The sequence below is a fragment of the Salvelinus alpinus genome, chromosome 4, assembly GCF_045679555.1.
Source record: "Salvelinus alpinus chromosome 4, SLU_Salpinus.1, whole genome shotgun sequence".
NCBI lineage: Eukaryota > Metazoa > Chordata > Actinopteri > Salmoniformes > Salmonidae > Salvelinus > Salvelinus alpinus.
In genome coordinates, this window is record NC_092089.1 from 22348460 (window position 1) to 22420548 (window position 72089).

Genomic DNA, 72089 nt, shown 5'->3' on the forward strand with positions numbered 1-72089 from the left:
GTTGCTAATATATGCATAATATTATTCGTATTGGATAGAAAACTGTTTGAATGATGTCTGTGAGTATAACAGAACTCATATGGCAGGCAAAAACCTGAGAAAAAATCCAAACAGGAAGTGGTTGGTCGATTTTCAACACAGCCACAACAGAACACACAGTGGGATATGGATGAGTTTGCACTTCCTACGGCTTCCACTAGATGTCAACAGTCTGTAGAACCTTGTCTGATGCCTCTACTGTGTAGTGAGGCCTAAGGAGACAGGAAATAGTCAGGTCTACCATGTATATATGAACACAGCATCTACTGTCCATAGGCTTCAGTTAAGCCTTAACAATTACATTTTGTCCATGTATCTTGAGTAGCACGATCACTAACATGTCATGAAAGTAATTACGTTTTCCTGAGATTCGCCATTAACCTTTCACGGCTACTAACCCCGGATCCGGGAGCACCCCCCACCCCCCACACACTGATTAGCATAGCTAGCATAGCTTCACAAGTAGATAGTAGCATCTAAATATCATTAAATCACAAGTCCAAGACACCAGATGAAAGATACAGATCTTGTGAATAAAGCCACCATTTCAGATTTTTAAAATGTTTTACAGGGAAGACAAAATATGTAAATCTATTAGCTAAACACGTTAGCAAAATACACCACTATTCTAACTCCATCAGTTTCTTACTCCTTCAGGTGCTATCACCAATTCGGCTCAACTAAGATATTGATAGCCAATAACCTATAAAAAAAACCATCAGATGACAGTCTGATAACATATTCATGGTATAGGATAGTTTTTGTTAGAAAAAAGTGCATATTTCAGGTAGAAATCACAGTTTACAATTGCACCGACCATCACAAATCGACTAGAATTACTAGATAGAGCAACGTGTATGACCAATTTACTCATCATAAAACATTTCATAAAAATAGACAAAGCATAGCAATGGAAAGACCCAGTTCTTGTGATTTCAGACCATATTTCAGATTTTCTAAGCGTTTTTCAGCGAAAACACAATAAATCGATAAGTTAGCATACTACATGTGCAAACGTTACCAGAGCATCGATTCCAGCCAAAGAGCGCTATAACGTAATCACCGCCAAAAGATATTAATTTTTTCACTAACCTTCTCAGAATTCTTCCGATGACACTCCTGTAACATCATTTTACAACATACATATACAGTTTGTTCGAAAAGGTGCATATTTAGCCATACAAAACCGTGGTTACACAATAAAAATACTAGGAAATCAAGCCTCAATATGTCTGACGTCATCTATCAGAGTGATCTAGTTTAATTGAAAGCTAATCATATACTTGACTAAAAAATACAGGGTAGACAGGAATCGAAAGACAAATTAGTTCTTAATGCAACCGCTGATTTACATTTTTAAAATTATCCTTACTTTTCAATACAGGGTTCGCCAGGTGAAGCTATACCAAACAAAATGGCGAAATATGCGTTTAAAATATTTCGACAGAAACACGGTTTATCATATTAAATATTGCTTACTTTGAGCTGATCTTCCATCATATTCTTGGGCAATGTATCCTTTCTATGTTATAAACGTCTTTTGGTCGATAGATGTCCTCTGTCCTTCGAAATGTCCACCACCAACGACCGACACCCCGAAACGTTTCCAAAGCTAAAAAGGGCACGACAAATAAATTCCTCAAAATCGCACTAAACGGATATAAATTGCTATAAAACGGTTCAAATTAACTACATTATGATGTTTTTAACAACTATAACGACTGAAAACATGACCGGAGAAATATTGCTGGTTAGAAAACGATTTGGAACGAGGCAGGTCCGATGTCCTTTACGCTTCAGGCGCACGTTGAGAAAGGGTGGTCTCTGTACATTTTCGTCTTTTATAATGGCTGTGAACGTCCCATCGAGTCCATTGAAAACGTGATGACGTACAGACACCCAGAGGAAGACGTAGGCAGTGTCGGTTTCTTCATAGCATTCACTGTCGCCTTAAAAACAGACCCCAGATCAGAGGTAAAAATTTCTGAAATCTGAACCCTGTCATGAAAAGTGCTGTAGAAATTGTTCTGTACCACTCAGAGACAAAATTTCAACTCCTATAGAAACTATAGACTGTTTTCTATCCAATAATAACAATAATATGCATATTGTACGATCAAGAATTTAGCACGAGGCAGTTTAATTTGGAGACACAAATATGCTAATGCGGAACAGCACCCCCTATAGTTCCAAGAAGTTAACCTTTCTAGGACACACGTTCCGCTAGCGGAACCCCCCCACAACATTCCGCTGAAAAGGCAGCGCGGGAAATTCTAAAATATTTTTTTGAAATATGTAACTTTCACACATTAACAAGTCCAATACAGCAAATGAAAGATAAACATCTTGTTAATCTACCCATCGTGTCCGATTAAAAAAAAAAATGCTTTACAGCGAAAACACAACATATGATTATGTTAGATCACCACCAAGTTCAAAAAACACACAGCCATTTTCACAGCCAAAGATAGGAGTCACAAAAACAGAAATAGAGATAAAATGAATCACTAACCTTTGATGATCTTCATCAGATGACACTCATAGGACATCATGTTACACAATACATGCATTTGTTGTTCGATAATGTGCATATTTATATCCCAAAATCTTAGTTTACATTGGCGCCATGTTCAGAAATGCCTCCAAAATATCCAGAGAAATTACAGAGCCACGTCAAATAACAGAAATACTCATCATACACTTTGATGAAAGATACATGTTTTACATAGAATTAAAGATACACTTGTTCTTAATGCAACCTCTCTGTCAGATTTCAAAAAAACTTTACGGAAGAAGCACACCATGCAATAATCTGAGACGGCGCTCAAATATAAATAACATTTCTCCGCCATGTTGGAGTCAACAGAAATACGAAATTACATCATAAATATTACCTTTGATTATCTTCATCAGAATGCATTCCCAGGAATCCTAGTTCGACAATAAATTGTTGTTTTGTTCGATAATGTCAATTATTTATGTCTAAATAGCTACTTTTGCTAGCGCGTTTAGTACACATATCCAAACGCTCGTGCAAGTGACGAATAACGTCGGACGAAAACTTCAAAAAGTTATATCACAGGTCGAATAAACTTGTCAAACTAAGTAGATAATCAATCTTCAGGATGTTGTTATCATATATATCCAATAACGTTCCAACCGGAGCATTCCTTCGTGTCTGTAAAAGTTATGGAACGCAAGGCGATATCATGAGGAATGCGCATGACCAGGAACTGGCAATCTGCCAGACCACTGACTGAAACACCTCCCATCCGCTCCCACATCACAGTATAAACTTCATTCAACGTTCTACCGACTGTTGACATCTAGTGGAAGGCGTAGGAAGTGCAAACAAATCCATATCTTCCTGGGATTTGAATAGGCGATGAGTAGAAAAAACACCAGCCTCAGAATTTCCACTTCCTGTTTGGAAGTTTGCCTGCCATATGAGTTCTGTTATACTCACAGACATAATTCAAACAGTTATAGAAACTTCAGAGTGTTTTCTATCCAATAGTAATAATAATATGCATATATTAGCATTTGGGACAGAGTAGGAGGCAGTTCACTATGGGCACGCAATTCATCCAAAGTGAAAATGCTGCCCCCTATCCCTAATTAAGTAGAGGAAAAAATCAGTAAGGAAAATCAGATCAATGTCAGGTTGATTAATCTGACTGGATCACTGGGTCGAGATTGTTAATATTAATACAGTTAAACATTAAAATGGTCATTCAAATTAAAGTCTTGGTCCAGATATTATTCTGGACATAAAATAACAAGAAACAAGATTCTTAGGTTGGCATCGTTTTAACCATACGTTTTATTCTGAAAACAAAAAACATCGTCTGATGGGAGACTATCTGCTAGTAAGAGTGGTCTTAATCCACTTATAAGGATTATATTTATTCCACTTTTACTGATATGTGACGGGATGAATGTATGAAGTACGACAGCCATTGGCTTTGAGGGGCCAGTGTTTTGGGCAACCATAGTCCTGAAGAAGACCCATAGTGGGGCCAAACATGGTATTGATCATCCTAATATTCAAACATGTATTGATCCTCATAATATTCAGACATTGGTATGATTAGCCTAATATTAAGACATGTTATTGATCATCCTAATATTCAAACATTGTATTGATCCTCATAATATTCAGACATTGGTATGATTAGCCTAATATTAAGACATGTTATTGATCATCCTACTATTCAAACATGGCATTGATGGGGCAGCAGGTAGTGGTTAGAGCGTTGGACTTGTAACCGAAAGCTTGCTAGATCAAATCCCCAAGCTGACAAACTAAATATCTGTTGTTCTGCCCCTGAACAAGGCAGATAAAACCACTGTTCCTAGGCAATCATTGAAAATAAGAATTTGTTCTTAACTGACTAAAGGTTAAAAAAATAAGAAGAATATTCAAACATGTTATTAGCATTAACCAACTATTCAGACCATGAGATCAGTGACTCAGTCACTCAAGGGCTGCTTTTGTGGGTGTGACAAGCAACTTTCATAACCTTTGAAATGCATCCAAGTGCTAATCTGAAATTGTCCTCAACTAGGATCCTGAAATCTCAAAGGAAAAGAGATTGTCATTGTAAGCTTATTATTATAAATGTTGTTATTTATTTAATTAATTAATACATTTGTACCATTGTTCTAATGGCATGACACATTAATTCAAATTATATTTGCCAGGGCAAATTTGGCAGATTTCACTTGGCAGGCCCTGGCAAATATAATTTGAATTAATGTGTCATGCCATTAGAACAATGGTACAAATGTATTCATTAATGAAATAAATAACAACATTTATAATAATAAGCTTACAATGACAATGAGTCTCTCTTTTCCTTTGAGATTTCAGGATCCTAGTTGAGGACAATTTCAGATGAGCACTTGGATGCATTTCAAAGGTTATGAAAGTTGCTTGTCACACCCACAAAAGCAGAACTCTGATGCCAACCATATGACTTTGAGGTGTGACAGTGCACCTGTCAGAGGAACTTCAATACAAAAGTTCATACACTTATCATGTAAATCTGCACTTGAGTGACTGACTGCCTGCATAGAATGAGTCACTGATCTCATGGTCTGAATAGTTGGTTAATGCTATGGTCAATGCTATGGTCAATGCTATGGTCAATGCTATGGTCAATGCTATGGCCAATGCTACGGTCAATGCTATTGTAAGATATGAAAATGTGAGGCAATAGAAAAGAGAAATATTTTCACCATAAAACATTTTTTTAAATCGCTTTTGAAAACTACTAAAAGGAAAACATTATTCAGACAATAATGGAGTTATCTTTAATTTATTGAGCAAAGGTTTATAAGATGTATTAGACATGAGTCTAATCAAAGGCAGAATCAATCATTGTCAAATTACCTTGTTTTGTAAATACTGTCTATGAAATATGCCATCAGTGACTTGAAGTGTCATTATTGATGAATTGTATAATGTGTCATGATGCACCTCCCCCAGCCATGTGGAATGTCAATAGGATCCTGAAGTTGAGGTAACCTGACACCTGACACCTGATGATGATGCTGTCCTGCATAGCGATATAAAATCTCCCACCTCACAAAAGAATGATTACATTCATCTGACAATTAGTAAGGGTGGTATTATGTTGAGAGAATAGCTTGTGGATTGTCTAAAAGACTCATACTGGATTCTCTGAAGGTAAGTAGCCCACATCTGCACACATTATGTCTATTTATACATGTTTGTAGACTACAATATTTGGTACAACATGCGTAAAAATATATATATTCCATAGCTTTGATTTTGTTGTTGTTGACAAAATCCCTCTAATTGTGCTTCATTCATTTTAAATGTTGAACAAGATATAAAAGCCAATATGCACTTTTTGATATGTAGCTTAACACGGTATTAGAATTGTAAAGATATTATTACTATAATACTACATTTGCCAATATTTGCAATTTAATGCTCTCATAATGAATATTGAAAATATAAAATAATTTGAGATGCAGTAAGAAAAGCAAGTGTTGATGAGCATTACCCTTGTACAGCCTCCCCGGTTCCGGAAAGAACCCTCCATTAAAATACATTACTGTAATTATTTGCTAAATGACATCACAGTTTATAGACGTTATACAAGTTAACTTAACTTGTATGTAAATCAAGTTTGTCTAGTTAAAAGCAGCTAAAAACATGTACTACAACATGCATACACACATGAAGGCAAACCTCAACTCACCCTAGCATAGCATTCAACAGATTGTTTGGTACAGAAATCATTATTCACTTTTCAAAATGTACATTAACTCATTCATTTAGGGTCTGCAAATATTCTCATATTTACTATATTGAAATTACAGTTTAAAATCGCTTTCTCTGAATTCCAGGAACGCAGCGTCTGAGTTCATTCACCATGGGGAGAGAGGATGGGGACATGCCAGACTCTCTACCAACCATCCATGAGGGTAATATCTGTCTCACATCATTTACTGTCTTATTTATTAGCATAGAATTCCTAGTTAAGAGTAGATTAGAAGGAATTGTGGTTGACTGATATAATCAGTAAGTGAAATAAAATAATTCTGTACAGTCAGTACACCAAAGTGAGAGGTGTCGCTTCAACCTGGTCTCAGAGCATTTCGTATTATTCTCTACGTAAATCGTAAAATCAATTTAGTATCATATGTTAAGTTTTGTATGGTATGTATTACTTTGTGGATGTCCATCACCCATTTCGTATGACATGTTACGAATTACAATTTGTATTATATGTTACGAATTAGAAAAATATCAATATGTTACGAATTTGCTAAAAGTATGATATGTTACGAATTCTAGCTAGGTAGCTAGGTGGCTAACTTTAGCTAGCTTGCTAACGTTAGCTAGGCTAGGGGTAAGGTTTAGGGGTTAGGGTTAAGGTTAGGGTTAAGTTTGGAGTTAGGTTAAAGGGTTAAGGTTAGAGTTATGGTGTCACGCGGGACTAGGTGGGTGCAGGAATCAGACGCAGAGAGAGTTCCACTGGGGTCTAGTGCTCTTTACTAAGGGACACAAAAAATGAAGCCCAAACAATACAGGGCGCAGAACATACAACTTGACAACCCAAAAACCATAGGGTGTCAAGTGTAAGAAAGAAAATTACACCTCAGCCTACAATGCACACACGTAACAAACTAAAGACAATAACCCACAACCCACAATACAAAACAGGCTACCTAAATATGGTTCCCAATCAGAGACAACGCAAAACACCTGTCTCTGATTGAGAACCATATCAGGCCAAACACATAGAAATAGACAAACCAGACTTACAACATAGAATGCCCACTCAGATCACACCCTGACCAAACAAAACATGGGCTTGACATATGGTTATGGGAAGGGTAAATAAAAGGGTTATGGTTAGGGGAAGGGTTAGCTAAAAGGATTACATTGAGGGTTAGGGGAAGAATTAGCTAACATACTAATTTGAGTGTCCCGAATGTACATTTACTGTGTTATGTCTAATCAATGAGACCAGGCAGTATCATTGGATGGCAGATAGCTTAATTGTTTAGTTTAATTGATCATTGGTAATGTTAGTTGATCATTGGTAAATATTTAATTGATTAAGAGGTATTTGCAAAAGGCTACCCCAACCTGGCCTTCCATGAGGATACGAAGCCTCAGGAGCGGATGACAGAGGGGCAGCCAACCGTTGGCACGGAGCGCAAGCCAAAGAAGGGCCTCGGGTAAGCAACATTGCCATAATGGCATTCCTACTTTACTCCTATTACAGTTAAATATATGTTGGTTTGCTCATGAATCTATGTTTCATTCTCAAGAAGGAAGAAAAAAGAACCAGCAAAAGCAGTGGGATTTTTCCAGTTGGTATGTCCTGATTTTGGTTTCAGAAATAGTAGGAAATACACAAGAATCTTTTGGCAATCTGCACATAGACTGTAGTACTGTAGTATATGTCAAAATGGGATCATTTGTTACAAGTGATGTTGACAAGATTCATATTCTCCAGTCATTCCAACGTCCGCTGCATTTGACTGTGGTTTTATGTGTGTTGGGTTGCAGTTCCGCTATGCTACTGGGTGTGAGGTGCTCCTAATGATAATCGGCCTGCTATGTGCTGCTCTCCACGGGATAGCCCTGCCCCTTATGTGTGTTGTGTTTGGACAGATGACCGACAGCTTTGTACAAAGTGGACAGCAGCTCAACCTTACAGGTACATATTCTGTTTGACAAGGTACAGATGTAGAATCTTAATATGATCACTCTGTTGCAGGACAAGGGCTCTATTTTAACAAACCTAATGCAATGGTAAATCTAAGCGCTGGCGGTAGAGCTTTAGGTTGGGAGTTTGTCAGAAATATTTTTCTATTTTCACAACCAAAAATGATCGGCGCAGTGCTGACAGTGGCGAGAAAGGGCTTAGTTTTGACGATTAAACCAGTTATGGGTGTGTCAGGCTTGGCCCCTCACTGGCCAATCAGAAAGTGCTCCATGGCTAAATACATGGTTTATTCAAGTTGTGTATTTATGGTCTTCTATGCATCGCCTTGGAATCAACTCCAAATCCAAAGTTAGTCCATTATACTTTGTTAAACTGCTTACAGAAATTAATAACACAATGTAGACCTATCCTATCTTCGCTAAATATGTCAACTTGAACCTGTTTGCAGTCTTCATTGTTCTAAGTAATTGCATGGTTTCAATGTGGACATATATACATAGCATTCACACTGATATAGGGGTCTACTGTAAAGTGCTGTCACATTCTGACCATAGTTCTTTTGTGTTTTCGTTGTTTTAGTGTTGGTCAGGACGTGAGCTGAGTGGGCATTCTATGTTGTGTGGCTAGTTTTCCTGTTTCTGTGTTTGGCCTGATATGGTTCCCAATCAGAGGCAGGTGTTAGTCGTTTGTCTCTGATTGGGAGCCATATTTCGGTAGCCTGTTTTGTGTTGGGTTTTGTGGGTGGTTGTCTTCTGTCATTGTGTCTATGCACCAGATAGGACTGTTTCAGTTTTTCACATTTGTTGTTTTTTTATTTTGTAGTGTTCACGTTTTTTGTCGTTATTAAACATGATGAACACTAACCACGCTGCGCTTTGGTCCGATCCCTGCTACACCTCCTCTTCAGACGAAGAGGAGGAAATCTGCCGTTACAAGTGCATTATGGCTGAGCAGGGACATGACAAAAGATGTCAATAAGCTAGAAACAATTCATTATTGATAAGGCCTAAAAAGAGATAATCACATTTGAAACAAAACGAAACAACTTGTATTAAATAGGCTATGTCTAAATACACTTACAGGCACCATAATTACTCTTTGGGCATATAATAGTAGAACAACGCAGACTGTGGAGGGTTTTCTTTTCTCAGTAGCTGGACAGAGATCCAATATAAAGAGAAAGTGAGGGGCCCCCCGAGTAGCGCAGCAGTCTAAGGCACTCACAGTGCTTGAGGTGTCACTACAGACCCAGGTTCAATCCCCTGAGCCCGTTGGGGAGTCGCAGCGATGATACAAGACTGAAATTTGGGAGAATTCAAATACATAATCAAATTAAAACAAGCAATCTTTTAGTTTTCAACAACAACAATAAATAAATGTAAAATGTAGAGATATCATAGAATCACCAGGATAAAAGAGACAGACGCATTGCTGTAGAACCAGCCTTCGTTATAGTAGGCCTGGGGTAAGGGTAGCCTACAGAGGGCTTGGGTTTTCAAAATATAAAACGGAAACAAGTAATTGTTGCAGGAAAATAACTTCTAAATATGAGGTTTACCAGCATTCACTGAGGTTCTCATCTTTCGTTTCATGATGGGCATGGACACATGTAGCCTACATCATGGAGGGGGTTTAATGCACGTTCAAAGCATGGCTAAAATAATGTACGCCTGCCTACAATTACATAGATAAAAAGGGAACGTCAGTTCAGTGTTTAGCTCCTCTCAAACTTGATCTTTTAATAAAGCCTTGGTGATTAAGATTTGTTTCCAACCCTTTATACGATCTTGACTAGCCGACTTGATTGCATTGGGCAGGACAAAAAGAAAACAGCCTTCATTGACAGAATCGGAGGCTATGCTTGGTTTTTAATCAAATAAAATGGGGGGGGGGGAAATATAGTGTTTAATGTTTTTAAATACCATGAAGGCCTATACAGGCACCAAAAGCACATAACTCTTGTTCCATATTCATATGAGCAGTGTGAGTCACGGCTGGATATCCGCTGTATAAATCGGTAAAACCAGCTTCTGTTTGGTCTTAAATATCCCTGCCAGCGCTCCCTGAAATTAGCACCTTGATCATGTCTTTAAGGACGCACCTCAAATATTTCCACCCCTCCCATCTGAGCGCAAGCAAGCTGGACCAAGACAGGGAAATTACCAATCCTTGCGCAATAGTTTAACTATAGCAGAGCGCTGGTTTTAAGAGGTCGGAATTGCAAATGAACGTGCGTTTGACACTAGCCCTGCCTTAATGCCAGCCAAAAACAGAGCCCTATCGGTGGAATGCTTACTCACGGGTCCTTCCCAACAATGCAGAGAATGTTTACTGTTTATACTTCACCCTGTCCCCACTGCCAGTGTATCCCACCTTGTGAATGTTTACGGTTTATACTTCACCCTGTCCCCACTGCTAGTGTATCCCACCTTGTGAATGTTTACTGTTTATACTTCACCCTGTCCCCACTGCTAGTGTATCCCACCTTGTGAATGTTTACTGTACATACTTCACCCCTCTCCACTGAGAATGTTGACTGACTCCAGCGCTTCCTGGTTCTGTCAGCAGTCATTGTTCTGTTGGAATGTAAATCTTCGCCCCAGCCTCCCAAATGGCACAGCGGTCTAAGGCACTGCATCGCCGTGCTAGATGCGTCACTACAGACCCGGGTTCGATACCGGGAGACCCATGAGGTGGCGCACAATTGGCCCAGCGTTGTCCGGGTTAGGAGAGGGTTTGGCCGGCCAGGATGTCCTTGTCCCATCGTGCTCTAGTGACTCCTTGTGGCGGGCCGGGCGCATGCATGATGACTCGTGACGCTAATTGTACAGTGTTTCCTCTGACACATTGGTGCGGCTGGCTTACGGGTTAAGCGAGCAGTGTGTCAAGAACCAGTGCGGCTTGGCAGGGTTGTATTTTGAAGGGTGCATGGCTCTTGACCTTCGCCTCTCCCGAGTCCATACGGGAGTTGCAGCGATGGGACAAGACTGTAACTACCAATTGGATATCACAAAATTGGGGAGAAAAAGGGGTCAAATGTACACCCCAAAAGATATCTTCGCCCCAGTCTAAGGTAATTTACACTCTGAAGCATGTTCACACCAACGATTTGGCTCTATTTATTGTTCCCTCTATCCAGTCTCACATTCCCTGCCACTTAACACCATCCCTACCGTGTGGCTTTTAAATAGGTGATGAGCTGTGCATGTTTTTCCCTTATGATCTCAGTCTTTCACATGACTTTTTTTTGCAAACTCCAACTGTCATTGCCTTTTTCTCAGGAGTGGCTTCCATCTGGCCACTCTCCAATAAAGCCAATATTGGTGAAGTGCTGTAGAGACTGTTGTCCTTCTCCCATCTCAGCCAAGGAAAGGGAAAGGGGATCTCTAGTCAGTTGCACAACTGTTGTCTTCCGCATTTAACCCTTCTGAATCAGGGAGGTGCGGGGGGCTTCCTTAATCGACGTCATTACTCTCGGGGAGCAGTTGTGGGGGTTAACTGTCTTGCTCACCTTGCCGGTTCAGGGATTCGAGCAAGCAACCTTTCACTTACTCTAACTGCTAGGAACTCTGTAGTTTTGTTAGAGTGGTCATTGGGTTCTTGGTCAGCTCCCTGACCAAGGTCTTTTTTGCCCGGTTGCTCAGTTTGGTCAGACGTTGGTCGGATGGCCAGCTCTACTCTGGGTAGTTCCATATGTTTTATAATTTCCCAATGATGGAGACCGCTGTGCTATTGGAAACTTTCAAAACTCTACAAATTGTTTTATACCCTTCCCCAAATACTGTATGTGCCTCATCACAAATCTATCTCGGAGATCTACAGACAGTTCCTTGGACTTCATGGTATAGTTTCTGCTCTGACGTGCACTGTCAACTGAGGGACCGTACACTGAGTATACAAAACATTAAGGACACCTGCTATTTCCATGACAGGTGAACCCTTATTGGTGTCACTTGTTAAATCCACTTCAATCAGTTTCGATGACGGGGAGGAGACAGGTTTAAAGAAGGGTTTTTAAGTCTTTAGACAATTGAGACATGAATTCAGAGAGGGTCAATGGGCAAGACAAAATATTTAAGTGCCTTTGAACAGGGTATGGTAGTAGGCGCCAGGCGCACCGGTTTGTGTCAAGAACTGCAACGCTGCTGGTATCCCATGTGTATCAAGATTGGTCCACCACCCAAATGACATCCAGCCAACTTGACACAACTGTGGGAAGCATTGGAGTCAACATGGGCCAGCATCCCTGTGGAATGCTTTCGACACGTTGTAGAGTCCATGCCCCGATGAATTGAGGCTGTTTTGAGAGCAAAAGAGCCCATCAGGTCTTACTCAGACTGGCTACGGAGAGTGTGATCACACAGTCATCCGGAACAGGCAGTGCTCTCATGCATGGTTCAGTATTGCTTTCCTCAAAGCGAGCATAGAAGGATAGCGTTATGGTCAGATTTGCCAAATGGAGGGCAAGGGAGAGGTTTGTATGCATCTCTCTTTGTGGAGTAAAGGTGATTTTTTTGTTTTTTTCGCCTCTAGTTGCACAGGTGACATGCTGGTAGGATTTCAGTTTTCCTGGATTAAAATCACCATCCACTAGGAGCGCTGCCTCTGGGTGAGCATTTTCTTGTTTGCTTATGGTCCTATACAGCTTGTTGAGTGCGGTCTTAGTGCCAGCATCGTTTTGGTATTTGACATTTATTAGGATCTCCATTAGCTGCTGCAGAAGCATCAGCTACTCTTCCTGGGGTCCACATGAAACATACTAACATCATACATAGTACAGCACATTATTAGTCAAGGACTGAAATACATACATTTGAAACATCACAAAGCCTACGTATCAGTACATACACACAATATCTAGATCTAAAACATAGTGCAATTAACTTTACAATACAAAATATATAAAATGGCTGTGTATCTTCACAGTCCCCTTTGTGCAGCAAGGTGTTCTTTTACCTGTTTTTTAAACTGATTTTATTGCTAGCTTGAGTTACCTGGAGTGGCAGAGAGTTCCATGTAGTCACAGCTCTATTTAATACTGTACGTTTCCCAGCCTCTGTTCTGGACCTGGGGACGGTGAAGAAACCTCTGGTTCATGTCTTGTGTTGTACTGATGATTGTCAGAACTGTTCCAACTGCTTGAACAGACAGTTCGGTCTCTTCAACACATCAATACCTTGCACAAAGACCAATAGTGGTTCAGTCAATCTCTCCTCAACTTTGAGCCAGGAGAGACTGATATGCATGTTACTGACACTTACCCTCCAAGTACTGTACATTTAAGTGCGATATGTGCTGCTTTGTTCTTGACCAACTGCAATTTACCTATGTCCTTCTTTGCTGCACATGACCACAGTAGTCCTGAAGCGACAAAACGAGGGCCTGTAGGACCTGTCTGCTCGACTGAAATATCAAGAAGGCAGAGCAATGCCCGATCATGGACAGATCTCTTCCCGTTTTAGCAACCATTGAGTCTATATGTTTTGACCATGACAGCTTACTATCTAGGGTTACACCCAGCAGTTTAGTCTCATCAACCTGCTCAATAGCCACATTATTCAATAATAGATCTAAACGAGGTTTAACGTTGACTGATTAATTTGTTAAATCAATTATGCATTTTGTTTTTGAGATATTAAGCACCAGACTAGTTACTAGTTACCCATTTTGCTAGTTACCCATTCTAAAACTGACTGGAGCTCTATATTAAGTGTCTCAGTTATTTATGTTACTGTTGCAGAAGACGTGTATACTATTGATTTTGTCAGCGTACATAGACAAACAGGTTTTATTCAAGTTCAGTGGAAGGTCATTTGTAAAAACAGAAAACAATAGCCCTAGCCAGCTGCCCTGCGGTACACACTCAAAGGAATTTGCATGAGAGAGGCTTCCATTAACAAAAACCCTCTGTGTTCTATTAGATAGGTAACTCTCAATCCATAATAAGGCAGAGGATGAAAATCCTCTGCAATATGTCAGGATCATTATATCAAAAGCTGCTCTGAAGTCTAACAAAGCAGCTCCCACCATCTTCTTACTATTCATTTATTTCAGCCAATCATCAGCCATTTGTCAGTGCTGAGCATGTTGAGTGCCCATCCCTATAAGCATGCTGAAAGTCTGTTGTTAATTCGTTTTCTGTAAAATAACTTTGTATTTGATCAAACTATTTTTTTCTTTCCAAAAGTTTGCTAAGCACTTGTAACAGGCTGACTTGTCAGGTGTTTGAACCATTAAAGGGTGCTCTGCTATTCTTGGGTAGCGGAATGACCTTTGCCCCCCTCCATGTCTGAGGGTACACACCATCTTCGAGGCTTGTGGTGTTAAATCCACAGCTATCTTGGTAAATAGTATAGTCTACAGCTTATCACGAGGTATTCTTACTCAGGTGAGCAGAACCTCGAGACTTCCTTAATATCACTCACCAGCTGTTGTTAACAGAGACACTCACCTCCACCCTTGATCTTACCCGAGCTAGATGTATATTATCCGTGTTCTTGTTCAGCCACGACTCTAAGAAACATGGGATATTACAGTTCTTTGTCAGGATTTGGCCAGGATTTTTCCGGTTTTGGCCACTAGATGCCCCCATTGTGCTTTTTTGACCCTTTTGTTTTCCCTTGTTTCCAGTTATTATTTGCACCTGTGCCTCGTTTCCCTTGAATGTATTTAAACCCTTAGTTTTCCTCAGTTCTTTGCTCTGTGTTTGTATGTTAGCACCCAGCGCCAGCGATGCTGTGAACATTTGTTACTCCTGTTGGATTCTCTTGAGGTACTCTGTTTTTGTTCTTTTTCAATACCTCTGCAATCCACCCTGGCATGCTGTCAATTAACTTCGTGGCCACATCCTGACTGATGGCAGCCAATTCTTGCATAATCAATGCTTGGAGTTTGTCAGAATTTGTGGGGTTTTGTTTGTCCACCCGCCTCTTGACGATTGACCACAAGTTCTCAATGGGATTCAGGTCTGGGGAGTTTCCTGGCCATGGACCCAAAATATCGATGTTTTGTTCCCAGAGCCACCTTATGGCAAGGTGCTCCATCATGCTGAAAAAGGCAAACTGTTCCTGAATGGTTGGGAGAAGTTGCTCTCGGAAGATGTGTTGGTACCATTCTTTATTCATGGCTGTGTTCTTAAGCAAATTTGTGAGTGAGCCCACTCCTTTGGCTGAGAAGCAAACCCACACATGAATGGTCTCAGGATGCTTTACTGTTGGCATGACACAGGACTGATGGTAGCGCTCACCTTGTCTTCTCCGGACAAGCTTTTTTCCGGATGCCCCAAACATTCGGAAAGGGGATTCATCAGAGAAAATGACTTTACCCCAGTCCTCAGCAGTCCGATCTCTGTACCTTTTGCAGAATATCAGTCTGTCCCTGATATTTTTCCTGGAGAGAAGTGGCTTCTTTGCTGCCCTTCTTGACACCAGGCCATCCTCCAAAAGTCTTCGCCTCACTGTGCGTGCAGATGCACTCACACCTGCCTGCTGCCATTCCTGAGCAAGCTCTGTACTGGTGGTGTCCCGATCCCGCGGCTTAATCAACTTTAGGAGACGGTCCTGGCGCTTGCTGGACTTTCTTGGGCGCCCTGAAGCCTTCTTCACAACATTTGAACCGCTCTCTTTGAAGTTCTTGATGATCCGATAAATGGTTGATTTAGGTGCAATCTTACTGGCAGCAATATCCTTGCCTGTGAAGCCCTTTTTGTGCAAAGCAATGATGACGGCACGTGTTTCCTTGCAGGTAACCATGGTAGACAGAGGAAGAACAATGATTCCAAGCCCCACCCTCCTTTTGAAACTTCCAGTCTGTTATTCGAACTCAATCAGCATGACCGAGTGCTCTCCAGCCTTGTCCTCGTCAACACTCACACCTGTGTTAATGAATTACTGAATCACTGACATGACGTCAGCTGGTCCTTTTGTGGCAGGGCTGAAATGCAGTGGAAATATTTTGGGGGGATTCAGTTCATTTGCATGACAAAGAGGGACTTTGCAATTAATTGCAATTCATCTGATCACTCTTCATAACATTCTGGAGTATATGCAAATTGCCATCATACAAACTGAGGCAGCAGACTTTGTGAAAATGTATATTTGTGTCACTCTCAACATTTTTTGGCCATGACTGTAGTTTTGTCAGGGTGCCCGCACGTCGGCCTCTCTTGCACTTTCTCCTCCGAGTGCGGAGGATTAGGGTCTGGTCCGGGGTGAGCAGTATGTCCTGCACCGCCAACTGGTTGAAGTAGAAATCTTCATCCAATACGAGATTAGTTATCGCTGTTCTGATGTCCAGAAGCTCTTTTCGGTCAGAGCAAACAATGGGGGAAACATTATGTACAAAAAGGTTTAGATCAGCACAATGGAGCTTGTTTCTGATCTCAGTTTCAGGAATGGCTGGAAAATTATTACATTTACCTAAAATTAACTCTGCAAATAGCCCTGTTGGGAGATTTGGAAAGTCAATCATTCAACAATATATATAATATTATAAATATTCATCTTTAACTTACAATCTTTGGATACTATGCGATTAGAAAGGTTCAAAGTTCATATAAGCCGTCACAGCACAGTGGAAAGATATATGGCACGTGGAAATGAAAAGAGGATGGTCTCACGGAGATACATTTAGGTGGGCTGGACTGAGTGTAGCAGAGGGGCGGGATTAAAAAGCTCATGATCAGTAATAGTTAGAACTGAAAACACAATATACATGTCTGAGTACATATCCAGTATCTATACAAAATGTCATGTGTTTTATCCAAAATATAGATATATTTGTTGTGTAATTACTGTGTATAAAAGTACCATGTATGACGGCAACTGGTTCAGAAGATAATCATTTATGCGGGGTTAACAGCAGCAAAACAAGTTATCCATAGTGCTTCGATTACCCCCTGCAATCCTCTCACCACAAATATGCTTATCATATTTCCAAGATATTGTTCGTTTAGAGCGATCAGTGGCTGTGATAAACAAAGCTCGGGCAAATACAGTTGATGCATGGGATGTATTATGTAACACTGTATCAGATATCAACAACTCTTGACCAAGCGACAGACCTACACGGTGAGGGAGTGGCGGGACGACATTTGATTTTCTGAGAATAACATACATTATATTGTATTGTAAACTCTACTTCCTTCTTGTAAAATGTCATATTGTGTACTCAAATAATTGACTCCTGACGGTATGTAAATAGTTTGAGGGTCATAAAAAAAGTGCCATGTATTTAAAACTTGTGTGAAATGTATATGTAGCCTAACAAAAAAAAGTCTCAAAAACGGGGATGCAATATGCAAAAAACCACACAAAAATACACACTAAACAGCAGAATTGGTCAGCAACTAGTAAAACGGCCGCTATCCAATCCAGCACCATTCTTAATGTATCAACCCCTACAAAAATGCCCATTAATTATAATCCACATAATAATTCACCTGTCCTGTTGCTGCGGGATTATTTTCCTGTTGTAGCAAACTGGCTCAAATTAAGATCTTACATCTGTGTATTGGCTATAAAGTGCAGGGTTCCTTTGTGGCCATGTATTACAGTATGAGATACACATATGTGATTATTTCTATTATGGGTTGCATTGTTTAGGCATATCTTCACCATATATAATGGTGATTTGTGGATTATGTTTTATACTACACATATCATATTTTAGGCACGTCAGATTGTGAACATTGACTACTGGTATTGTCATTTCTCCATAGCCAATTTCACTGTGGAGGAGATCAGCGCTTTATTGAACTCAACTGACGGATGTATTCAAATTCCTGGAGTTGATATACAGGCTCTAATGACTCGGCAAGTGATAATGAGTACAGTAGATAACAGACACACATTATCAATATATTATATCATAAATATATCCTCATGTAAATACAATGTCGCTTTTATTTATGATTATAAACTGGGTGGTTCGAGCCCTGAATGCTGATTGGCCCGACAGCCATGGTATATCAGACCGTATACCACGGGCATGACAAAACATGTATTTTTACTTATAAACTGATTACCAATGTAATTAGATAATAGCAATAAGGCACCTCTGGGGTTTGTGGTATATGGCCAATAAACCACGGCTAAGGGCTGTATCCAGGCACTCTTGCATCGTGTTGTCTGTAAGAACAGGCCATATACCACCACCCCCCGTTGCTTATTGCTTAAAAATATACTCTGTGATACATACATTTGAATTTCCAGACATGCCTATTACTTCATCGGGATCGGTTGTGCTGTGTTCCTGCTGGGGACCTTTCAGGTGATGTTGTTCTTGCTGACAGCCACCAAACAGACCAAACGGATCCGGGAGAAATACTTCCATGCCATCCTCCACCAACAGATGTCCTGGTTTGATACACACCAGATAGGAGTTCTCAACGTCAGGTTGACAGAGTAAGTTTGATACACACCAGATAGGACTTCTCAACGTCAGGTTGATACACACCAGGTAGGACTTCTCAACGTCAGGTTGACAGAGTAAGTTTGATACACACCAGATAGGACTTCTCAACGTCAGGTTGACAGAGTAAGTTAGATACACACCAGATAGGACTTCTCAACGTCAGGTTGATACACACCAGATAGGACTTCTCAACGTCAGGTTGACAGAGTAAGTTTGATACACACCAGATAGGACTTCTCAACATCAGGTTGATACACACCAGATAGGACTTCTCAACGTCAGGTTGATACACACCAGATAGGACTTCTCAACGTCAGGTTGATACACACCAGATGGGACTTCTCAACGTCAGGTTGATTCACACCAGATAGGACTTCTCAACATCAGGTTGATACACACCAGATAGGACTTCTCAACGTCAGGTTGATTCACACCAGATAGGACTTCTCAACATCAGGTTGATACACACCAGATAGGACTTCTCAACGTCAGGTTGATTCACACCAGATAGGACTTCTCAACATCAGGTTGACACACACCAGATAGGACTTCTCAACATCAGGTTGATACACACCAGATAGGACTTCTCAACGTCAGGTTGACAGAGTAAGTTTGATACACACCAGATAGGACTTCTCAACATCAGGTTGATACACACCAGATAGGACTTCTCAACGTCAGGTTGATTCACACCAGATAGGACTTCTCAACGTCAGGTTGATACACACCAGATAGGACTTCTCAACGTCAGGTTGATTCACACCAGATAGGACTTCTCAACGTCAGGTTGATTCACACCAGATAGGACTTCTCAACGTCAGGTTGATTCACACCAGATAGGACTTCTCAACATCAGGTTGATACACACCAGATAGGACTTCTCAACGTCAGGTTGATTCACACCAGATAGGACTTTTCAACATCAGGTTGATTCACACCAGATAGGACTTCTCAACGTCAGGTTGACATAGTAAGTTTGATTAATTGGATGAATGATTGGGATTTATTTGTTTATCAAAGACAATATCATATTTTAGCATATATGATCACATTGAGCAACTACAGATATAAAAAAAATGCTATTAAGATTGTTTAAATAATGTAAATTATTATAATATAAATCATTTATATTACTTTTACTTTCTACAGTGACATCAACACAATCAACGAAGGCCTTGGAGACAAGATCTGTGTGTTCGTGCAGTTCTTCTGCACCTTCTTGTCAGGGTTCATCATTGGTTTCATCTTCGGCTGGAAGCTGACACTCGTCATCCTGGCCGTCAGTCCTCTCCTGGCAGGATCAGCTGCCGTCTGGTCCAAAGTAAGACTACCAATGACCTGCAAAGACAACGGCTTCATCCCAAATGGTACTCTATTCACTATATAGTGCACTACTTGAAGTAGTAGGCTACATAGGGAATAAGGTGCCATATTGTTTTCATATGTGTCACTAAACAGTGGTTGCATCACTGCTCTTGTGCCCAATCCCAAATCCACCCCTAGTTTATACTTATCCAATCCTCATAGTTTTCCACAATCACATTTCTTTTATAAAGACATTTTTACATCAGCAGTGTAAGATACCATATTCATTAACATGTTGTATTTGATTTCAGATACTTGCCACCCTGACCAGTAAGGAGCTGTCTGCCTATGCCAAAGCAGGGGCGGTAGCTGAAGAGATACTGGTGGCTATCAGGACAGTTGTGGCTTTCAATGGGCAGAAGAAAGCTGTGGAAAGGTTCGTCAGTTATTAACTAATTAATGTGTTGCATAAAACAGTGTATCTCTTTCCATAATTATTAATACGATCTACCAAAATCAAGACGCATTCCCCTATTTAGACATTTCTTCTATATAATTTAGGTATGAAAACAACTTGGAGGATGCTAAAAACTTTGGAATAAAGAAGGCCATCACCACTAACGTGGCCATGGGCTTCACCCAGTTTGTCATATTTGGGACGTACGCCTTGGCTTTCTGGTACGGGACCAAGCTCTCTGTAGACGAGCCTGAAAACTACACCATTGGAAAAACCATTACAGTAAGCTTTTATGGAAGATTTTAAGTAAGAATGTACTATTTTCCAATAGATACATTGACATTTTATTGTGAAGAGGCCTCTGCAATGTCTTCACACCTGTAACTCTGTCTGGCATTAATATAATTATTTTCTTCATTACATTCTTTGTTGCTGCTATTTTTAGGTCTTCTTCTCAGTGATGATTGGGTCGTTCTCTTTGGGCCAGGGTGCGCCTAACTTGGAAGCCATCGCCAAAGCCCGGGGTGCTGCCTATGAAGTCTACAATACCATTGACCAGGTACCGGAAGTATTCAGTTTAACCCCTGAATCACCATAGCATTGAAACTGTATGAACTCACTCAGAACAACATGATCTCAAGAACTCAAGTCCAATTTAGACATTTGTCCTTGATGAGTTGATTTGTTTGTCATAGCCGCGGCCCATAGACAGCAGTTCAAAGGAAGGTCACAAACCAGACTATGTGAAAGGAGACATTGAATTCAAGAACATCCACTTCAGCTACCCCTCCAGGAAAGATGTCAAAGTAAGTTGTGGATTTGAATCAGATCCAGACACCAACCTGTCTCCAAATGATTTGAAAAATGCACAATAAGGAAGAAGCTAAGTTGAATTTTCAGTTTTCCAGTTGGATTAGCAAAAACAAAATGACAAGCCGTACAATTGTAAAATGACGGTAAAAATACATGTTAAATACGTTGTGGGATGTATTCCCTGTCGCTGTAGATTCTTCAGGGAGTGAATCTGACAGTGCCTCGTGGGAAGACCATAGCTCTGGTTGGAGCCAGTGGATGTGGGAAGAGCACCACCATTCAGCTGCTGCAGCGCTTTTATGATCCAGACTCAGGAGAGGTATGAACAAATCTGATCAAGGTTTATTCAAAGTCATTAAGAAGAGACACATGTCCCACTGTAAAGACTCCAGAGGAGGCTGGTGGGTGGAGCTATAAGAGGACGGAATAAATTCCAGCCATTACAATGAGCCCGTCCTCCAATAGCTCCACCCACCAGCCTCCAGTGAAGGACAAACATGCTTTATGATCCAACCTCAGGAGAGGTATGCAGGACACGAGTGCATTAAAGTTCAAACAACTGACTCCTAGTTCATACAGAGACTCACATGTACACACACATGTGTAATGTACACACACACACACACACACACACACATATAATGTACACACACACACACTTGTAATGTAAACGCAAACATTCACTCACGTACACTCATTCCCAAGTTCTGGCTTATCAGGTTTAGTGTTGACTTCAGTTCAGTTAAAAGTAAATTAGTATTATAGTGCCCTCTTGTGGAATGTTGATATATCATTTGTCAGGAACGCTGTTGGTCTGGGTGGCATAGCCGAGGGAAGTAGGGGTGCTGAGGCTGCTGCAGCACCCCCTTATAAATCAAAATAATAAATAAAATAACAACAATAGTAATAAACAACATTCCCACATTTATTACTCCTGTATGAGCATAGAAAATACTCGTCAGCAAAGCAGAGAAATTTGCATGCCTAATGAATATGACCCTGGTTTGTTGTCAGATTACCCTGGATGGTCGGGACATCCGGACCCTGAATGTGAAGTGGCTGAGGGAGAATATGGGTATCGTCAGTCAGGAACCTGTGCTATTCGGAACAACCATCGCAGAAAACATCCGCTATGGCAGAGAGGATGCCACAGATGAGGACATCGAACGGGCCGTGAGAGAGGCCAACGCATACGACTTCATCTCCAAACTCCCCGATGTACGTGGGATAGGATACTGACAAATGAGTACATACAATGGCTTCAGTGTTTCACATGTACTATATATTAAATGATCTATGGTGTACAAATGATTTGGAGTAGGACAGCAGATATGCTGTTGTTTCTATGGCGACTGTGTTGAAATGAAATGTTTTTTTGTTTTGTTTTGAAATTGTATACAGTGTAAGGAAATGGCCAAATAGTGATGATGTTATCCAAATGGACAAATTTAAACATGATTATTTAATCTCCATCCCATTTCATGTGGCGTTAACAGAAGCTGAACACCATGGTGGGGGAGCGGGGAGGCCAGCTCAGTGGAGGACAGAAGCAGAGGATAGCTATCGCCCGGGCCCTGGTCAAAAACCCGAAGATCCTCCTGCTGGACGAGGCCACCTCCGCCCTGGACACCCAGAGTGAGTCGGTCGTCCAGGCCGCTCTGGATAAGGTCAGTACCCTCCCTGAGGACCAGACCCATGGTTAAGGTTGTTCTCAAACCTGATTTTGTGCACCCTAACAGCCTGATTCGATTTGTTTGACTGCAGCCTTGCAAGTTCACGTTTGCAGCAGTTGACAAACGTCAAGAATCAGAGTGAATCGATGAGATCCTGTTGGAATCCATCTCAGCGAAAATGAAGAGGTAATAAAAAATTATAATTTGGGATAAATGACTATATTGTCTCCTCCCATTCCCATAGGCCAGGGCGGGCCGCACCACGATAGTGATCGCCCACCGCCTGTCCACCATCAGAACAGCTGACGTGATCGCTGGCTTCAGCAACGGAGAGGTGGTGGAGCAGGGAACACACAGGGAACTCATGGCCAAGAAGGGGGTCTACTACTCTCTGGTCATGCAGCAGGTACTGTATCACGCTCCCTGCATCCCAAATGGCACCCTATTCCCTTTATAGTGCACTACTTTTGACCACCAGGGCCCCAACTCTGCCTCAACAGTAGAATCAGTCGACGTCTAAATCATGTTGATCAGTCATATTTAGAGACGCATATCATCAGTATCAGAGCAATATACCTTATCAAGCCTGTGTCTATATGAATAATGATCAGTAATAAACAGGCTCTGTGTGTAACATGATCAAATCCACTATCACACCTTGTCTGTTGTTCAGAGTCAAGGGAAGCTAGAGGAAGATGAAGAGGACCCCGTGGAAGATGATAACCCTCCTAAATATGAGGATCTAGATGATGTCCTATATGACTCATCTGACATGGATGAGCTGGAAGTGGTAAACGAGGAAGGAATAGAAAACGGCGGCTTTGAAAAGAACTCAATCAGCAGTGGCCGTGTGGAAAGGAAACCGACAAGGAGGAAATCTAAGAAGTCCAAGAAAGACAAGAAGGTACTATTAGATAGATCATCCTTTAGGGCGCAATATGACGTCCTGTATGTGTTATATAGGAACATGGCTTTGTTATAGTGCTATTGCTGAATTATCATCGTACCTATTATATAATGTATGGTATATAATGTATGGTATATGGTCCCGTGTGGCTCAGTTGGTAAAGCATGGCGCTTGCAACGCCAGGGTTGTGGGTTCATTCCCCACGGGGGGACCAGGATGAATATGTATGAACTTTCCAATTTGTAAGTCGCTCTGGATAAGAGCGTCAGCTAAATGACTTAAATGTAAATGTATATAATGAATGGTTTGTAATGAATGGTTTATAATGAATGGTTTATAATGTATGGGATGTAATGTATGGTATATAATGAATGGTTTATAATGAATGGTTTATAATGAATGGTTTATAATGAATGGTTTACAATGTATGGTATATAATGTATGGTTTACAATGTATGGTTTACAATGTATGGTATACAATGAATGGTATATAATGAATGGTGTATATAATGAATGGTGTATATAATGAATGGTGTATATAATGAATGGTTTATAATGTATGGTTGCATTCATTTACATTTTAGTAATTTAGCAGAAGCTCTTATCTTGAGCGACTTTCAGAAGCAATTAGGGTTAAGTGCCTTGCTCAAGGGCACATCGACAGATTTTTCACCTAGTCGGCTCTGGGATTCGAACCTGCCACCCTACTGTATATAGTGATAGTTCATTGTCATCAGAAATAATATCTGTTACATCATGTTGGTCCTTGGTCATTTAGTTTTGTCATTGATGACAATGTTTGATGACAGAAGGAAAAGAAACCAGAGGAAGCTCCAGACATCCCCTTCACCAGAATCCTGGCCTTGAACAAGCCCGAGTGGCCGTACATGTTGGTAGGAACCCTGTCTAGCTTGGTGGGGGGAGCCGTTTATCCCTGTGTCGCCATCATCTTCGCCAAGATCATTGGAGTAAGTGTTTCACAAGACCACCTCCTTGTGTTCATAATATGAAGAATTGTTAAATAATGCAGACTACTCCCATTTCCTTGGTGTCTCGATTGAGTTTGATTTAAACGATGTGGTCTTATTTTTCCACATAATTTATTTGATGGTCGTTGGTTGGTGGGTTTTGGCTCTTATTTTCCAAAGCAGTCTTTTCATTTTCTGTTGTTATCTGTTTTGGGGGGGGGTTTCTCTCCACCCCGTGACCTTCTCTAGGTGTTTTCCGAGGTTGACCCAGAAGTCAAACGACAGAAAACCATGATGTTTTCCCTGCTCTTCCTTCTCATCGGAGGAGTGGCTTTTGTCACCTACTTCCTAAAGGTTTACTAATTTATAGATCTAAACTGTGTCCAAAATGGCAACCTATGCCCTATACAGTGCACTACTTTGGACCAGAGCCTATAGGGTGCCATTTGGGACGCACTTTAAAGTACAATTCTGTATCTATCTCAAACCCTTAATATGTTGTGGGGATGCCTGGTTGGGTAAATTTCTGCTGTATGTTCTATGTTTCAGGGTTACATGTTTGGAAAATCAGGAGAGCTTCTTACCATGAGGCTGAGGAGGCAGGTATTCCATGCCATGATGAGACAGGTAGGACAAACTGTCATGCGGGAAAATATATACTTCAGCAATTGTACATAAATTCGAAAAGACTGACTTGTCATTGCTAATTTACTTTACTGTATTGATAATACCAGCCAAATTACGATTCTGAACAACCACTTTGTGGTGTTTTGCCTCAGAACCTTGCTAAAATTACAATTCTGAACTGCCACTTTGTGGTGTTTGCCTCAGAACCTTGCTAAAATTACAATTCTGAACTGCCACTTTGTGGTGTTTTGCCTCAGAACCTTGCTAAAATTACAATTCTGAACTGCCACTTTGTGGTGTTTTGCCTCAGAACCTTGCTAAAATTACAATTCTGAACTGCCACTTTGTGGTGTTTTGCCTCAGAACCTTGCTAAAATTACAATTCTGAACTGCCACTTTGCAGTGTTCTGCCTCAGAACCTTGCTAAAATGCATTCCTTACAGGAGATTGGATGGTTTGATGACAACAACAATGCAGTGGGAGTTCTAACCACCAGATTGGCCACAGATGCATCTCTGGTTAAAGGGGTAAGCACAATGCTCTGATTTACACATTGAGAAAGCGATCAAAATCTATCACATCAAATCAATGTCAATTCAGAATCGTTCTACTGTACAAATCTTTAAAAATGTCTACCTGTACATATGCTTCTATGTATTTACAGTTGCATTCTTTAGAGTTGCAATGTCTGATAATGGATGGAACCTACTAGTTTCCTCTCTCCTCACCACCAGGCGACTGGGTCTAGGTTGGGTCTGGCCACCAACACAGTCTGTGCTCTCACCATCGCCATTGTGGTGGCCTTCATCCACAGCTGGCAGCTCACCCTCGTCATCCTCGCCTGTGTGCCCTTCCTCATTGGAGCCAAAATCATTCAGAGGAGGGCCATGGCAGGCCACGCCTCCAAAGACCAGGGTGACCTGGAGCAGTCTGGGAAGGTAAACATCAACTTTCTATTGCAATTGGGGTTGCAAAATTCCGGTAATGTTCCCAAAATTCCCAGATTTTCCAGTAATCCCGGTAATAGGTTTTACGTAATCAGGAAAATCAGGGAAACCTTAAAACAGGATATCTGGATAACCAGGGAAATTCAGGAAGGTTACTGCTATTATGCAACCCGAATTGCAATGCACTTTGGGACAGTGGGCTATATCAGTGTGTGATACCATGTGTTCCAATAAAACATTAATATATCTTTATTAATCTTTTGTAGATATCTACTGAGACCGTTGAAAACTTCAAGACAGTTGTTGGATTGACACGGGAGGACGTCTTCTTTCACAAGTTCATGGACAGTCTAGAAAGACCATACCAGTAAGAGTACAGTCATTCACTTTGTTATAGACTCAGCTTTTGGATTGTTTGACCTTATAACCTACAATCAAGTACTGATTACATTTCAATTGAATACATCAGGAACGGTTTGGTGAAGGCTCCCATCTACGGACTAACATTTGCCGTTGCCCAAGCAATCCCTTACATGGTCAAGGCTGCAATCTTCCGCTTTGGGTCCTGGCTTATTGCTCACTGCCACACAGAATATGAAAATGTTTTCCTGTGAGTATACATACTGGTACTGTTATATCCTCATCTAAAATGAATACATTCACACCAGGGTTGGGGTCAATTCCATTTCAATTCCTGTCAATTCAGGAAGTACACTGAAATTCCAATTCCAGTTCTCTTTAATGCTTTTCAATGAGGAAACTGTGGAGTTGAGTTTTGAATTGACTGAAATGGAATGTACCCCAACCCCGACTAGAACCCTTGGCTGCCACATTGTCACTATACGGTAATATAAAAATAATAATATAATTATAACATTAATTTGGTGGGTGCTTATATTTGTCCTATTTCACACATGTACACATGTGTATTAATGCACATGTGTGATTTGGAAGTGTGTTTTTTGCACATTCCAAATCTCCTTGAGACCCTCGTTGGGTCACGACCAGGGTCTGCCAATATAGTGGCAGTGATAGTACAACATGGTCATTTTCTTTCGCAGTGTGATTTCTGTGATCACATTTGCTGCCATGAACATAGGAGAATCAGCATCTTTTGCTCCTGACTTTGCCAAAGCGAAAGCAGCTGCTGGGAGAATTCTTGGCTTGTTGGAGAAGAAACCAGAGATTGACATTTACAGTGAGGAGGGAGAGAAGCCAGTGAGTGAGCTATAATGTGTCTTACTCCAATATAAACAAAAGAACAATGATCTAACATTGTGTTTTTTCTGGGACAATGATTTGGAACAAAAATGTTGTCTTTTCCAGACGGACTTTGTCGGGGACATTGAGTTCCGAGGGATCCACTTTGCGTACCCGACCCGTCAGAACGTGAGGGTTCTCCAGGGGTTGAGCGTGTCAGTGGGGCCTGGTCAGACCCTGGCCCTGGTCGGGGAGAGTGGCTGTGGGAAAAGCACCTCCATGCAACTACTGGAGCGCTTCTATAGCCCTGCTGAAGGACAAGTGGTGAGACCCAAAATAATCTCATAATACATGTCATATAAAGCCTTTCAAAACCATTTCAAAGTGCTAAACCAGTACACTGGGAACTGGAATGCAACAAATATAGTAAAACGGTTAGGCCACTTTTCAGCATTTTAATATGTAATATTTGTAACATTGGTGGATTATTAATTCCTTTGGTATTCCAAGATGTTACTTATTTTTAATCTGAACATTTTAAACATTCTAAACCTAAATCTGTGGTATTATTGTGGTGTCTCAGTTGGTGAAGGTGTTGGCCTAAATCTGTGGTATTATTGTGGTGTCTCAGGTAATGAAGGGGTTGACCTAACTCTGTGGTATTATTGTGGTGTCTCAGTTAGTGGATGGGTTGGATACTAAGACCCTGAACCTGTCGTGGCTGAGGTCTCAGCTGGGCCTGGTGTCCCAGGAGCCCATCCTGTTCGACTGCAGCATCTCAGAGAACATCCAGTACGGGGACAACAGCAGAGAGGTCTCCCAGGATGAGATAGAGGAGGCAGCCAAGAACGCCAACATCCATGACTTCATCATGGGCCTGCCAGAGGTATAGTAACAGTATAGTGAGGGAGATGGGAGGAGACATGATAGGCTGTAGCTGTAGGATGATATTTGAAGTTTTCTCAAAGGCGATCCAAAAAATGTCACTGGTGAGGTCACAGTAGAACTTAAACTAATGTCTCTCTACAGATATTCATATAGAATAGCTATTGACTAGCCCAAGACAGGCTGTTATGACTTTATATTTTAATTTATATTTTAAAAGTGTTCAATATAGACAAACACTATAAATTGTGTTGTTGTTTTGTCAGAAATACAATACCAGGGTTGGGGACAAGGGGACCCAGATGTCTGGAGGTCAGAAACAGAGGATAGCCATCGCCAGAGCACTGGTCAGGCAGCCTAAAGTACTGCTGCTGGATGAAGCCACATCCGCCCTGGACACAGAGAGTGAGAAGGTAAGTCACATGGACATTGAGTGTCGGCCATCTCATTTTCTACCTATTAATTCATTAATGGCCTGGTCACACACAAAAGCTTATCTTCACACAGTATGTCCTCTCCCTCCTTCCCAAATAACCTCTCCGTCTCTCTGTTTCCTCCCTCCCCATCCCTCCCTCCCCCAGATTGTCCAACAGGCTTTAGACGCCGCCCGGCAGGGCCGCACCTGCATCGTGATCGCCCACCGCCTGTCTACCATCCAGAATGCAGACCAGATAGCGGTAATTCAGTATGGTCAGGTGACAGAGCAGGGTACACATACTGACCTCATGGCTAAAGGGGGGGCTTACTATGCCCTGGTCAACGCACAGGTCACCCACTAACTCATATTCAGATTGATGTTTTGCAGCGTATGTACTGTTCTGTTGAATGTTGTTTTGTGAGCTCTTTTAATTGAGCTGCACTTCTTAGCCAGGTCCCCCTTGAGAAAGAGGTCTCCTGTCCATAATGGGACTTCCTGGTTAAATAAAGGTTATATATAAAACTGTATAAAGAATAAGGAATCTATATGGATAATGGTATGGTAGCCATAACTCACTTTGAATGGACTGCTAAAATGATGTTCAATTGCATGATACAAACTGTTTCAGTGTCAGTTGGTTTGATCACATGTAGGTGGTAAACTGAAATGTAGCCTATTGGGTTCCTGTGCTATTGGGTTCCTCACTGTATGACTCACTTTAGCGTAATGCTGGCGCACGGACATCAGCGTAAATAAGTCTTGATTAGCTGCCTGGAATGAAGGAACTGTTCTTGACCATGGCACCTTTCATTGTCTGAAGACAACAAGTACAGTATGTATTTCTATAAGAAAAACAGTGAGACACATTATCACAGTTAAATTACTGGATAAGAGCAGTGATTGGGAAAGGTTGTATACCTGTAAATATGAGAGGTTGATGTTCAGAAGACTGTTGTATGTTATTATATACTGTGATATTTTGATTATTTTAAACAGGGACACTATGCTCTAGAAGGCAAAGTATGCATTGAAGAATATCTATATATTTAAATTAGTACGCTATGTAAGGCTGTTACTTGTTTGTAAATATGCATTCAAATAAAACATTAGATCCCATAACATGTTATTTTTAACCTGATTCTAAAGTGACATAATGATTCATCTGTAATCTATTCATCTGTGGGGAATATGTCAATACATTTTCAAATAAACTTGGAACTCGTTCATTTTAAATGCGACTAAATAGGCTACTGAAGTCTGCAGAGGGCTGATGGACACAAGATGGCGCCCGTTGCCAATGAAACACGTTAGTGGGGTAATAGAACTTTCAAACGACTTCAATTCGATTGAGGCCTATTTCAAATGCCACTAAATGTAGCCTATCTCCAACCAAGGCTAACTTCGGTAAAAATGCCACTTGTTTTCCAACTGTAAAAGAAGATTTAAATAACACTAGGCGGCATAATTGTGTTAGGCATATGCGAAATAAATTGTAGAAATATATGACCACATCGTTTTAGTCTAGTGTTATGGAAATTATCTTATTTGGTTTACATGTTAAAAAAATTGTGTAAAGGTAACATTTCTTATCTTGCACGCCGGCAACATTAATTGTATTTCAACCTCCCGAATTCAATCAGAAATAATAGTCTACAGCTGGCCATAAGAGAATGATTTAAAAAACACGTTAAAACATTTTTGTTGTCATCAAAATCTCATCTTAAAATAATAAAATGGCGATAGTTCCAGGCTTGGTGTTAAACGAGGTGGGCCTATTTCAAAAGGCCCAACAGGAAGCGATGAACCAGTTATCCCTATCGTACATGCCCTTCTCAGTCAAGTCAACCTAAAACATTTAGGAAGAAATGTATTATTCTTCCCCAATCTATTCACTTCGTTACATATTTGTTTTATTTATTAAGAGTTCTAAGAGTTTTATAAATGAACTTAGCCTACATTTGTAAGTAAGTTTCCCACAGCAGGTGAAACATGCACCGCTCCACTGTTTCCCAAATCCAGTAGCTGATTTGGTTCTGGGTGCCACTGCCGAGATTACTCAAATATATACTAAAGGCAAGCTATAGTTTTTTTTTAAAGCAATAAATATAATATATTATTTCGTGGGAATAATTTTGTGAATCTAGAGAAGTTTTGCACCACGATAGTTTTGCACTACAATAAATATAATAAGTATTATGATGGAAATTATTTGACAGTTTTTCCCCTCAACTTTTTCATCCGACTTTTGCCCATTTTATATATATATTTTTTTTTAATAATGCTGATATTAATAACATCCTATACATATTACCTTATGGCAAATTAACAAGTGCTGCAAAGTTATACATAGTAGAAAGAAAAACTACTTCTGCCTATTTGTAAAAGTGACCCTTACATTCGCAACCAAATATGGAACACGTTTTACGCACGCAGCAGTTTCTTTCTCTGGACGCGAGCTTTTATGTTCAGAAAATGAGATAGGACCACAAGAAAATTATAATACTTAAAATATTAGTTACAGTATTTATTTTTCAAACATGGTCATGCAATCCAGCTAAAATGTTTGTTTTTAATGTGGATGTTCGTTTACTCAAATTACCCAAACTTCCAGACACGTATCTTGGCGTGGAAACGTCACCTGCGTGACACATTTCTCTCTATACTTTTATTATAATTGCAATTACAATTTCATTACATACATTCCGATTTAGATTTTCATTTGTTTTTATATAAAATGTTTTGCACATCTGGATGTAAAACGTCACAGAAAGGAAGTTCAGCGCTAATACTAATTTATTAAGAAAAACTAAACCTATGGTTTAGGCTATGAAATTCTGATGAAAGAAAATGTTCTATTAAATAGTTTGTTTGAACGTTCTTATTTGTTTAAGAAGCAGCAGATCGGAGAATCAAAGACAATTTGATTGAATGAAACGTGTAATTGTACATGCAGGTCATGTGCAGCATCGGCCTATGTCAACTATATATGAAATTGCCACAGCATAGCAACATTTTAGGTGGGCTCTACCAGTAACAATTATAGCCTACTTCTAAATTGCAGAGAATAGCTTTGTCGACTGTGCCAATGACGTGTTCAATTTCAATTAGGAAGCAAACAAACGGAGTCTAAACGAATTGATTCTGAATCCATACCGACTTTATTGAGTGGCTTAAATTAGAAAGCCAGTCTCTGAGAAATGATGCTTGTGAATTTAACGTCACTTTACAACATGCTTACTTAAATTAAAAGATGAGAATAATAAACAGTGAATGATTTCGAAATCATCTTACAAATAAATTCAAAGTGCGTCTATTAAAAGACTCAGAAATACAAGTAAAACTTGTGGTTAAATATAACTCCCCACAATAACATTTTTTATAGCCTGACAAACAAACAAAACAAAATAAAACAATAATGTCAAAATACACTTCCGTACATGTTCAGATATTTACTAGAGCCAAATGTACAACTAGAAATGACTATACAAAATCGTCTCATGGACAAGTACATAACTCACCTTTACATTGGTGCGGAATAATTTTCTAGGCTATTACATTTCTCATTATATACAGCCTTGCAGTGACGTGAAATAAGTAAGTATTTATTACAAACTTGGTCAGGCTCTTTCTGATAGTTTCCGTGGAGCGTTTAATCAACGGGCGACATAACTTTTCCTCCATTATTAATAAACAGGGGATGTGTTCGATAGGGTAGATTAGGACATAAAGAAAACGTGGATCACCGCACATAGACAGCTACAGTGATTTGTTCTTACAAAGGAGCCGTCGAAAAGGACGCGTACTGATCATTTCACTGTTCAACAGGCTAATAAAGTGCCACAGTTTGGTTTTGAATAAAAGTACGTCAGCACAGCAGTAACACGATATTGCAGGACACATATTATCACCAAGTGATAGAACAACGTTGTCTATTTCTTGCTTATTGTAATACCCATGTAATAACCATGTTGCGTAAAAACACTCAAAACGGGTACATACACCAAAGTATAGGCCTCCCCGGTTGGATCAGTCTGTGCGTTAGAAGAACATTGATGCGTTTACATTGTGCCCCAGTGTTCCAGTGTGCCTTCAAGATTACTTTACCAGTACTGTATTTGACCTGTACACCCCACGTCATCAATAGGCTACTAGGAGATATCATTTGATCAGTAGTCTAAATCACTTGATTAACTCAACTTGCACACATTAGCATAATTACGCATACTCGACGTATGTCCACTGTAGTTTAGCCATTTCCCTCAGATCATATGTTTTTCTCAGATATTATACTTAGTCAGAGAGTTTAGAAAGGCCGTTCGTTTCCAGTTCCCGGGGTAGATTCGGGAGCTTGCAACAGGTCGGGGGAATGGCATCGAGGACTCCCCGGGGCGCTGTGCTCACTGTCGGTATCGCTTCCCCTCTTTCCCCCGCTGCCAGAGCCAGACCCGGCGGAGCCCCCGGCGCTGTGAGTCTTTACGTGTTTACTCAGATGGTCGCTCCGCATAAACCTCTTGTTGCAGACCGGACAGGCGAATCTTTTCTCCCCGGTGTGCGTGCGCAAGTGTCGCTGGAGCTCGTCAGAGCGCGTAAACCTCTTTCCGCAAAACAGCCAATTACACACAAACGGTCTCTCTCCGGTGTGCCACCTCAAGTGCGCCTTGAGGTGCGACGTTTTGCCGTAAACCTTACCACAGCCCGGAATGTGACAGCTATGGAGCCCTTTCCTCCGCAGACTTGCTCCCGCCGGCCCCAGCCTCTCCGACTCCTGACAGTTGGGACAGTCGCAGGTGGCTCTGCCAGAGTAGCGCCGTGCGGAGGACCGGGGAGACCCCGCTAGAGAGGCCGTTGGCCCCCCAGATAACATAGTCCCCCCTGCTCCGCCTAATGGAGACGGACTGGAGTCTGGATAAGAGGATAACACCGGCTTGTAACCGTCCATCAGGTGTTGTCCGGTTGTCAAAAGGTGTGGAGAGGGACTTGTACTGAAGGCTGAGTGACTTAGGCTGGAGTAATCGGAATTGTAGCCCCCTAAAGGAGAGTGTAACGACGTCTGGAGTCCACCGGAGTGCAACGAGGACTGTAGAGCTGCTCCACTCGGGTTCTGAACATCAATCCAACCCGCTCCCACATCCCACCATGCAGACGCGCCGGTGGTGCCAACCTCTCCTGTGGGGATACCATGATGGGACGACTTGAACCAGGACTCGTACGGATGTGCAACGCTCATTCTCGGGTAGATGCCTTGCAGACTGTCCACTGAGGAGTGCACCTTGGAAATGAAGACGGGCTGATGGCTGGGTTCTTGAGAACTGTTTGTAACGGAGGCCTGAAATACAGAATAGTCGTTTCCAAAGTGGGGCGTGGATGAGTTGCCGGACGTTAGGGAGAAGGCACTGGATCCGGGAGAGCTGTTGGTGCCAAACGAGTCCGATAGACCAGCTCCGTTACGGGACACTCCAAACCCGGACAGGCCGGACCCAAGGCTGCAGCTGCTGGCGGTGGCTCGCTTCCACGGGTGGAAGCCTTTCCCAAAAGATGAAGAATTATCCGAAATGGAGGATGGTGATGGGCTCGGACTCCCTATCTTGTTGCATGTCGCAGCCAACATGGCTAAAGGAGTCGATCCTAGCCTCGGCTCCTCCTGAAATGACAAGAAACAACATGTTGATATCGATAACGAACCTTTCAGTTTGCTTGGTCAGTTGGTGCCTAATAGCCTTTCCTATAGTAAGCTACAATAACAATTATTATTTGGTCGGTGAAAAGTTCATTCCGTGCTAATGCAAAAGCTACTTTGTAAACTATTTCCATTTGCAATAGACCAACTAGCGGGACAGTTTAAACAGGCATCTTTTCCAAGTCATAACAGAGTCATAACATACCTGTAGACTGAGATGAAATAGAACGCACCAAAATGTAGCTATAACAAAACTATTAAATGACGTTATATATGACATGCACAACAACATGCGCGTCTTGTGCACATCAGTAGAAAGTTATATCCCGGACGCGTCTCTCTGTCGTTGCGAAATGAATCTCAGCTTTTTACTCGTGACCCACTTGCTTAAAACATAATCAACGAACTGTCTTTCCTAGTGTGACGGAAGCAATGTTAATCCCCTCCGCTGGACAATAAAATAACTAATTAAACCAGCAAGAAACCCCTTAGACTCACCCCTAGAAGTGAAGTTGCCATCACAAAAAGTGCCCTCCTCAGAGGATCTTTTTATATTTATGAATCACAGCAGTGTTTTTTTTAGAGGTGTGCAATACAATGATGTGTTCCGCCCATTCCACCACAATTGTAGGTCCTCTCCGGCTTTGAAGTACCGCTGTGACACGGGCGACCAATCAGCGCCTCTGTTCCACCACACTGCCACATTCTAACGTGAGGTCATCAGTAGACTACTTCAGACAGCTCTCCACCCCTTCACCACCCTCTTCATAATAAAAGAACGGAAGAAGGTAAAGTTAAATGAGAGTGAAAATAATTACTTATTGAAATCTGAAAGAGGACATTTGGGAATTGTATTTATTTACGATTAAAATGAGACTACTTGTGCTATTATTTATTGTTATCGTAATTATTGTTATTAGGTTATTATTCGTTGTTGCTGTTATTGTTATTTATAGTTTGGTGTTATTACAGTGGTATCAAACATTTGTATATGACTATTTAGGAGATTTTCAATCCCTTTTTTCAAAACTTTTGCTTCACTTTCTACCAGTGTTACATTGAGGCCATAAATGTCTTAGCTAACCTTCTGTGGCGTATTTCCCTTCGAAGTTTTACATTCATGTTGTTGTCATTACTTTTAAGTAATTCATGAGAACAACGATTATGAAGCCTACAAAAGACTCCACTGTTTTCACATGCAGGACCAATATTACCTTATTTGAAAATGTCACTTTACTGTAATTGCATTCAATTATTTTGACAATTTTGATTAAAACTACAATGCACTGCATTCCAGAAAATAGATGACTGACTTTATCATTAACTTCATAGTATGACAAAATAATTATACACTTAATTTAACTAGTTCGTTTACATTGGTACATCAGTCCATGGAGTTACAGTGTGTGTGTGTGTGTGTGTGTGTGTGTGTGTGTGTGTGTGTGTGTGTGTGTGTGTGTGTGTGTGTGTGTGTGTGTGTGTGTGTGTGTGTGTGTGTGTGTGTGTGTGTGTGTGTGTGTGTGTGTGTGTGTGTGTGTGTGTGTGTGTAGAAAGAGAGATGGAGGAGGCATAAAGGAGAACAGACCACATCTAAAATAAAAGGAAATTAACTTCATTTAATTTAATCATTCTTACCTTTCCCTGTGTTGTGTGTCCAGGTGAGATCTGGTTAGCCTCATTATATCGTTGATAATTAATCAATGTGATCTTAGATTAAACAGTGTAGCCTACAGGCGCATTACAGCGATACAATGCACATTTCTGTCTGTTTTCGTACAGCCTATGCGGATCTTACACATTCGATCAAATATAAAATTAAAAGCTATTTTGATAATATCGAATATGTTCCATCGCATCTCAACTGTTATGAGCCCATGTAGCTAAGTACATGTACATAATAATAATAATAGCTTCCGTTCGTTACATAACAGGGACTTGAAGGCCTTAACAACCCGGGGACTCTCATTTTTCTCTGCCGCTCTCTCTCTCTATCATTCTCTCTCTCTTCCCCTCGCTATATTAGCATGCAGTGTGCATTGGCAGCATACATTTCATTTGAATTTCAAATTTAATAACGCAGGAGGTTTTTAATCATGCGTAGTTTTATATGTTTGATATTAACATGCTTATTGACCGGGTCTGTTGACCAGCTTGATCATTACAAGACAGCGAAAAGTTAATTAAAACGACCAGGGATTATTCATCACATCATCTGCCTAACCCATGTCGCTTCCTTTATTACACTGTGTGATAGATGGACTATCTGATTAATTCCTCTGTTTCTTCGATTGGACAACAGCTTTTTGGATTTAATTTACGCTGCTAGAGCGAACAAGGTGCAGTCAAAATGTGTCCATAGTGCTGGAAAAACAAATATGAAATAAATAAATATCTAGGCTAAGTAACAGAGAGCATTGGACTAAGAATGATTACTATACATGTAGTTGATATCGCCTAAGTAACAGTTGTATCATGTCTATGCACCTGTCTAATATTGACAATAATTTCTCGTGTTCATGCAATAACTGTAGAAATAGTTTAACAATTGTAGTAGGCCTATGTTAAAAAAACGACTTTGTATTTCTCTTTTGAGTTCTTCACATCTCAGTTTTACATGTTATCATTGGTTATTATTGACTGTAATTTCTGCAAACATTCAAATAGAAACCTTCTCTGAAAATAAATCTAACTTTACATTTGTAAAACCTGCCTGTAGCTTAATTAATGCAACCCATTCATTTAGCTTATAATTTCGAGAAAACTGGGTCTCCAATATTAAACTTAAAACTCACTAATATGCTATTTAATATTTATGATAACCATAAAAAAGCAATACAGAGTTTCCATAAGAACAGAAGTACACGCTATACTAGAACTCAATCAGTTGATTAGTTGACGTCATTTCTCCCTAAAACAATTTAGGTCAAATAACGACAACAACAACAAAACGTCCGAAAACGTTAAACAGATACACCAAATTATTCGAAAAATACAATGTGTAGCCTAGATAGAGGCTTACATACCGTGCTCCACTCGGCGCCATATTGATATCGATTGACCCTCGATGTTTCTGTCTGTAGTGCACGAGGCTGAGCGCAGCGCTGCATCCCCTCCACCCGCAGGCGGTACAACAGTAGACCCTGTCTCCTGCAAGATAAATGGTACTTTGGGAATTGCGTTTAATTAGGAATAACTGAGGAGAGAGAGGCTTGCTCGTCCACCGGTGGTCTAATCACAACATGTGTTCAAGCCAACTGACAAGGTTGCGCAGTCATGTGCTTACCTAAATATCCCAGGTAGGTATGAGAGCTAACATGTGCTGACATAAATATCCCAGGTAGGTATGAGAGCTAACATAAGGGATGCAGAAATGTGATGCTGCGTTTTGCTATGATGGGGGAAGGTGTAGAGGTTATCTTTTTAAACAAGTCCCCATGTGTGGAAACCATGGTATGTCACATTGACAAATTGCTGGGTTGACTTATCAAGCAGACTGATTTGATAGGTCAGCAAGATAACAGTTCCCCATGCAACATGTTTCAACATGTCACTGATGGACAACTACATCATTGATGGTAGAGAGAGATTGGACACTTCCAAATGGTCAATTGACTTTCACATGTTTACTAGGGTGGTTTTACCGATCCGTATTTTACAATTAATACAATTCCCTTTGTCGGCTAGTTGTGCGCACAGACTCTCTCCCATAAACCTTCCTGTCACAGTGAGGCTGGGTTGGCCTGAGTTCACATGGTGAGGCCGGGCACAGACTATCTCCCATAAACCTTCCCGTCACAGTGAGGCTGGGTTGGCCTGAGTTCACATGGTGAGGCCGGGCACAGACTCTCTCCCATAAACCTTCCTGTCACAGTGAGGCTGGGTTGGCCTGAGTTCACATGGTGAGGCCGGGCACAGACTCTCTCCCATAAACCTTCCTGTCACAGTGAGGCTGGGTTGGCCTGAGTTCACATGGTGAGGCCGGGCACAGACTCTCTCCCATAAACCTTCCCGTCACAGTGAGGCTGGGTTGGCCTGAGTTCACATGGTGAGGCCGGGCACAGACTCTCTCCCATAAACCTTCCCGTCACAGTGAGGCTGGGTTGGCCTGAGTTCACATGGTGAGGCCGGGCACAGACTCTCTCCCATAAACCTTCCCGTCACAGTGAGGCTGGGTTGGCCTGAGTTCACATGGTGAGGCCGGGCACAGACTCTCTCCCATAAACCTTCCTGTCACAGTGAGGGTGGGTTGGCCTGAGTTCACATGGTGAGGCCGGGCACAGACTCTCCCCATAAACCTTCCTGTCACAGTGAGGCTGGGTTGGCCTGAGTTCACATGGTGAGGCCAGGCACAGACTCTCTCCCATAAACCTTCCTGTCACAGTGAGGCTGGGTTGTTCTGAGTTCACATGGTGAGGCCGGGCACAGACTCTCTCCCATAAACCTTCCTGTCACAGTGAGGCTGGGTTGGCCTGAGTTCACATGGTGAGGCCGGGCACAGACTCTCTCCCATAAACTTTCCTGTCACAGTGAGGCTGGGTTGGCCTGAGTTCACATGGTGAGGCCGGGCACAGACTCTCTCCCATAAACCTTCCCGTCACAGTGAGGCTGGGTTGGCCTGAGTTCACATGGTGAGGCCAGGCACAGACTCTCTCCCATAAACCTTCCTGTCACAGTGAGGCTGGGTTGGCCTGAGTTCACATGGTGAGGTCGGGCACAGACTCTCTCCCATAAACCTTCCTGTCACAGTGAGGCTGGGTTGGCCTGAGTTCACATGGTGAGGCCGGGCACAGACTCTCTCCCATAAACCTTCCCGTCACAGTGAGGCTGGGTTGGCCTGAGTTCACATGGTGAGGCCGGGCACAGACTCTCTCCCATAAACCTTCCCGTCACAGTGAGGCTGGGTTGGCCTGAGTTCACATGGTGAGGCCGGGCACAGACTCTCTCCCATAAACCCTCCAGTCACAGTGAGGCTGGGTTGGCCTGAGTTCACATGGTGAGGCCGGGCACAGACTCTCTCCCATAAACCTTCCAGTCACAGTGAGGCTGGGTTGGCCTGAGTTCACATGGTGAGGCCGGGCACAGACTCTCTCCCATAAACCTTCCAGTCACAGTGAGGCTGGGTTGGCCTGAGTTCACATGGTGAGGCCGGGCACAGACTCTCTCCCATAAACCTTCCTGTCACAGTGAGGCTGGGTTGGCCTGAGTTCACATGGTGAGGCCGGGCACAGACTCTCTCCCATAAACCTTCCTGTCACAGTGAGGCTGGGTTGGCCTGAGTTCACATGGTGAGGCCGGGCACAGACTCTCTCCCATAAACCTTCCTGTCACAGTGAGGCTGGGTTGGCCTGAGTTCACATGGTGAGGCCGGGCACAGACTCTCTCCCATAAACCTTCCTGTCACAGTGAGGCTGGGTTGGCCTGAGTTCACATGGTGAGGCCGGGCACAGACTCTCTCCCATAAACCTTCCTGTCACAGTGAGGCTGGGTTGGCCTGAGTTCACATGGTGAGTCCGGGCGCAGGTTGTTCTTTCTGATCGCCTATCTCCCCACTAACTGTACGTCACATTGAACAGATGTCCCCATTCAGGGCGTTCTTTCTCCTACACGCATGGACTATATTACCATCATGAAATCAAACTCCAAACCTGTCGCTTTCACCGCCATAATGACCGCGTTATTCAGGGCCGCTGAGCACGAACAAAATGTGCTCAATATTGTCTTCTTTAGAATTATTCTGCATAGAAAATGAAGGGAAGGAGAGTCTGAGGGGGAAGTAGCCGGATGAAAGGGATGGAGAACTTTACTCTAAATGTGGTGATTACAAAGCAACTCGATCATCTCGGGCTCTTACTGCTGTAGATCCATGCTCGGAAGTAAACTGCAGGTTGAGGCTTGCCACAGCAATTAGTCCACTATCATGGTGAAATTAGATTTTTGCATAAAACCATGCAAATAATTGTCTTGGAAGAATAACAAAAACTAAACCATTGTTTGTGGGTTTAGGGGCACCACCTCATTCCACTTCGGACTGTTAAATTAAGTTACAAGAGAAATAAAGAGTTGAGTGTCCTAGGGTAGCTTACAGATGCCTATCAAACTCATGTTTCAACCATATCATACTTAGCCTATGCTAAGTTGTTTTATGCAATATATCTCAAGTGATATAATAGGATTTCAGGACAGTGTTTTTGAGCGACTCCACTATTCCACTATTGTTACTCACTCTGCCCATAGATGTGATCATATCTAGAGCATGGTGTTAACTCGAGTGACAGAACAGGATATGGGGACACAAGTGTTTTTGACTGACTGACTGCTGGTGTGGGCTAGTGGTGGTTCTCTCCTCTCCTCTCTTCTCTCCTCTCCTCTCTTCTCTCCTCTCCTCTCCTCTCCTCTCCTCTCCTCTCCTCTCCTCTCCTCTCCTCTCCTCTCCTCTCCTCTCCTCTCCTCTCCTCTCTCTCTGTTCACCATGCAGGAGGTTAGGAGGAGCAGATGTCTGTCTGCCATGTGAGCTGCCAAGTAGGTCTGAAGCAGGGGAGCCACAGACACAAGGGCCCAAATGGTGTGACAAAGGATGTGCAGGAAGCCTGTCTCCGCCTGGGTGAGCCACACTCACTGAGGGCCTCCCCTCTCCCAGCAAGCCAGCAGGGACACAGAGGTTGTGTGTTCCAAATAGCACCCTATTCCCTATATAGTGCACTACTTTTGACCAGAGCCCTATAGGGAAAAGGGTGCCATTTAGAATGCATCCAGGGACAGAGCCAGGGACACAGAGAGCCAGGGACACAGAGAGCCAGGGACACAGAGAGCCAGGGACACAGAGAGCCAGGGACACAGAGAGCCAGGGACACAGAGAACTAGGGACACAGAGAGCCAGGGACACAAAGAGCCAGGGACACAGAGAACTAGGGACACAGAGAGCCAGGGACACAGAGAGCCAGGGACACAGAGAGCCAGGGACACAGAGAGCCAGGGACACAGAGAGCCAGGGACACAGAGAGCCAGGGACACAGAGAGCCAGGGACACAGAGAGCCAGGGACACAGAGAGCCAGGGACACAGAGAGCCAGGGACACAGAGAGCCAGGGACACAGAGAGCCAGGGACACAGAGAGCCAGGGACACAGAGAGCCAGGGACACAGAGAGCCAGGGACACAGAGAACTAGGGACACAGAGAGCCAGGGACACAGAGAGCCAGGGACACAGAGAGCCAGGGACACAGAGAGCCAGGGACACAGAGAGCCAGGGACACAGAGAGCCAGGGACACAGAGAGCGAGGGACACAGAGAGCGAGGGACACAGAGAGCCAGGGACACAGAGAGCCAGGGACACAGTCGGGGCAGCAAACAACCCATGTGTTCCACAGTATACTGTTGTGGTTCAGAGATGCAGGCACACATAAACACATACACACATATAAACACATATAAACACATACACACATATAAACACACAAACACATATAAACACATACACACATATAAACACATATAAACACATACAAACACATACACACATAAACACATAAACACGTATAAACACATATAAACACACATAAACACACATAAACACACATAAACACACAAACACACATAAACACACATATAAACACATACTCACATATAAACACATACACACATATAAACACATATAAACACATACACACATATAAACACATACACACATATAAACACATACACACATAAACACATACACACATAAACACATACACACATAAACACATACACACATAAACACATACACACATGCACACATACACACATATAAACACATACACACATACACACATACACACATAAACACATACACACATACACACATATAAACACATACACACATACACACATGCACACATATAAACACATACACACATATAAACACATACACACATATAAACACATACACACATATAAACACATATAAACACATACACACATATAAACACATATAAACACATACACACATATAAACACATACACACATATAAACACATACACACATATAAACACATACACACATACACACATACACACATTCACACATAAACACATATAAACACATACACACATGCACAGAGATACTCACATGCATGTATAGATGGTTGCACTCAAGCACTCAAGTATCACACACACACACACACACACACACACACACACACACACACACACACACACACACACACACACACACACACACACACACACACACACAGATGACCATATTTTGATTGAGAGTAAATATACTTTAGAATCACAGTGTCATGCAACAATGCAACATACAGTGTAATTGAGCTTATTTCAGTGCCTTTCACATCACATCCAACTCTGTATCAGTAAATTAGTATCAGTGGGTGGTGCTCCGCTCAGAAGAGATTTAAAAGCTCCTAAATATCTTATCACGGTGAGTTGGCTAGATTTACCTACGTATAGTCATTACAGACATCACACAACTTGAAGACATTGTTATGAAATAACATTGAAACTGTAGCTAGCATTCTGAAAAACCAAGCAAAGCTATTATAATGATTCTATTTTTAAAAGCTCTCAAAGACATGCAAAATGTTTGCTGCTGAAACTCTGGTGTTGATCCATTAGAGTATTGGGAGATTTTATAGAGCGTGCAACTCTCCTTATTTATTTTGTACACGTTTTGAAGGAATCTACTTTATCTGGGGATGTCACTTCAGTCAGAGAGAGAGTGGTGTGGCAGGCAGCTTTTCTGGGCCAGGCCAGGAGGTCATCAACAGTGGGAAAATAGTGTTCCCTCATAGTGTTCCAGGCACAGGTGTGCAGCATGGCCTGTACTGAAGAGAAGCACTGGACCATAAACAATGATATAAATGTCTGGCAGATAAAATGGCTAGTTAACAATCTTTTGACTGCCTTAACCTCTGATCTTTTGTGGCATATCGATCAGCCAGCTGCTGGCGGTATTGTCTAGCAGGAGCTCTTTGGTTCAGGGATGAATGGACTGGGGCTGGGGCCTCCAAAGGCTTTTTACCCCCCTTTTATCTTAGCTTCTTTTGGAGGGAAATAGTGTCATCAAATGTTTTAGGTTTCATTTTTTTTTTAAAAGAGCTTTTCTATGGCAATGTAATAGTTAGGTAATGGAATATAGTTGATAAATGCTTTACTTCCTTGCGGACCATGTCCTAGTTAGCTCAATGGTTCTATTTTAGAGTTTTAACAAGCCACAACAGCACCTTATTCCCTGTTTCCTGCACAGGTGTTGCTGACGCAACGCAGTACGTTTCTAAGTTTACAGGGAAAAGATTCAACAGCAAGAGAGCTACTGGGTAATTTACATGGACATAATTGGTCCTATGTATAATATCAAGCTAATTGTACGCTAAACAACACATGTCCCCAGAGGCTGAAGTGAAGGATGGTGGAGGCTGTAAGACCATGATGGCAGTGATGGTGTGCTAATGATCACTCTTAACACCTGTCTGTCACTGGGACTATGTACATCAGCCTAGATGCACGTCTCCAGCTGCTTGGGCTGTTAGGCATGTAGGCCCAGATCCAACTGTAGGAACCAAGGGAAAAGGAGCAGAAGGAACAAAAGAGACATTATGGAAGTTTAGTTGCTACTTTTAGGTCGTATTTAGGCTTTAATGTCGGCTGTATGGTCCATACATACCGTATATGATATAATAGTAATTACATTCTTATCTATGAAGCCACTCGCTGTTGTTCCCCAAGCTGCCTGTGTGTTTGACTCTCACTGTGGGATCAATACGTATCACTGCTGGGAGACACTCAGACAGCTTCTCCAGTAGTGTGTTCAGTGTGAAGGTCTTGTTTTCTTCTGATTTGACATACGCTTCACAGTTCACGCAAATGACTGGCCATCTACGATAGATACAAAGTGGTTGCGTTATCCCTATAGGGAGTCCTGATTAACTGTTGGCCTAGCTGATAACGCCTCGTTCACTCTTTTCTATGTCTAGCAGCTGTGTGATTGGTACATGACTGGAGCGATAGATTGCTGCGTCTGAGGCACGTCCAGCAATAAGGCAGTTTACAGTATATTGTGCTGCCATTTGGTTTGACTAGTGCATCTGCAGGCCACGAGGTCCTCTTATTGGCATTCAGCGAGCCGAAGCGTTACACTTTGTCTGTGTGAGCGGCAGCCTAAGAGACAGGCGGGCTGGCGGAGAGGGAGGCAGGCAGGCATACAGAGTCAAGTACCTAGGATTAGCCCTGGCTCTTCAAGTTTCTCTAATTATCCGCCTGCAGGCATTCTGGCCGTGTGGGATAATAATGGAAGTCTGTGTGTTCGCCCATCACCTCTCAAGTGTGGGTGGAGAAGGCGAGCAGGAGGAGAGAAATGTTTGCTTTCCTTGTTACGTCACCCATGGAACACAATAGATACACATTACTTTGTTTTGTTAGTTCACTGAACGGAACGGATGGGGGCTGAAGTATGGCTAGCTTAGAAAGTACTTAGCTACCCACTGGGCACAGACATCAGTTCAACGTTTAGTTTTGATTTACATTTGGTTGAGTTGTCAACTAACGTGAATTCAACATGAAAACAACCAAAAATGTCACGTCGTTGGATTTAGGTTAAAAGTTGGGTGAAAAACATACGAAATTACCTTACGTTGATTACTTTTTCGTCATCACATAAAATGTTTGTGTTGAAATGATGTGGAAACAACATTGATTCACCCAGTTTTTGCCCAATGGGTAGTTTCTTTATACTTGTGAACTGTAGCCAATGAATCGATATCAACGATGATGTTCACATTGCCTTAGTTGTGACTTTAGAGCTGCAGGACGGCAGGGAAACAATGCTGTGGACGTGATAATAAACTTGTGAAACGCCACGTCACACATCTTTCAGATAAGTCAATCTTTCCAGAACATTGGATCAAAGTTTCCAATCTGTGAACATATTCTATTGTGACGGAGGATCAATTGTTACAACCTGTGAACATATTCTAGTATGAGGGAGTTAGCAGTGACACAATTATCACGTTTCGAGAACATTATTCCGTTTAATTACTGAATGTGTACTAAACATTTCAACTCTCTATAATCCTACGTTGACAGACAACAGGGCCGGTCCTCTGCTGTCATCTCTCTTCATCTGATGTCTTAGTTTCCTGGTAACGTCCTTATTCTTCTCTCAAGTACGTACACGTGGAGATAATACTGAAAGCTGAGCGAAAACACAATGCTTTAATTAAGAACTGGAGCGATTTCCCTGAGGGGGGAGATTGTCTGCTTCCATGAAGTTAGTTTATCATGCAGTAAAGAGGTTGCCTTGTCCTTCCCTGACAATTGGTTTTAATCAGCTAGCATGCCTCTCCAGGCTGATCATTTCTGCTAAATTGACAAGGGTGGTGGATACCTCTGAAAACCACTATGACAGGGCTGAGGCCACTGGTGTCAATATCTTTGGCTTCAGTGCTTTTTAAACAGCGTATCCTGGTGTACATCTATATTGTCTCTACAAGGATATTTGTTGCCGTGGCAACCAATACGTCTCTGGTGTTGTTTCGTCTTTGAAGAATAGCAAAGTGGTGTGGGGTATTTTGGAGCAATGTTTTGCTTTGCTGAGAGAAACATAAACTGTGAGGTTGGTTTGTAACCCCAGCAACACAATCTTGTGGGTTGCCAAAACATGAACAGGTTTCGCTGGCTTTCTTTCACTCCTTTGGACGCAATACATTCATGTAATGTTCATGGGTTGTTGCTAGAATGACAATGTAATTTATGTGTCAAGGAGAAACCCACAATGCATTTCTTTGGATTATTATGAGATTTCACGAAATGTCTGTTTTCTGTTTTCACTTCACGTGGCACCTACACATGCAGACTGTGCAAGTGTGGAAGTACAAACTGTGATTTGAAGTAAAGGGGGGTGGGTGGGGAGGGAGGGAGAGATAGAGGAGGAAGGGGAGAGGATAGAGGGATGAGTATGAGGAGGAAGCTGGGACCCACTTCTCGCCCTGCAATTTAATCACTGTACACCCAGGAAAGTATTGACAGTTGTCCTGTGGAAGCTATTAAAGTTGCTGTCCAAGGTTAAATGAAATTGCAGTTTATCAAGGCAGCGTTGAGAAAATAAGGGAATCTGTTCATGGCTGTTGATTAATGTGGAGCCTGATCAACACAAGGGGTTCATTAAGCTATACATCACTGGGGTAATTTAACATGTCATCACGCCTGCTGCGGTCTCTTCCCGCAACACGTTTTGCGCGTGTATGTGGTGTGTGTGTGTGTCTGAGGTGCTCCCCATGGTCGTTTGCAACAGTTGACACATGCAGCCACAGTCTCAGAGGGTATGGATGAGGATGCGGCCCGTCGTCCCCCTTTGTGACAGTCTGTATAATCTCCAAACCAACCTAACCCCCAGTTATCAATGTTGACAACTACTGGGATAAAGACTAGTGTCTGACGGCAGCATTACAGAATAACATGTCAGAAACTGTATTAATACTGTATATGGCAGTAGTACACATGACTTAGTGCAGTAATACATAGGACTTAGTGCAGTCATACACATGATTTGGGCAGTAATACGACACGACTTAGTGCGGTAATACACGACTTAGTGCAATAATATATATATGACTTAGTGTGGTAATACTTATGACGTAGTGCAGTAATACACATGACTTAGTGCAGTAATACACATGACTTAGACCAGTAATACACATGACTTAGTGAAGTAATACACATGACTTAGTGAAGTAATACACATGACTTAGTGAAGTAATACACATGACTTAGTGAAGTAATACACATGACTTAGTGAAGTAATACACATGACTTAGTGCAGTAATACACATGACTTAGTGCAGTAATACGGATGACTTAGTGCAGTAATACGCATGACTTAGTGCAGTAATACACATGACTTAGGGAAGTTATGCACATAGCTTAGTGCAGAAATACACATGACTTAGTGCAGAAATACACATGACTTAGTGCAGTGCATATCAGTATAGAAGACAGAGATAGTATTATAGTCATGAGTCACCACACCATCATTAAGTTTGCAGACGACACAACAGTGGTGGGCCTGATCACCAATAACAATGAGACAGCCTATAGGGAGGAGGTCACAGACCTGGCAGTGTGGTGCCAGGACAACAACCTCTCCCTCAATGTGATCAAGACAAAGGAGATGATCGTGGATTACAGGAAAAGGAGGGCCGACCACGCCCCCATTCTCATCAACGGGGCTGTAGTGGAGCAGGTTGAGAGTGTCCACATCACCAACAAACTATCATGGTCCAAACACACCAAGACAGTCGTGAAGAGGGCAAGACAACGCCTATTCCCTCTCACGAGACTGAAATTATTTGGCATGGGTCCTCAGATCCTCAAAAAGTTATACAGCTGCACCATCGAGAGCATCCTGACTGGTTGCATCACCGCCTGGTATGGCAACTGCTCGGCCTCCGACTGCAAAGCGCTACAGAGGGTAGTGCGTACCGGCCCAGTACATCACTGGGGCCAAGCTTCCTGCCATCCAGGACCTCTGTACCAGGCGGTGTCAGAGGAGGGTCCTAAAAATTGCCAAAGACTCCAGCCACCACAGTCATAGACAGTTCTCTCTGCTACCGTTATGGCAAGCAGTACCGGAGCACCAAAACTAGGTCCAAAAGGCTTCTTAACTCCCAAGCCATAAGACTGCTGGACAGATAAACAAATGGCTACCCTATATGCATTAACCCCCCCTTTGTTTTTACGCTGCTGCTACTCGCTGTTTATTATTTTATTGTCTATGCATAGTCACTTTACCCCTACTGTACCTACATGTACATATTACCTCAATTACCTCTACTAACCTCTACCCCGCACACTGACTCGGTACCGGTACCCCCTGTATATAGCCTCGTTATTGTTATTTTATTGTTGCTCTTTTAGTTTTTACATTAGTTTATCTAGTAAATATTTGTCTTAACTCTTATATATTTTTTTAACTGCACGGTTGGTTTAGGGCTTGTCAGTAAGCATTTCACGGTAAGGTCTACACCTGTTGTATTCAGCATTTCACGGTAAGGTCTACACCTGTTGTATTCAGCATTTCACGGTAAGGTCTACACCTGTTGTATTCGGCACATGTGATAAATAACATTTGATTTGGTTTGACATTTTATTTTCCATTACGTTCACAAATTTTCAGATACAATGCATATGTAACTGCTGATTTCCTCCTCTTCGTCTGAAGAGGAGGTGTAGCAGGGATCGGACCAAGACGCAGAGTGGTAAGTGTCCATGTTTTAATATAATTAACTGAACACGACAAAATATACAAAATAACAAAGTAACCTAACCGAAACAGTCCCGTGTGGCACGAACACAGACACAGGAAACAAACACCCACAAACCAACAGTGAAAACAGGCGACCTAAATATGGTTCCCAATCAGAGACAATGCAAAACACCTGTCTCTGATTGAGAACCATATCAGGCCAATTGACAAACCTAAACATAGAAACACATAACATAGACTGCCCAGCCCAACTCACGCCCCGACCATACTAACTAAAGACAAAACAAAGGAAATGAAAGGTCAGAACGTGACAGCATATGGTGCATAACATTTTTGGATACTTGATTAAACAGTTATTTAACTCAATTGAAGGTACATCTTTATTGCTGCAACCCAGCCTAAATGCACACTGTACAATACATATTCAGAACCAGAACCAGAACCAGGCCACACAAGGTCACTATTCCGCCTCCTTGTCATGGACTCCTTTCTTATCTGGCATGGTCCCTAACTACATCCACTGTCCATCTCTGTCATCAGGGCAGGATGGTCTCTAACTACATCCACTGTCCATCTCTGTCATCAGGGCAGGATGGACTCTAACTACATCCACTGTCCATCTCTGTCATCAGGGCAGAATGGACTCTAACTACATCCACTGTCCATCTCTGTCATAAGGGCAGGATGGACTCTAACTAGATCCACTGTCCATCTCTGTCATCAGGGCAGGATGGACTCTAACTACATCCACTGTCCATCTCTGTCATCAGGGCAGGATGGACTCTAACTACATCCACTGTCCATCTCTGTCATCAGGGCAGGATGGTCCCTAACTACATCTCTGTCATCAGGGCAGGATGGTCCCTAACTACATCTCTGTCATCAGGGCAGGATGGTCCCTAACTACATCTCTGTCATCAGGGCAGGATGGTCCCTAACTACATCCACTGTCCATCTCTGTCATCAGGGCAGGATGGACTCTAACTACATCCACTGTCCATCTCTGTCATCAGGGCAGGATGGTCCCTAACTACATCCACTGTCCATCTCTGTCATCAGGGCAGGATGGTCCCTAACTACATCCACTGTCCATCTCTGTCATCAGGGCAGGATGGTCCCTAACTACATCTCTGTCATCAGGGCAGGATGGTCCCTAACTACATCCACTGTCCATCTCTGTCATCAGGGCAGGATGGTCCCTAACTACATCTCTGTCATCAGGGCAGGATGGTCCCTAACTACATCCACTGGGTTTTCTCTACTGCAGCTGCAGAGGACAGCCAGGAGACAGGACAGCCAGGAGACAGGACAGCCAGGAGACAGGACAGCCAGGAGACAGGACAGCCAGGAGACAGGACAGCCAGACCTGCATACATAACATAGAGGTTAGGTCCCTAATTGCTCCATATTCCCCATATAGTGCACTACTTCTGACCAGGGTCTCCAGGGAATAGGGTGCCGTTTAGGATGCAGACGGTGCTATGCTAATCAGGCCTCCCTCTCGGGGTGGTTGTGATTTTTTCTTCTGGGGGATTTGTTTACTGGCGGATAATTGATGGTGCTTGAGGGACAGGCGTGAGTTGGACATGAATCACAGGGCGACGCGCCTCATGATAAGGAGCTGAAAGTCGTCCGTAATTAAGCAGGGCACTAGAGACCAATTGTTTACAGAATGATTTGGCCGCCGGCTAATTGACACTAATTGTTTAATCTGATTTTTTCCCCCTCACAACACCGTTAACTAAAAGTCAGGCCACTCTCTTGTGCACTCATTCACAGCACTGTGCATTAATACAGCAGAGGCTCACACAGTGGGGCAGTCCCAAATGGAACCCTATTCCCTATATAATGCACCTCTTTTGTCAAGTTTCCTGTCAAAAGTAGTGCACTATATCGGGAATAGGGTGCAATTTGGGACACAGTCACTGTGTTATGACGATAGGGGGTGTTGGAGGGGGGTGAGATAGAAGGTGGATCAGATTATGATGTACAGTTCATTCGTAAAGTATTCAGACCCCTTGACTTTTCCCACATTTTGTTACGTTACAGCCTTATTCTATAATGTATGAAATAGTTTTTCCACTCTCATCAATCTACACATAATAGCCCATATTGACAAAGCAAAAACAGGTTTTTAGAAATGTTTGCTAATTTATTCTAAATAAAAAACTGAAAAATCACATTTACATAAGTATTCAGACCCTTTACTCAGCATTATGGCAGTGATTACAGCCTCCAGTCTTCCTGGGTCTGACGCTATAGGCCTGGCACACCTGTATTTGGGGAGTTTCTCCCATTCTTCTCTGCAGATGCTGTACTTTCAAGCTCTGTCAGGTTGGATGTGGAGCGTCGCTGCACAGCTATTTTCAGGTCTCTCCAGAGATGTTCGATGGGTTTCAATTCCGGGCTCTGGCCGGGCCACTCAAGGACATTCAGAGACTTGTCACGAAGCCACTCCTGCGTTGTCTTGGCTGTGTGCTTAGGGTCGTTGTCCTGTTGGAAGGTGAACCTTCACCCCAGTCTGGGGTCCTGAGCGCTCTGGAGCAGGTTTTCATCAAGGATCTCTCTGTACTTTGCTTCTTTCATCTTTCCCTCGATCCTGACTAGTCTCCCAGTCCCTGCCTCTGAAAACCATCCCCAAAGCATCCAGCGTCCAGCTCTAAGATGAGTCTTGGTGGTTCAAAACTTCTTCCATTTCAGAATGATGGAGGCCACTGTGTTCTTTGGGACCTTCAATGCTGCAGAAATGTTTTGGTACAGTTCACCAGATCTGTGCCTCGACACAATCCTGTCTCTGTGCTCTACAAACAATTCCTTCAACCTCATGGCTTGGTTTTTGCTCTGACATGCACTGTCAACTGTGGGACCTTATACAGACAGGTGTGTGCCTTTCCAAATCATGTCCACTCAATTGAATTTAGCACAGGTGGACTCCAATCAGGTTCTAGAAACATCTCATGGATGAATACTGGAAACAGGATGCACCTGAGCTCAATTTTGAGTCTCACAGCAAAAGGTCTGAATACTTATGTAAATTAGATATTTCATTTATTAGTATTTTTTTATTTGCACAAATTTCTAAAAGTCTTTCTACTTTTATTTAATTTAATTCATTTTAGAATAAGGCTGTAACGTAATAAAATGTGGGAAAAGTCAAGGGGTCTGAATACTTCCCGAATGCACTGTATAATCATCCCATTTTCTTATCAAAAAAATGATCAGTAAGAAAAGACTGATCAAATTAAGATCCTACATCTGCAGTTGATTTATCACATTGAGAGAAGGCTTATAAATTAACAACGTTAATCCCCTCCTCCTCCCCTCCTCCACTATTTTGTCTGAATGACATATACTGTTTTTTAATAGCAGCAATACTTTATAATTAAGGGGTCAACATTACAGCAAGGAACATATTTTATGGCTCATTAACCAAAAATATTAGGATCACAACGGAGACTAGGCTATATTGTAAAGGGATGTTGGCAATCATATCAACTCTACCCCTACAGTATATGGGTCATAGAGGATTCTATGGTATACAATATTATAGCATTCTCATTCTAAGTGAATGACATGATCTTTATCGTCTGGGTAGTAAGTACAGAAACCCTCAGGACTATTGTTTTGATAAATACAGGACTTGATAACACTAAGAATATGGGATTTGACACCTGGTTATTGAGGATGAAGGACAATGAATATATTTCTGATATATTTCAAGCTGTGTCACGAGAGTGGGTATTGAGAAGACACCTCACATTATTACAGAGCTTTAGCCTTTATGTGGCATTCGTGTGCTTTTGGGAAGTGGGAAACTTGGAATTGGAAAGTCATTAGTCTGACTTGATTGTGTTCAAGTGCTTTTGAAGTCGGACCAATTCTTCAACCAATGCGATTTTAGCGAGCTTGATAAGCTAGCTAACATTGCTAATAATAAAGTTAGCTAGCTTGCGTTCAGGAAACTATGCAGTATTTCGTTTTTTTACATATTATTTCTTACATTGTTACCCCAGGAAATCTTAAGTTTTATCACATACAGCCAGGAGGAACTATTGGATATAAGAGCAATGTCAACTTACCAACATTACAACCAGGAATACGACTTTCCTGAAGCGGATCCTCTGTTTGGTCCACAACCCAGGACAATGGATCGGATCCCAGCTGGCGACCCAAAACAACAGCGCCGCAGGAGGGGCAGAAGAAGCGGTCTTCTGGTCAGGCTCCGTAGACGGGCACATCTCGCACCGCTCCCGAGTTTACTACTCGCCAACGTCCAGTCTCTTGACAACAAGGTAGACGAAATCCAAGCAAGGGTTGCCTTCCAGAGAGGCATCAGAGATTGTAACGTTCTTTGTTTCACGGAAACGTGGCTCACTCGAGACACGCTATCGGAGTCGGAACAGCCACCTGGTTTCTTCACGCATTGCGCCGACAGAAACAAACATCTCTCTGGTAAGAAGAAGGGTGTGGGGGGAGGGGGGGGTATGCCTTATGATTAACGAGACGTGGTGTGATCATAGCAACATACAGGAACTCAAGTCCTTTTGCTCACCTGACCTAGAATTCCTTACAATCAAATGTCGACCGCATTATCTACCAAGAGAATTATCTTCGATTATAATCACAGCCGTATATATTCCCCCCCAAGCAGACACATCGATGGCCCTGAATGAACTTCACTGGACTCTATGTAAACTGGAAACCACATATCCTGAGGCTGCGTTCATTGTAGCTGGGGGTTTTAACAAGGCTAATCTGAAAACAAGACTCCCTAAATTTTATCAGCATATTGAATGCGCTACCCGGGCGGAAAAAATCCTGGACCATTGTTAAGCTAACTTCCGTGACATACAAAGCCCTGTCCCGCCCTCCTTTCGGAAAATCTGACCACGACTCCATTTTGTTGCTCCCAGCCTATAGACAGAAACTAAAACAGGAAACGCCCATGCTCAGGTCTGTTCAACGCTGGTCCGACCAATCTGATTCCACGCTTCAAGATTGCTTCGATCACGTGGACTGGGATATGTTCCGCATAGCGGCGAACAATAACTTTGATGAATACGCTGATTCGGTGAGCGAGTTTATTAGCAAGTGCATCGGTGATGTTGTACCCACAGCAACTATTAAAATATTCCTCAAACAGAAACCGTGGGTTGATGGCAGGATTCGTGCAAAACTGAAAGCGCGAACCACTGCTAATAATCAGGCCAAGGCGACCGGAAACATGACCGAATACAAACAGTGTAGCTATTCCCTCCGCAAGGCAATCAAACAAGCTAAGCGTCAGTATAGAGACAAAGTAGAGTCGCAATTCAACGGCTCAGACACGAGAGGTATGTGGCAGGATCTACAGTCAATCACGGACTACAAAAAGAAAATCAGCCCTGTCGCGGACCACAATGTCCTGCTCCCAGACAAACTAAACAACTTCTTTGCTCGCTTTGAGGTCAATACAGTGCCAACGACACGGCCCGCTACCAAAACCTGCGGACTCTCCTTCACTGCAGCCGACGTGAGTAAAACATTTAAACGTGTTAACCCTCGCAAGGCTGCCGGCCCAGACGGCATCCCTAGCCGCGTCCTCAGAGCATGCGCAGACCAGCTGGCTGGTGTGTTTACGGACATATTCAATCAATCCTTATCCCAGTCTGCTGTTCCCACATGCTTCAAGAGGGCCACCATTGTTCCAGTTCCCAAGAAAGCTAAGGTAACTCAGCTAAATGACTATTGCCCCATAGCACTCACCTCCGTCATCATGAAGTGCTTTGAGAGACTAGTCAAGGATCATATCACCTCCACCCTACCTGACACCCTAGACCCACTCCAATTTGCTTACCGCCCCAATAGGTCCACAGACGACACAATCACAATCACACTGCACACTGCCCTAACCCACCTGGACAAGAGGAATACCTATGTAAGAATGCTGTTCATTGACTACAGCTCAGCATTTAACACCATAGTACCCTCCAAACTCGTCATTAAGCTCGAGACCCTGGGACTCGACCCCGCCCTGTGCAACTGGGTCCTGGACTTCCTGACGGGCCGCCCCCAGGTGGTGAGGTTAGGAAACAACATCTCCACCCCGCTGATCCTCAACACTGGGGCCCCACAAGGGTGCGTTCTCAGCCTTCTCCTGTACTCCCTGTTCACCCATGACTGTGTGGCCATGCACGCCTCCAACTCAATCATCAAGTTTGCAGACGACACTACAGTGGTAGGCTTGATTACCAACAACGACGAGACGACCTACAGGGAGGAGGTGAGGGCGGTGTCAGGAAAATAACCTCACACTCAACGTCAACAAAACAAAGGAGATGATCGTGGACTTCAGGAAATGGCAGAGGGAGCAGCCCCCTATCCACATCGACGGGACAGTAGTGGAGAAGGTGGAAAGTTTTAAGTTCCTCGGCGTACACATCACGGACAAACTGAAATGGTCCACCCACACAGACAGCGTGTTGAAGAAGGCGCAACAGCGCCTCTTCAACATCAGGAGGCTGAAGAAATTTGGCTTGTCACCAAAAACACTCACAAACTTTTACAGATGCACAATCGAGAGCATCCTGTCGGGCTGTATCACCGCCTGTTACGGCAACTGCTCCGCCCACAACCGTAAGGCTCTCCAGAGGGTAGTGAGGTATGCACAACGCATCACCTGGGGCATACTATCTGCTCTCCAGGACACCTACGCCACCCGATGTCACAGGAAGGCCAAAAAGATCATCAAGGACAACAACCACCCGAGCCACTGCCTGTTCACCCCGCTATCATGCAGAAGGCGAGGTCAGTACAGGTGCATCAAAGCTGGGACCGAGAGACTGAAAAACAGTTTCTATCTCAAGGCCATCAGACTGTTAAACAGTGGCTGCTGCCAACATACTGACTCAATCTCTACCCACTTAATAATTAAAAATTGGATGAAATAAATGTATCACTAGTCACTTTAAACTATGCCACTTTATATAATGTTTACATACCCTACACTACTAATCTCATATGTATATACTGTACTCTATACCATCTACTGCATCTTGCCTATGCCGTTCGGCCATCGCTCATCCATATATATTTTTATGTACATATTCTTATTCATTCCTTTACACTTGTGTGTATAAGGTAGTTGTTGTGAAATTGTTAGATTACTTGTTAGATATTACTGCATGATCGGAACTAGAAGCACAAGCATTTCGCTACACTCGCATTAACATCTGCTAACCATGTGTACGTGACAAATACAATTTAGATTTGATTTGAACTAGCTACATTATCCACATTGCTAAGTTTGTTATTGTCAAAAACAGATTTTTGTTGAAAAGGTGAAAGGTCAGTGGTGAAAACGTCACGGCAACTCCAGTAACAACATTTTCTCAGGGTCTCCCGCTTGTAGTTACGACTTTGAAGGTTGATCAAATGAAACTTCCCAGTGGAGAACTCCAAACTTCCGTTAACTCCGACAGCATGTGAACGCCCCATTAGCCAGAATAACCAGATTAATCATAATAGTAGCATAGCCACTTAGTATAGTCACTTAGCATCTCTGTTAGCTTGCTAGCCTAATATTCTGGAGTAGGCCGATAATTGACTTGATTGACATACAGTAAGTGAAGAACACAGGAACAAATGAGCAACAAACTTAGTTTGAAAACACATTACATCATTAAAAGAGCCAAATTATGTATATGGAAAAAGCACCAAGCACGTTATGTTATGAGCATCAATCTTGCACATTGCCAATATCATTATGCAGTGTCAGTCCAATGTCTTTACTTTTTACAAGGCTACGATAACAGAACCATTTGTTACCTTGTGTTGAGTGTCCAGACAACTCAATTGACTTATTTGGGAGTTGTCACTCTTCATCTGGTTGCTTCTCAACATTACTGTGTCTCATGGTAACTGTGTCCTGCCCAGGCCAATATATCCATATCTATCTGGCGCTCTGACAGTAGGGGATCAAAGAGAGTGAGTGGCTGTCTGGTTGCTGGTTGGCTGACCATCCTACAGTGGGAGCCATTATTGTTAGACCAAACCCTCCTGAACCCCTTGGGGATAACCCTTCCCTACTCTTTATTAAAAATGGTCCGGTACAAAGTCCAGTTGGAAAGTATTCAGACCCCTTGACTTTTTCCACATTTTATTACATTACAGCCTTATTTTAAAATGTCTTAAATAATGCCAAAGTGAAAACACGTTTTTAGAAATTTTAGCACATTTATTAAAAGTAAAAAACAGAAATACCTTATTTACATAAGTATTCAGACCCTTGGCTATGAGACTCTAAATTTCACTCAGATGCATCAAGTTTCCATTGATCACCCTTGAGATGTTTCTACAACTTGATTGGACATGATTTAGAAAGACACACACCTGTCTATACAAGGTCCCACAGTTGACAGTGCATGTCAGAGCAAAAACCAAGCCATGAGGTCAAAGAAATTGTCCGTAGAGCTCCGAGACAGAATTGTGTCGAGGCACAGATCTGGGGAAGGGTACCAAAACATTTCTGCAGCATTGAAGGTCCCCAAGAACAAAATGGCCTCCATCATTCTTAAGTGGAAGAAGTTTTGAACCACCAAGACTCTTCCTAGAGCTGGCCGCCCGGCCAAACTGAGCAATCGGGGCCTTGGTCAGGGAGGTGACCAAGAACCCGATGGTCATACTGATAGAGCTCCAGAGTTCATCTGTGGAGATGGGAGAACCTTCCAGAAGGATAACCTCTTCCAGAAGGACAATCTCTGCAGCACTCCACTAATCAGGCCTTTATGGTAGAGTGGCCAAACGGAAGTCACTCCTCTGTAAAAGGCACATGACAACCCGCTTGGAGTTTGCCAAAAGGCACCTAAAGACTCTCAGAACATAAGAAACAAGATTCTCTAGTCTGATGAAACCAAGATTGAACTCTTTGGCCATAATGCCAAGCGTCAAGTCTGGAGGAAACCTGGCACCATACGTACGGTGAAGCATGGTGGTGGCAGCATCATGCTGTGGGGAGGTTTTCAGCAGCAGTGACTGGGTGACTAGTCAGGATCGAGGGAAAGATGAACGGAGCAAAGTACAGAGCGATCCTTAATGAAAACCTCTCCAGAGCGCTCAGGACCTCAGACTGGGGTGAAGGTTCACCTTCCAACAGGACAATGACCCAGGGCACACAGCCAAGACAACACAGGAGTGGCTTCGGAACAAGTCCCTGAATGTCCTTGAGTGGCCCAGCCAGAACCTGGACTTGAACCCGATCGAATATCTCTGGAGAGACCTGAAAATAGCTGTGCAGCAACGCTCCCCATCCAACCTGGCAGAGCTTGAAAGTACAGTATCTGCAGATAAGAATGGGAGAAACTCCCCAAATACAGGTGTGCCAAGCTTGTAGCATCATACCCAATAAGACTTGAGGCTGTATTCATTGCCAAAGATGCTTCAACAAAGTACTGAGTAAAGAGTCTGAATACTTATGTAAATGTGATACTTCCAGTTTTTGTTTGTAATACATTTGCAAAGATTTCAAAAAAACTGTTTTTGCTTTGTCATTATGGGGTCAAAAAGAAAGGAGGACCAAGGCACTCTTCATATAATTAATTAAAATGCCTTTATTAATATGGCATGTTCAATAGAAACAAAGTTTTTAAAAACCGACACGTTTCGGCTGCATGGCCTTCGTCAGGGAATATTGTGTGTAGATTGATGATGATTTTTATTTTACATTTACATTTACATTTACATTTAAGTCATTTAGCAGACGCTCTTATCCAGAGCGACTTACAAATTGGTGCATTCACCTTATGATATCCAGTGGAACAACCACTTTACAATAGTGCATCTAACTCTTTTAAGGGGGGGGGTTAGAAGGATTACTTTATCCTATCCTAGGTATTCCTTAAAGAGGTGGGGTTTCAGGTGTCTCCGGAAGGTGGTGATTGACTCCGCTGACCTGGCGTCGTGAGGGAGTTTGTTCCACCATTGGGGTGCCAGAGCAGCAAACAGTTTTGACTGGGCTGAGCGGGAACTGTACTTCCTCAGAGGTAGGGAGGCGAGCAGGCCAGAGGTGGATGAACGCAGTGCCCTTGTTTGGGTGTAGGGCCTGATCAGAGCCTGAAGGTACGGAGGTGCCGTTCCCCTCACAGCTCCGTAGGCAAGCACCATGGTCTTGTAGCGGATGCGAGCTTCAACTGGAAGCCAGTGGAGAGAGCGGAGGAGCGGGGTGACGTGAGAGAACTTGGGAAAGTTGAACACCAGACGGGCTGCGGCGTTCTGGATGAGTTGTAGGGGTTTAATGGCACAGGCAGGGAGCCCAGCCAACAGCGAGTTGCAGTAATCCAGACGGGAGATGACAAGTGCCTGGATTAGGACCTGCGCCGCTTCCTGCGTGAGGCAGGGTCGTACTCTGCGAATGTTGTAGAGCATGAACCTACAGGAACGGGTCACCGCCTTGATGTTAGTTGAGAACGACAGGGTGTTGTCCAGGATCACGCCAAGGTTCTTAGCACTCTGGGAGGAGGACACAATGGAGTTGTCAACCGTGATGGCGAGATCATGGAACGGGCAGTCCTTCCCCGGGAGGAAGAGCAGCTCCGTCTTGCCGAGGTTCAGCTTGAGGTGGTGATCCGTCATTTTATTTAATCCATTTTAGATTAAGGCTGTAACATAACAACATGTGTAAAAAGTCAAGGTGTCTGAATACTTTCCGAATGCACTCTATACTTGTCCAAACCATTATAACTACCAAACTCATATACATCCTAATAAAACTACTCAAACACATATCCTGATGAACAATACCTCACTGGCAAACAAACCAAGATTCCCATTACGCAAAACATGGCTGCTAAACTCCAATCCAATGTCTACTACCTGCGATGTGTTTGTTGGTGTCAACTTAAATAATTTCTTTAGCTCTGCAAATATGAATATTGGCAAGTCTTAGCCGATGGTAGTAAAGTGGTGTGTGTGTTGTGTCTCGGCGTGAAGATGAGATGATGAAGTAGAACAGATCATTCGATATAAAGGGGGAGAAGACTTCCCTCTCTATTTGATTAAACTAAGTCTGAATAACCAGAGCCATGATGGATGGGATCCTCACAAAGGAGCATTAGATCTAACATCATTACATTTAACGCCAATTCACTTTGTAGCTTTTTTAATTAACACAAACTATGATGAGTTATTAATGATTATTAGAGGGGGGGCAGCAAAGGGTTGACCCCCCCCCCCCCACACACACACACACCCCACCACCCCCCATACAGGACAAAGACAGCGTGTGCAAATCCAAACATACAGAATTTAATAGTGTCATATTTAGTCCAATCGTTTGTGAGAGATCTCTATGACAATTTAAAATGTCTACATTTAATGTAATTATCCATCTCCATGACTTCAAAGCCTATACTGTGAACATGAATAACTGTTGTTTTCCCTCAATTCATAGCTGTTGGGGATCAATCAGACGAGAGCCACTCATGTGCATCCAGTCATCTATTTAGGTCCAATCCGCTGAGAGAATGATTAGCAGCATAGAGGAAGGACAGTGTTGAACTCCCAAAGACACACTGATAGTACAGTATCATGGAGATGGTGTTAGAGAAGCCGGCGGTAAACCTGTTCCTTTTTTAAATCACTTGTTGACATTAAGTTTATGACTTAGAGTTGGAGAGATTGATGAACGATCATATTCATTCTGTTCATTTATCTTGAACTACTTGTCACTGAATTGTACTACTATCTCATCAAACATAACCATCTCAAATAAATGGGAAGTAATAAATCGGAGGCTGTATCTTTTAGCACAGTATTGTGCATTATTTGCATTCCAATCAACATTTATCTTGTCTGGGTCTCTTTTCAATAAAGTTTGCTGATTTATTGTGGAAGCCTGCCTTTACTTTGTGCTAATAATTGGATGCTATTGAAAGGATGAGTTTCTATTGATTTTGTGGATGACTGGGAGCATTAACAGGGCCAGATCTTAGATTGTCAGCCGGCTCTCTCTGTGTTGAGACGGGATCGATGTCTGTGAATCTTCCCTCCCGGCTTTTTTATTCACTTCTGTCTCCATTGATTGAAACATGCAATAGTTCAGAGGGCTATTATCACACTGATGCTACGTTTCTCTCTCTCTCTCCCCTCGCTCTCTCTCCATCCTCCTCTCTCTCTCTCTTTCTCACCCCCTCTCTCTCTCCCCCACGCTCTCTCTCTCTTTCTCCCCCCCTCTCTCTCCCCCCTCGCTCTCTCCATCCTCCTCTCTCTCACTTTCTCCCCCCCTCTCTCCCCCCTTCGTCTCTCACCCCGCCTCCTCTCTCTCTCTTTCTCCCTCTCTCTCTCTTTCTCCCCCCCTCCTCTCTCTCTCTTTCTCCCCCCCTCTCTCCCCCCTCTCTCTCCAGTGAAATCACTCACTTTATTTCAAGCCATACCTCACTGCAGCAAGTGCTCTCATCTGTTACTTTCTAACTAATGAGTGAAGAGTATTACAATGACCTGTTAGCATTAATCACAGACACCAAAGGAGACATTGATTGACTGCTATCTGCAGGATGAAAGCCAGAAGATGAAATGAAAGGGTGCTATGATTCTGGGATGTATTCGTTTCAAGTTTTAAAAACAAACTATACTTTATCAAAAATAATGAATTTGGTAGCCCGGTGGTAGTGGTCAAATACATTATATTACTGTTGGAAAAACAGGAACAGCAACGTGTCCAATGCAACCGACACTTAAAACAAAAAACAGCAACCAAAAAATGTACACTTTTTTGTACTTTCCCTGTTGTGAATTCAACTGATGATCCTTAATCCAATTTAGTGTTCTCAAGACTCTCCAAAAACCACACATTTTCAATCCAAGCATTACAATCGAGCCACTTTCAAACTGATAACTTGTAGAATCTACCTTGTAGTCGCTGCCCTGGTTGATTATTCCCACAATACAACACATATGGTTGTTATGTGGCTGTGGTCTATCCTGCTGTCCTTCTACATATCTGATCTTCTCTGGAGTTGGCAGAAAGGTCAGTGTCGCAATCGAACTGGGATTCTCCCGATTCAATGTAATCAGTATATACTTGTTATTCTGAGTGCCAGGGCCTTTCTTTTATTTGCTGGCCCAGAAGTTAATTTCCCCAGTGACCTTTGTGTAATAAAACTGTATTATCTGTTGCAGGAGCCATTGGGAGGAAGCAAATTAGCTTTCTCAGCAGCGTTTTGTCACGAAGGTGATCAGCTCTAAGTTTATTTCCTTTAGTTAGATTAAAGTGTGCTAAAGCCATGAGTCTGACTGGGAACAGCTCCCTTGTCTCCTTCCATTATCTCATCCATCCAGTGAATCAGACAATGGCTAAACATTTGAAAGATTACGCACTCAGTCTCAGTGACACATATTGGTGGTCAATGCCATTCAAGGGGGTAGGTTGATGTTTTCAATACGTTGAAGAATGAAAATAATAAACATATCGCTGTTTTTTTTTTTAAATATACAAAGTTATAAGCATCATTTATAAGTTATAACCCGTTCAGTACACGTTCAGTATAACCTACTGACTGAAATGTAAGCTACAGATGGACACAGACAAAGGCTTAGTAATTACAGTGTTGTGAATAAGCACAGACCTCTAACAGGGGAAGTAATGTGTTGTTGTAAAGCTGTTCATTTCTCACACCTCTGCACGAACATATGCCATCTGATACCCAGGAAGGAATGTCTCTAATCCTTCCTCTTGCTTTGAAGGGAGTAGAGCAGCTATCTAACTGTGCTTTGTCAAACACCCTCTCTCCAGAGACTGACCATAATCTGTCAGAAACACTCAACAGACTTTTGATTTCAACCTAATTCCTGCTCAATTTCATGACGAATAGATTTCCCTTGAATAGCCTGTTATGTACATCCGAACAAATCTGTGAACAAATCTGAACAAAATTCAGACTTCACAAATATTTGGTAAGTCATAAACAGGAGTCAAAGGCTGAGATATTTGACATGTATTAGGACTAATTCTGTCTGTAGTTTACCCTCATACTTATCTTACTGCTGCCCATAACTTATCCTCATGCCCACGGATCTCAGGGCAGCAAGTCCACCTCATTGGCTCTGTCTCTATCCAGCATCTAGCTAGTAGCTTTAGAGTGCAGCCTAGTGTGAGAGAGAGAGGAAGAGAGAGAGAGAGAGAGAGAGAGAGAGGAAGAGAGAGAAGAGAGAGAGAGGGGACAGAAGAGAGAGAGAGAGAGAGAGAGAGAGAGAGAGAAGAGAGAGAGAGAGAACAGAAGAGAGAGCTAGATGTAGAGGCCTAGAGGAGAGAGAGAGAACAGAAGAGAGAGAGAGAGAGAGAGAACAGAAGAGAGAGCTAGCAGTAGAGGCCTAGAGGAGAGGTGAATGCAATGCTTTACTGACCCGAGGAATCTCCTTTATTATGGCCCTTCTTTGTGCCTCTCCCTCCTCTGCTGCTCTGTCAGCCCATTCAGCCTGGTGGCAGCACCTACATTATGTCCTGGAAGGGCAGGGACATTCATGCCTTTTTAGCCCATTGTCCTTCCCCCGGGGTGAGGGCCCAGCGCGGGATGTGAGAACCCCGGGCCGGCCATTGTGCCCTGCTCCGCACTCTTCACACGCCTGGCGGGATACTTCCTTTCTGGTGTCACCGAAACCTGTGTGGTGTAATCCCCCAGCACCCCGCTGGGCAGGATGGGAAGGTTATTAAAAAAAGTGCCCCTAATGTCTCGTTAATAAATCGCTTCCATTTTCCGCTTCGTTTCAAAGCCGTCGCCGAGGGATCAGCGACGGGGGGAAATCCGGAAAAGGAGAGAAGGGTGGAAGGAATGTGTTATAGGACTAGCCTACTGGCCAGGCTGTGTTTTTGAACGTATCAAAACAGCAGGGGAAAAGCTGCCGTTTTAGTCAACCACGGCCTGGATCACGACACGCCACAAGTCCAGAGCCCATTTGAGAAGTCAACCTTTGACCTTCCTGTCACAAATCTACTGTCTGCACCTACTGCTTCCTGCAGACGTCAGAGTAATATCTTGGGGTCAAGCCAAAGGACTCTGATGGTAGTGTGATTGTGGTAGGAGGGATGGCTGAACAAGGCAGTGCATATTGAGTCCAGACTGAGCCGAGAGGTTTGGGTTAATAGTTCGAGCACTAGCCTATGACCCAGTAGGGTGGCGTGTTTAAGTCTCCTCTGGGGGGGTAGCGGTCAGCTCTGCTCTCTCTGCTAACGGAGGTCCCTCCACTCAAAGTGCTGCTGTGGTGAAGAGGTTAGAGAGCAGCGGGTCCCCACACCGGGCTAACACAAGCACTCTCCATGATGCGATAGAGAGTAGAGAGAGGTGGCTATCCCTGAACTGCTGAGGCTGATTGGCACACTGGGACTTGGGAGGGAGGGGAGGTGTGGGCTGGGAGGTTAGGAACGGTCCTGCTCTGCCCCGGTAATCCCATTAACTGTGACTCCTCCGCCTCCCCCCCCCTCTCTCCCTCTCTCTCCCTCTCTCTCTGTGGGGTGTGTGTGTGTGTGTGTGTGTGTGTGTGTGTGTGTGTGTGTGTGTGTGTGTGTGTGTGTGTGTGTGTGTGTGTGTGTGTGTGTGTGTGTGTGTGTGTGTGTGTGTGTGTGTGTACTGACCCCAAAGACATTAGCCTGCCTTACAGGTCAGAGGGCAGAAGAAATTAAAACGCAAATGAATCATTCATCAAATATGAATGTCTCCCCGCCTCTCACAATGAGCTGTTAGTATGAGCAATCACCTGTCACAGCTTGTGAACCCTGAGGCCCAGTGAAGTTGGTCAGACAGTGACTAACCTCAACCTACACATAAACGTAGCATTTTTTAAAGTTTAAACGTACGACAGCCCCGTGACAAAAAGCCCTGCGCTATCAACTTTTGCATGCCGACTCTACACTAAAAGATGGTCGGTCCATTATTTTCATGTATCGAAGGATTTACCCTCCATGTCTCTGTCGCTGCTATGTTTTCTTCATCTTACTTTGTGGTCGTCAACTTTGGGAACTCTTTGAGAAAATAGATTATTTCTGAAAGGCAGAAAATGTTATTATTTATGTAATTTGAATTCAATTCATAAATTGTCAATTAAATTTAATGTTTTCTTTATAACATCTATATACTATATGGTATATGTACACTGACTATCAATTCCATCTTTTTTTAGCTAGCTAAGTAGCAGTGATTTTCATAAGGTCTGTTGTTTGACAGTGTGAATTAGGTGTTAGTGTCTGTCTCTACCTGTTGACAGAATGAATGTGTTGCACGTGTTGATGCAAAGCTCACTCATTAGTTAAGACACAAATAATCCCCTAAAAAGGGAAGGTACACAACAAGCCTTCGCTGTAATAACAATTCATACCTTTAGCTGAGCGCCATCACTTACCATGTGCCTTTCATTTTGCTGTCTCAAATTACACAAAATACATATTGATCTCCTTTTTCATGGAAGATCTTCAGTGTTGAACTGGTTTTAACTGTGAAGTATTCTATTCTTAAATGGCTTGAAAAGATCACATCTATTATATGTTATGCACTGTGTTCCCTGCAGCTATCTTATCGGCTCTCAGTCACTCAGCCAATCAATGCAAGACTCTATCTGCAGAGCCATAAGTGTAGGGCAGTTATAGCATCAGTGATACTGAATAGAGGGGAGATACTAAAGGGGTCAGACGTCAACGGCAGCCACTATCAGAGAGGGAGGGATTGTTATCAATAATAGCTTGGGGTGATTGAGAGAGAGAGATTAGTCTGAGGAAAGAGCTTTGGGGGGGCGACTGGGTTAGTGCTGTTCTGGTGAGATAGGTTACAAGTATACGACACACACACACACACACACACACACACACACACACACACACACACACACACACACACACACACACACACACACACACACACACACACACACACACACACACACACACACACACACACACACACACACACACACACACACACACATCCACAGAGACGGTATAAGGTAAAGTCACTATAAGATCCTATATAATCTCACTGCTCTCTGTTCTGAATACAGTATACTATCAATTGAGGAAAGTCTTTATTCACACAGTATTTATTCCCTAAACATTGTGATTTTGGTTTATGGAAAATATACTACATGACATTTATAATCTTGTTGTCAACTGAGGGTGGCTTTTAGTGCACCAAGTTTGTACTTTGAATTTGTACACTGAGTCTGTACTCAAAATCAGAGTTTGTACTCTGAATCAGTTCAAGGGTTACCCAACTAGAGAGGCCATTTTGGCCAATCAACCTCACTGAAGCGTTCTCTGTAATGGCCAATTCATATGGTTTCCCAGAGGACTAGCTTCTCAGAGCGCTCTTGTTGCTTGAGTTTTTACACATCGTCAGGTTACAGAAATATGTGTTGCTTTTTTTCCACCAGTGTCTGGACTGGAGAGAGAAGCACAAAATATAGCCAGGATTTACATTGACATTTAATTCATTTAGCAGATGCTCGTACCCAGAATTACTTAGTTAGTGGATAATTTTTTTCATCTTCTATTTGGGTGATCCTGATCTTAAATCTCTCGGATATACGACAGACACTTCAGAACAAACCTTGTTTTGATATTGTTTTGGGACTATCTGTTGTTCCATGTAGTTAATCTGTTATTCAATGTGTTTGTATGGGCTAATAGCAGTAAGGCCAAAATATGTTTTTTAGGATACTTCAAGGGGTCTTAGAATTCAAAGTCAAATAGCTAAATAGCTAGATCCTTGGTATGATCTTCTTAAAACAATTCCATATAGCTTAGTAGAACCCTCTCCCCCGGCTTAGACAGGGCTTAGACTCTTATGGGTTAAGATAGGTAGGTGAGACAGCCACATATCACAGTCTCAGTAAGTACCTTACATTGTCTCTCAATAAAGAAGTTATCAGCAAAGTCAGTGGCAGTAGGAACATACAAGTGCCAACAATCACATAGGACGAATTGAAGAAACCATGCTCTGATTTTGTGCTCTGACTCTGTAACTAAACGAATCAAATATTTGTCACATTCACCAAATACAACAGGTGTAGACCTTCCCGTGAAATGCTTACTAGCCCTTAACCAACAATGTAGTTCAAGAAATAGAGTTAAGAAAATATTTACTAAATAAACTAATCAAAAAGTAACACAATAAAATTACATAACAATAACGAGGCTACAGCAGAAGTCGGAAGTTTACATACGCCTTAGCCAAATACATTTAAACTCAGTTTTTCATTTAATCCAAGTAAAAATTCCCTGTTTTAGGTCAGTTAGGATCACCACTTTATTTTAAGAACGTGAAATGTCAGAATAGTAATAGTTATTTGAGCTTTTATTTCTTTCATCACATTCCCAGTGGGTCAGAAGTTTACATACACTCAATTAGTATTTGGTAGCATTGCCTTTAAATTGTTTAACTTGGATCAAACGTTTCGGGTAGCCTTCCACAAGCTTCAGACAATAAGTTGGGTGAATTTTGGCCCATTCCTCCTGACAGAGCTGGTGTAACTGAGTCAGGTTTGTAGGCCTCCTAGCTCGCAAACGCTTTTTCAGTTCTGCCCACTAATTTTCTATAGGGTTGAAGTCAGGGCTTTGTGATGGCCACCCCAATACCTTGACGTTGTTGTCCTTAAGCAATTTTGCCACAACTTTGGAAGTATGCTTGGGGTCATTGTCCATTTGGAAGACCCATTTGCAACCAAGCTTTTACTTCCTGACTGATGTCTTGAGATGTTCCTTCAATATATCCACATAATTTTCCTTTCTCATGATGCCATCTATTTTGTGAAGTGCACCAGTCCCTCCTGCAGCAAAGCACCCCCACAACATGATGCTGCCAGCACCGTGTTTCACAGTTGGGATGGTGTTCTTCGGCTTGCAAGCATCCTCCTTTCCCTCCAAACATAACGATGGTCATTATGGCCAAACAGTTCTATTTTTGTTTCATCAGACCAGAGGACATTTCTCCAAAAAGTACGATCTTCATCCCCATGTGCAGTTGCAAACCGTAGTCTGTCTTTTTTTATGGCGGTTTTGGAGCAGTGGCTTCTTCCTTGCTGAGCGGCCTTTCAGGTTATGTCGATATAGGACTCGTTTTACTGTGGATATAGATACTTTTGTACCTGTTTCCTCCAGCATCTTCACAAGGTCCTTTGCTGTTGTTCTGGGATTGATTTGCACTTTTCTCACCAAAGTACGTTAATCTCTAGGAGACAGAACGCGTCTCCTTCCTGAGCGGTATGACGGCTGCGTGGTCCCATGGTGTTTATACTTGCGTACAGTGTTTGTACAGATGAATGTGGTACCTTCAGGCATTTGGAAATTGCTCCCAAGGATGAACCAGACTTGTGGAGGTCTACAATTTTTTTTCTAAGGTCTTGAAAGATGTATTTTGATTTTCTATGATGTCAAGCAAAGACACTGAGTTTGACAGTAGGCCTTGAAATACATCCACAGGTACACCTCCAATTGACGCAAATTATGTCAATTAGCCTATCAGAAGCTTCTAAAGCCATGACATAATTTTCTGGAATTTTCCAAGCTGTTTAAAGGCACAGTCAACTTAGTGTATGTAAACTTCTGACCCACTAGAATTGTGATACAGTGAATTATAAGTGTATTAATCTGTCTGTAAACAATTTTTGCGAAAATGACTTTGTCATGCACAAAGTAGATGTCCTAACCGACTTGCCAAAACTATAGTTTGCTAACAAGAAATCTGTGGAGTGGTTGAAAAACGAGTTTTAATGACTACAACCTAAGTGTATGTAAACTTCCGACTTCAACTGCATATAGAGTGGGTACCGGTACCGAGTCAATGTGCAGGGGTACAGGTTAGTTGAGGTAATTTGCACTACGCATAAATAATAAACAGCGAGTAGCAGCAGTGTAAAAACAGAGGGGGGGGGGTCAATGTAAATAGTCCGGGTGGCCATTTGATTAGTTGTTCAGCAGTCTTATGGCTTGGAGGTAGAAGCTGTTAAGGAGCCTTTTGGTCCTAGACTTGGCGATCTGGTACCGCTTGCCATGCGGTAGCAGAGAGAACAGTCCATGAAAGGGAAAGGGGGATACCTAGTCAGTTGTACAACTGAATGCCTTCAACTGAATTGTTTATTCTGCATTTAACCCAACCCCTCTGAATCAGAGAGTTGCGGGGGGCTGCCTTAATCGACATCCACGTCTTCAGCGCCCGGGGAACAGTGGGTTAACTGTCTTGCTCAGGGGCAGATCGACAGATTTTTACCTTGTCAGCTCGGGGATTCGATCCAGCAACCTTTCGGGTACTGGCCCAACGCTATGACTTGGCTGACTGGAGTCTGACAATTGTTTTGCCCTTCCTCTGACACGCCACGTATATAGGTCCTCGGTGGCCACAGTGATGTACTGGGCCATACGCACTACCCTCTGTAGCGCCTTACGGTCAGATGCCGAGCAGTTACCATACCAGGCGGTGATGCAACCGGTCAGCATGCTCACGATGGTGCAACTGTAGAACCTTTTGAGTATCTGGGGACCCATGCCAAATCTTTTAAATCTCCTGAGGGGGAAAAGGTGTTGTAATGCCCTCTTAACGACTGTCTTGATGTGTTTGGACCATGATAGCTCGTTGGTGATGTGGACACCAAGGAACTTGAAACTCTCGACCCGCTCCACTACAGCCCTGTCAATGTCAATGGGGGCCTTTTCCTGTAGTCCACGATCAGCTCCTTTTTTCATTGATCACATTAAGGGAGAGGTTGTTATCCTGGCACCACACTGACAGGTCTCTGACCTCCTTCCTATAGGCTGTCTCATCGTTGTCGGTGATCAGGCCTACCACTGTTGTGTCGTCAGCAAACTTAATAAGAATGTGTTCTTAACTGACTTGCCTAGTTAAATAAAGGTAAAATAAACAAATAAAAAAATGATGGTGTGGGAGCCACACAGTCGTGGATGAACGGGGAGTACAGGAGGGGACTAAGCACGCACCCCTGAGGTGCCCCAGTGTTGAGGATCAGCGTGGCAGATGTGTTGTTACCTACCCTTACCACCTGGGGGTGGCCCATCAGAAAGTCCAGGATCCAGTTGCAAAGGGAGGTGTTTAGTCCCAGGGTCCTTAGCTTAGCGATGAGCTTTGTGGGCACTACGGTGTTGAACGCTGAGCTGTAGTCAATGAAGAACTCTTTTCTTTAAAAAAAAAACTTTTTGTCTCTCCAGTCTTGTCTCATCGCTGCAACTCCCGTACAGACTTGGGAGAGGCGAAGGTCGAGAGCCACGAGTCCTCCAAAACACGATCCAACCAAGCCGCACTGCTTCTTGGCACAATGCCCGCTTAACCCGGAAGCCAGACACACCAACGTGTCGGAGGAAACACTGTACACCTGGCGACTGTGTCAGCGTGCATGCGCCCGTCCCGAAGTCATTAGAACGCGATGGGACAAGGACATCCCTGCCGGCCAAACCCTCCCCTAACCCGGGACGACGCTGGGCCAATTGTGCGCCGCCCCTGGACTCGAACCAAGATCTCTAGTGGCACAGCTAGCAACTGCGATGCAGTGCCTTAGACCACTGTGCCACTTGGGAGGCCCGTGAACAGCATTTTCACATAGGTGTTCCTTTTGTCCAGGTGGGAAAGGGCAATGTGGAGTGTGATTGAGATTCCATCATCTGTGGATCTGTTGAGGCGGTATGCAAATTGGAGTGGTTCTAGGGTTTCCAGCATGATGGTGTTGATGTGAGCCCTGACCAGCCATTCAAAGCACTTCATGGCTACCGACGTGAATGCTACGGGGCGGTAATAATTTAGGCAGGGTACCTTCGGTTTCTTGGGCACAGGGACTATGGTGGTCTGTTTGAAACATGTAGGTATTACAGACTCGGACAGGGAGAAGTTGAAAATGTCAGTGAAGACACTTGCCAGTTGGTCCGCGCATGCTTTGAGTACACGTCCTGGTAATCCGTTTGGCCGCGCGGCTTTGTGAACGTTGACCTGTTTAAAAGTCTTACTCACATCGGCTACGGAGAGCGTGATCACACAGCCGTCCAGAACAGCTGGTGCTCTCATGCATGCTTCAGTGTTGCTTGCCTCGAAGCGGGCATAAAAGGCTTTTAGCTCGTCTGGTAGGCTCATCTCTCTTCTAACTAAATATCCCATTCCTCATTGTGCTGTCAATAGCACAGAAACACTTTATGTATATTGTCTTTGTATTGGCACATAAAGGTATAGCACAGATACACGTTATGTATATTGTCTTTGTATTGGCACATAAAGGTATGGCACAGAAACACATTATGTATATTGTCTTTGTATTGGCACATAAAGGTATAGGCTATTCAATCACTTTCATCCCAGCTGGTTTACTCATCTCATTCTAACTAATTCAGTTGGTCCTACAGTACTATTGGGAGTTATTGGTTATTTGGGACAATGTGGACACTGTGTGTCTATATATTGATCAGTTTGAGGGTCTCCTGTTGTCTGTCAATAGCAGTAGATTCATCTAATTACGCTTCCTCTCTGTTTCTCCTGTTTACTGTCACCACGGGAACTCTTAACAAGCCCAGCCCCCGGAGGGAGACGTCACAACATTAGGACAGTCTAGTAGTTAGTCTCCCACCTCCCTCCTTTAACCCAGGTCATAAACTATTCACAATGCTCCCATACAGCAGAACACTAAACATTTCATTTAGACTATTAGGAATGTAAATGTCTATATCCCAAATGGCACCATATTCCCTTTACTGTGCACTTATTTTGCCTATGGGGCTATTATCAAAAGTAGTGCACTATATAAGGAATACGGTGCCATTTGGAACACATTTAATTTACATTCCAAATAGTTTTATGACAAGTGATGTCATTGTCATGACACGTGTCTTGCCTGGGTAGGTGAAATGAGATGGCTCAGTGAAGCATGGTATAAATGTCCACTTAACTCTTCTAGGGATGATTACTGTAAACCACATTCCTCCTATCTCTCTCTAGTCCTGTCAGTGAGATCTGTCTGTGCATTCGAAACGTATGATCTTGGAATGGTCATAAAAATATGTTGGTGCATGGGAGTGCAAAGCAGAAGACAAGCAATTTGCATTTTAACAAACAAACAAATGAAGTTATGTTGTATTGTATTGTCCATCTTTCATTACTGTCCATCTTCAGAGTCATCCAGTCCCTCTCAGTATGACCTCACAAACTAGTAGCTATAAGTTAGTAAGTTATTAAGCCTTGTCCAAGCCAGAACGGCCCAACCTTTCTCCTGTTTCTGTAGTGAGGCAGCTTGATGTACCACTACACTTCCTGGACAGGACACTAGTCTATCTCCTGTTTC

General features: G+C 42.7%; 3 protein-coding genes across 11 annotated transcripts; 2 read left to right on the plus strand and 1 right to left on the minus strand.

Moving 5' to 3' along the window:
• Window positions 1-5539: 5539 nt before the first annotated feature.
• Window positions 5540-30006, plus strand: LOC139573056 (ATP-dependent translocase ABCB1-like). 7 transcript variants are annotated; one of them, XM_071396059.1, is made up of 29 exons: window positions 5603-5731; window positions 6421-6498; window positions 7644-7761; window positions 7855-7900; window positions 8096-8246; window positions 17974-18067; window positions 18467-18658; window positions 19818-19989; window positions 20285-20409; window positions 20535-20712; window positions 20876-20989; window positions 21126-21236; window positions 21437-21562; window positions 22258-22461; window positions 22740-22910; window positions 23161-23322; window positions 23590-23820; window positions 24636-24791; window positions 25041-25145; window positions 25341-25418; window positions 25862-25945; window positions 26153-26356; window positions 26632-26732; window positions 26835-26975; window positions 27427-27583; window positions 27692-27889; window positions 28245-28451; window positions 28717-28863; window positions 29032-30006. In XM_071396059.1, exons 2-29 carry the CDS (start codon window positions 6447-6449, stop codon window positions 29227-29229), a joined length of 4023 nt encoding a protein of 1340 aa, XP_071252160.1. In that variant the 5' UTR covers window positions 5603-5731; window positions 6421-6446; the 3' UTR covers window positions 29230-30006. The 7 variants fall into 7 exon arrangements, with proteins under 7 accessions (XP_071252164.1, XP_071252160.1, XP_071252158.1 ...); XM_071396057.1 differs by having other exon boundaries at window positions 5604-5731; window positions 24633-24791; XM_071396058.1 differs by having other exon boundaries at window positions 5604-5731; window positions 7858-7900; window positions 24633-24791.
• Window positions 30007-32003: 1997 nt separating this feature from the next.
• Window positions 32004-37733, minus strand: sp8b (sp8 transcription factor b). 3 transcript variants are annotated; one of them, XM_071396065.1, is made up of 2 exons: window positions 37569-37733; window positions 32004-34509 (listed from the first exon to the last, which is right to left on the minus strand). In XM_071396065.1, exons 1-2 carry the CDS (start codon window positions 37650-37652, stop codon window positions 33172-33174), a joined length of 1422 nt encoding a protein of 473 aa, XP_071252166.1. In that variant the 5' UTR covers window positions 37653-37733; the 3' UTR covers window positions 32004-33171. The 3 variants fall into 3 exon arrangements, with proteins under 3 accessions (XP_071252166.1, XP_071252168.1, XP_071252165.1); XM_071396067.1 differs by lacking the exon at window positions 37569-37733 and adding an exon at window positions 35044-35313; XM_071396064.1 differs by lacking the exon at window positions 37569-37733 and adding an exon at window positions 34751-35037.
• A 3555-nt stretch (window positions 37734-41288) lies between these two features.
• Window positions 41289-53031, plus strand: LOC139572542 (octapeptide-repeat protein T2-like). The gene is made up of 2 exons (XM_071395254.1): window positions 41289-41909; window positions 52945-53031. The coding sequence occupies exons 1-2, from the start codon at window positions 41289-41291 to the stop codon at window positions 53029-53031; spliced, it is 708 nt and encodes a 235-aa protein (XP_071251355.1).
• Window positions 53032-72089: the final 19058 nt, after the last annotated feature.

Bases quoted from the DNA above. Each gene is read 5' to 3' on its own strand.
- LOC139573056 (XM_071396057.1), top strand. From the start codon at position 6,447: ATGGGGAGAGAGGATGGGGACATGCCAGACTCTCTACCAACCATCCAT. The intron at 20,410-20,534 runs GTTCGTCAGTTA...TATATAATTTAG, and splicing joins CAGAAGAAAGCTGTGGAAAG to GTATGAAAACAACTTGGAGG. The intron at 23,821-24,632 runs GTACTATTAGAT...GTTTGATGACAG, and splicing joins AGTCCAAGAAAGACAAGAAG to AAGGAAAAGAAACCAGAGGA.
- sp8b (XM_071396064.1), bottom strand. From the start codon at position 34,837: ATGTTGTTGTGCATGTCATATATAACGTCATTTAATAGTTTTGTTATA. The intron at 34,510-34,750 runs GTATGTTATGAC...TTGTCATTTCAG, and splicing joins TATTTCATCTCAGTCTACAG to GAGGAGCCGAGGCTAGGATC.
- LOC139572542 (XM_071395254.1), top strand. From the start codon at position 41,289: ATGCATCCAGGGACAGAGCCAGGGACACAGAGAGCCAGGGACACAGAG. The intron at 41,910-52,944 runs GTATACTGTTGT...TCCACAACCCAG, and splicing joins AACAACCCATGTGTTCCACA to GACAATGGATCGGATCCCAG.